The sequence below is a fragment of the Drosophila innubila genome, chromosome X, assembly GCF_004354385.1.
Source record: "Drosophila innubila isolate TH190305 chromosome X, UK_Dinn_1.0, whole genome shotgun sequence".
NCBI lineage: Eukaryota > Metazoa > Arthropoda > Insecta > Diptera > Drosophilidae > Drosophila > Drosophila innubila.
The window spans coordinates 32,965,905-33,037,993 of record NC_047626.1 but is presented as its reverse complement, the minus strand read 5'-3'; the positions used below and the strand labels follow the sequence as shown (position 1 = coordinate 33,037,993).

Here is a 72,089-nt window from a genome sequence, read left to right as displayed (position 1 = left end):
ATAAAGTTTTCAAATCTACCCGATGAAAGTGAGGAACAGAAACAGATGAATGCTAAATATACTCTACCCCTGGTAAGTTACCTTTAAGATATTATTATTTAATTTGGAATTTTATATATTGTAACAACATCCATTTTTATGATATCTCAGAATATTAAGCAAACAGCCCGAAATCTAAATACAAGACAAACCGACGGAAGCACTTGCGAAATATTTCAGAGCAATGTCCAGAGCTCATCAACGTTAGTTTCTTTGAATTTTGTAATGCAGTTTCTGTTTCATGAATTTAAGAATTCGAATGGCGTACGCAAATGGTTCTATCGTAAGCTTTCTATTGAACTAGATGAACTTATTACTAAAACAACTACCGGAAAACTATTGGATAAGCTGACGGTAAGTTTATTTGATAGATTACAAAACAAAAAAATTGATTGTAACAATATTTCAGATCAAGGAACTGGATTTAGGCGATCAGTTTCCAGATATACGATCGCTTTCGGTACATAACGTACAACTCGACGAAACAGAGCAGCGCATTGAGAATTTGGACTTGTTATTGGATATTAATTATGTCGGAAATTTTTCAACTTCGATTGATGCGGACATGGTTCTGGGCAAGAAAGGCTCCATTATGTTAAAAGGTAACGATTACACAAAAAATAAAAGTATTCAAGCTATTGTGTTGAGCATATTGTTATATAACCTTTAGTAAAACAATTATCTGGCATGGCACGACTACAGTTTACTCGAAAGCCCTACACTCATTGGTCTCTAAGCTTTCTGGGCGATCCAGAACTAAACTTAGTTGTTGAGTCAAAATACCAAGGGCGCCAAATGCAATCAAATATTACAAACCTTATATCAAATCAAATACGCAAGGCGGTGCGTCGAAAACATACCCTGCCCAACTACAAGCTACGTTACAAACCTTTCTTTCATTGGGCGGCAGAGGATGAGAGTGGTGACTGTGATATACAGCCCAACGGAGGGCTTGTCGTACGAGTGGCAGAACTATCGCGACTGATGGCATGGCCAGGTACAAGCCACATCTACTGCACTATAACACTGGCACCAGTGCCCTTCATAGAGGCGCAACAAAAGGATAACCGTCATGTATTAATATCATTGGACATAAAAATACATAAAGCTAAGAATCAACAGATTGGTATTGTATTTAAACAGATCACCAGCCAGGTCAAAATCGAGTCGATTCTGCCAAACACACCAGCCTGTAAGTCAAAGCTTTTGCCTGGCGATACGCTTGTTGCCATTGAGGGTAAGCAAGTAACAACCATTCAGCAGATAGCCAAAATAGTCAAGAGCCTACAGTCTACAGTCTGTTGTTTACGCATTGAGCGCGTCATTCCTGGTATCATCCGTAACGATGCCATATTGGAGGATTTAAAGCAATATGAAGATTTGTGCGATATTCCCGCCACTGTCAAATCAGACATTGAAGAGACAGAGATGAATTCAAAACTTTTGGTAGTAAAGACAAGTGTTGGCCGCAACTGCAGCGAGTCAGGTCTGAGCTGTACACCAACCAATTCACCAAAAAAGTCAAATAAAATTGCGAAGGCCATCAAGAAGACGATAAGCCGTGATAGCGGCGACTATCTGAAGGATAAAGACAATTTAAAGTCGGCTTATACAAGCGATGATAAGTATTCCTCAGCTTCTGAAAAGCCACTCGATGAAGTCATTTACTTTTATCAACACTCAACCATCGATTGTACTCTTAGTCCCCTTATTCACATGGACGATCTATCCAACTTTCAGTTAGATTCCAATAGTCGATTTCTTAATGTATGTGTCTTTGGAAAGTGTGATGGTGAAAGCGCACTGCTCGGCTACTACAATATACAGATTGGCCAGATATTAGTCGAATGCTGCGAAACCAGTCTAAGTCAATGCCTCAAGCGGATAGCCTTAAATCCGGCAACTCTACTACCAGTGTAAGTTTTGAATATTGTTAAACAATTCCTAACTTAATACATATTTCAACAGAAAAGCGCACGCGTTGTCCAATCAGTCTGGGTTTAATCCTAACCTTTGCTTTGGTGACATTTTATTCGGATTTTCATGGAATGGCAATCCAAATGCTACTGCAACCGAGAACACAACTAAATGTCCAGTTAGGAGCTCATCTCCAGTCAAGTATATTGTAATATTTCGCACTATAACTTGCAAATCTAAGGATAATATTTTTTTTTTAGATCTCAGTCAGCTAACAGCGACAAAATTCAAGAAGACTATCTTGCGGACACGGTGTCACTGAAATCTTCAAATACTTCAGTAGATTGTGCAGCCACTAGCGCTAGCAATACAACGATACAGGCTGTGTCAAAAGCACATAACTTTATTCGAACCCATTTTCATCGCGCCACACAGTGCGATTTTTGTGGAAAAAAAATTTGGCTAAAGGATGCTATGCAGTGTAAGAACTGTACCATGTGCTGCCACAAAAAGTGCATTGCCAAATGTCAGAATGCGACCGTCTGTGGACCCGTTGAATGCTACGGACCCGTACAAACGACTCTTTCACCCCCTACAGCGGTAGTCAGCAAACCAGAATTGACAATTACACAACCAGAATATATGGAAATTTTAAACCCGAAATGTTCCAATGGCTTGCAAACAGACGAGACAGCTTCAGAAGGAAGCTGTGAACAGACCCAGCAAGTCAACCTTGACGTGCACGGAGCTAGCTTAACGGGAATGCTGACACAAGGAATAAAGCGGCAAGCCAGTAATCTGGATATACCAGGTATAGTGTCTTCACTGTCTGGCAATAATTCACAAATTAACTCAAAAAGCCTGCCTCCGAGTCCGCAACATATGCAATCGCGGTGAGTTACTCACGAGAATCACTTAACAAAGTAATTAAACTAATTTTCAATTTAGAAAGGCGTTGATATCGGAGGACACTTCAAAACAACATCATCCAAATCCATTTGAGAGGGTCACTCAGCATTTAGATGCACTACCGTTAGAATGCACATCGTTCAATTTTGAACAAGTCGTTCAGATTACTGAGGCAGTTGTAACACATGCTAGTAACGAGGACTTAATGAACCTGGCCAAGAACTACAGTAAGCACCTCTACTCGGAAGTTCCGCCCGATCGGCGAGTGGCTAAAATAAATGAACTGGTTTGTTTTCCTTCTAATTGCACTAAAAAAAAAACGATAGAAGTGTTGTATTCGGTACGCCGAAGCTTAAATACATTTAAAGACATGCTTAAAATTTATTTTTGTAAAATTTAGATTGTAGTTAGCTTTACAAGTACATGTCGTGACAATGTCGCTACGATGATGAGACTAGCATTTTCTAGTTTGCGTATAGCCTAATTTTTACTTTTGGACCAATCGTTCCTATGACAACTAATTGATATAATAAGACGATTAAAAGCAAAGGCCAGGATGTGTGCGACAATACAATTCTCAATATGTGGGTTTCTATTAGATATTTCCAGAAACAACAATGTTTTTTACACTAAGGTCGAAAGCTATATAATCAGGGGTGCCACAGAAAACTTAACCAACCGAAAATCTGTCAAAAAAGTATGGAGTTTTGGGAGATTTTAGGTTGGTTTTGATATCTGTGGCACCCAGAAATATAGTGATCCAATTCGGTAGGTTTCGACATATCTATGTATTGCCTGCAACAAAGTCGGACTGTACCAAGTTTTATCAAGATAGCTTCAAAGCCGAAAGACTAGTTTGCAATAAAACAGTCTGATATGGCTGTAAAGACTCAGCTCGCCATCCTGGTCAAAATGCACGAATTCCGAGAAGGTTTGCCCAAGAAACCATGGGTCTAAAACCTAAATCGAGCTTCACATTTTTAAAGAAAAACTATTCGTATTTTATATTTTTTTTAATTGCTAGCGGCGGGTTACTTAAAAAAAAAAATACCCAAATAGAGGGCAGCTTATGATTTCGTATCAAATCGTTCGCGCTCATGATAATCGTTTGTGAGCGTTCGTTTCGATCCAATCACGTTAGAGTAGCAATGATCGAAATGATATTTGAGCGTTTGTGAGTGTTCGTTTTGATCGAGTCAAGAGTCATGATCGAACTTGCTGGCTGATTTGATTTGATGCATACCCGTTTTGTTTAATCGATCGGATCGATCATAGAGTCATACTCGAGTTGACTCGTTCAGAAAATGTGCGAGACACAGCGCGCACATGGCAGCATTTGCGCTTACAATGATATGTATTTATGTGTGTAAATATGTATAAAAATGCAATAGTATTTATGCTTAAAACGTTAATTGTAAAATAAATTACGAGCTGCGTATACTTAAGTACGTAAATATGTGTGTATATACATACATATACGCAATTACACATGCCCATAATAAAATAAAAGTATTGTAATTTTTTTACAGACCGGAAAATAATATTAACCTTTAAATAATATAAAATAAATTATACTTTTTATAATTTTAATTAATTTTATTTTTTGATTTTAGTTTTAATTTAAAATTGTATTTTTTAACAGACATTTTTCATCATTTTATTTTAATTTTAATCAACTGCTCTAAGTTGACATTAAATAAATAAAAAAATATTTAAAATTAAATAAATGTATACAAATGCATTAACATAACTATAAATACTCATGTATATATGTACACATTTACTAAGAAGAAGAAGCAGACAAATACAAAAACAACACTGTCGTTTTCGATCATACTCGAACAATCACAATCAAATCAAATCAGTCAGCAAGTTCGATCAGGACTCTTGACTCGATCGAAACGAACGCTCACAAACGATCACGATCGATGAAGATCGTTGCTACTCGAACGTGATCAGATCTAAACGAACGCTCACAAACGATCACGATCTAATCCGATCGTATGACTCGAGCGCTACTCGACCAGAAATGCTCGAAAGCAAAACAATCAAACCCGCTAATCGATCGTTATCAAAGAGACCCGTGACTCGATCTATCCCGTTGCGACCGAGTCGTTGAGTTGATTTGATCGAACTTTTCGCTCTGGAGCTCGATCATACTCGAACATACCCGTTGCAGCTCAACCCAAGTCAAACTTTGCCCTTTTAAGTCCGCTTTGCTTCGAAAACTATCTAGCTCGATGCAAAAGACAGTTTTCCCGTGACCCTTAACAATTTTACAAAGTTGATTTCTTGAAGAGTAAATACCCCAATTAACCTTCCTATTTTTTTCATGGGATAGATAATGCCAGCAACGACTCTGCAGCCGCTGAACCATTTGCTAACTTTTTTCAATCCACCTACTCTCCAATCTCCACTTCCATCTTATCTTATCCTTATTCTATTTTCAATCAAACACTATGTTTGCTCCCTCTATTCCTTATAACAATATAATCTCTTCAATTAGATCTTTAAAATCTTCTTTCATTCCTGGGCCAGACAACATTCCTAGTTGTCTCCTTTAGGAATGCTGCTCTTCTTTAGCTGCTCCGTTGCATAAGCTTTTAATCTATTCCTTGAATCTTCAATCTTTCAATGGAAAATTATTCCTTAATTATTTGAAATACTTGTTTCTTCTTTGCAGCATCTCTGTAAACCGATAATTTCCCCTGCACAACATAGCATTATTAAGGGTCAATCCATTACGACCAACTTACTTGAATTTACCACCCTGGTAAATGATGCATTTTCAGAGAAAAAGCAAACTGATGTCATATAAACTGACTTCAGTAAAGCCATGACCTCTTACTTTACAAACTTAACTGCATAGGTTTCCCTCCCGCCTTTATAAGTTGGGTTTCCACCTATCTAAAAGTGCTTCTTAGGTCAACCATTTCGAGTTCGGTCCACGTTACTTCTGGTGTACCTCAAAGTCGTGATTGGTGCCTTTATTTTTTATCCTTTTCATAAACAATCTACCCACTATTCTGTCCGATTCTTATATTTTAATGTATACGGATGATGTTAAGCTTATATTTTCATACACAGATTCGCTTCTTCAAAATCTCAATTGCTCAAAGTGTATGTTCATGACATTTAGTCATAGTAGGTCCTATTTATTTTCGTATACGATTGACAATACCCCTTTGCAAAGTATAAAATCTGTTAGGTAATGACGTCAAAGGAGTACTTGGTTTCATTATACGTTGGTCGAAAAAATGAATTGATCCTTTCACCACTTAACTCCTTTACGTATCTTTAGTTCGTCCCACCCTGAAGTACTGTTCATGCATTTGGTGCCCGCAGTATCAAATAAAACAGATTCGATTTGAATCAGTTCAAAAGCAATTTTTGCTTTCCGCCTTACGTGGTTTTAACTGGGATCCCAGCCTTTGTTTACCACCTTCTTCTTCTTCTTCTTCTCAATCTTCCGTCTTTAATTTATTGTAGGAAAACTCTTGTGGTTGTTTTTCTTCATAAATTTATTATCGGCGAGATCGATTCTAGTTACCTTCTGGGCCGCCTCAGCTTTTCAGTCCCCCGCAGGTCTACTAGGAATTACAAGCTATTATTACCTACATGCACAACCAATTACGGTTAACACGGTTCGTTTCGTGTTTTATGCTCCAGTTATAATAGCCTCTTTCACGTTTTCTCCTCAGAACTCTGATTGGAGTTTTCTGGGTTTTCCCCAATCCTTGCAACAAATGTTGGAACATTTATAATTATTGCATACCCCAGAATTAATTTTTTATTTTATTTTTTATACCCTGAGCCCATTGAAAATGGGCAAAAAAGTGTATATTGTGTTTGGAAGAATGTATGTAACAGGCAGAAGTATACATATTCTTGATCAGGATCAACAGCCGAGTCGATTGAGCCATGTCCGTCTGTCCGTCTGTTTGAACGCGTCGATTTCAGAGACGATAAGAGCTAGAGACTTCAAAGGTTGGTTCCTGGATACCATACGCAGATCAAGTTTGTTTCCAATTTTGGATGCCACGCCCTGTTCGCCCACAAATCGCTTTAAAGAATTAACAGGCGCAATTTGTAAGGTAGCACTCCCTAACTGAACAATCAGTTGAGAAGTAAGCATATTAAACGACCGTGAAAAGCGATTGACCCATAAATAGAGAAGATATTTCGGAATTTGTTTTAATTCAATAATTACATCTGCATTACAAATTGAGCGTGCGAGCGGGACAGCATATATACGTTTATATGCAAGCCGCGCGCAACTACTCTTGACATGTAGAGTCTACATCGATTCCGAGCGATTACGATGACGATTTGCGACTTTTCAATTTGAATTTAATTATACCCTGAGCCCATTGTTTTTTGTTTTTAATTTTTTTGTTAGAGAATTTTTTGATTTTGTACATTCTGACCAGATTTGGTTCAAATCGGTTCCATATATTATGTAGCTACCATAGGAGCAATTGGTCGAAAATAAACATCTATAAAAGAGTACCTGGGCTCAGGGTATCCTACTGTCGAGCGTGCTCGAGTGTAGCCACACCTCACCTCGAGCGAAGCGAGTAGGGGGCGGAACCCCCGTGTTTTCAGTTCATAATTTATATTTAATATTAATTTAACATTTTTTTTCTTAGTAAATTTTTCTTTGCCGACTGCTTTTAGTCGTGCATAAATAAATATATATATATAAACAAAATCACTTAAGTCAAGTTTCCAAGAAGATTCGATCGAGAATTTCGTTTGGCCTTAAAATTTCAATTAAATTAAATAAAACTTTCAATTAATAGTGTTTATTATGTATTTTTATTTCAGATAACGAAACTAAAGTTTGCATTAGATGCGGAAACTGAAGGTTATACTCTATTAAATGACACTGAAAAAGCTATTTCCAATAGGTTGAAATCAGAGAAGCCATGGAAATCAACGGACACCCCGAAAAACAACTCGGAGGAGCGAGTTCAAGCCCTGAGCATCATCATGCTATATTTGTGCACAGGATTACAGCATGCGCAGGGCAAAGTTACGCAGTAGAGAACATTAAAATATAATATTTGTGTTGTATTTGACTGTACAAGTGTTAGTGAACCTATAGGCATTTTTAATTCATTTTGTAGTATAACTTTATCATTTAGCCGTTTGTTTTGGAAAAATATGTATTTATGTCTTTCTTGAAATATTTTTTAAATAAAAATTCCATTAAAATATATGATTTAAGACTCTGATCAAAATGATTAATAAAATGTTAAGAAAAAAATATCAATAAAATTACGGAACAGTTGAGAGAACTCGATGCCGTTTGGCTCGCCGAAAATTTAAAATGCCCTCGCAGAGCGCTGAATTAAATTGAAATTTAATCACTGCGGACGGCAGTTCGCGCTAGTGACGAAAACAGCACGAAGGGTGCAAAAGGCGACTAGCAATTTATACAGCTAATATGGAAAATTTGCTATATTACAGTAGGCAACAGCCGAAAAATTACAAGAGCCAAACATACTTTTTTGGATAGATTTGGGGCCCCAAACGACGAAAAACATTTTTTTTTTGTCTATGGTGGGATTTTTTTTTAAATTTTTCAAAAATCTGGCTTATTACTTTTTTTCAGAGATGCACCCACATTTATCAAAGCTTTACTTTTTCTGAAAGCTTATGAATATATTTATATTTCATTTATACACAGTCTTAGTTTTAAACCAGTACTTTAAGGAGATATCAAATTTGAATTAAGAAAATGATAATTTTTTTTTTAGCTTTTTTCACTTTAAAATTTGAGGAAAAGTCGAAAAAATTTATTACATTTTATTTACTATTTTATTTGCATAGCTGCCTTAATTACGCGTCGTACATTATTTTTAAGATACATTCATTATCATTTAATCTATGAAGAGACAAAACTTTTTTGTTTTCTGGGATTATTACCACCAATTTATATCTATGGAGAAACAGCTGAGTTATTAGCATAAGAGCGAACCTACCTCATTTTGCTTTTTCAATTTCGCTCTTAAACTTATGGGGTTGATTGCAGTCGGACAGGTTGTAATAGCCCATTTCATCCCGTTATTATGAATGGTAGGTCAAATTTAAGCATTGCCTGGTATTATCGAGTGCTACCTGTTTTTGGTACTAACTACCGCACCTGTAAAACAGGTGGCTTGTATAGCACAAAATAAGGTAAGTAGCTGTGATAGTTCAAGTTTTCAACTAAAAGTATTACCTGTTATAACTTTCAATACGAGAGAATTGAATAAAGATCACAGGTTATAGTTTTAAGACGCCTCGGTCCAACTTTGTAAATCGGTAGGTAACCGATTTTCATAACTACCGCTGCACAGTCTAGTTCTGACATTCAACAAAGTAAGAGCCAAAGAGAAGCGCAGAAAATGAATAACCTAGTACGTAAATTTTCTTGCATATACAATCCCGATTCGTTCTGCTACATATGTGGAGTTCATATTGCACATATCAAGATACGGATGACATTTACCGAACTCTGCCAAAGGATGTATATTAATTGCTTTAATCTTGATTCAAAAGATTTCAATGAAGATTGGGCCCCAACGTTTATTTGCTCTAGCTGCAAAACGCATCTTTCAAATTTCCCAGAGCATAAATGGAAGATTTGCTGCGATTTGAAAGTTGTAGCTATGCTTACTGGATTGCAAGATGGGTGGACAAGGAATTGCTGCTTTCTCTGCCTCTGGGAAAGCCGTTTCAAGGACCAGTATTTAAGGAAAGACTGGCCTATTTTACTGTTGGCCTAAATAATGTTAAACATGTGCCGGTAGTTAGTCCGGAGGAAATAATATTACCACCATTGCACATTAAGCTTGGACTTGTCAAAAACTTTGTGAAAAGGCTTGTTAAAACAAATTCAGAGGCACTAGAATTTCTTAAAGGGGTTTTATTTCCCCTTTCGACGGCAAAAATTACGGAAGGCGTATTCGATGGTCCACAGATTGGAAAACTCTTAAAAAATGAGGAATTCTGGATCCACTGAAAAGGCAGCCTGGACATCATTCCAACAAGTTACTGACAACTTTTTGGGGAATAACAAAAGTCCGAATTACATTAGAATCGTCGAAGGACTGCTTCAAAATTATAAAAAAAAAAAAAATGGGAGTAAACATGTCTCTGAAAATCCACTTCTTGAACTCACACTTGGACAATTTCGCGGCCAACTTAGGCGATGTAAGCGATGAACACGGGGTATGATTTCACCAACAGTTAAAAGCTAAGGAGCGACCTTAGCAGGGCTCGTGGAAGCAGAACATTATGGGCGATTACGTGTGGACTCTTATACGAGAATCTAATTCCAATACCTAAAGCAGAAGAGAACGTTCCTCAAACCATTTTTAAAGTACTGCTTTTGCTACATCAATGTGTTAAAACTTAAATCGAATTTAATACCTTCAAAAAAAAATTTTAAGCGTTATTTTAAATAAACATTCAATAATCTACAAAGATTAAAACATTAAGCAAACTTACCAACTTATATATTTATATTATGTTAGATTGGTTGAGATATCTCAAAAAACAAAAAAGTTTTTCATACTAAAACTTGATTTTCGACCGATCGTTCCTATGGCAGCTATTAGAGCCCTGCACAAGCTCACACTAAATCGAGTTAACAGTCGGAAATTACACTGTGCACACATTCAAAACGACTCATTTTTGTTTTCAAGTGAATAGTTCAATTCCTTATGAGTTATTGATTCATCGGACTCATTGACTCGAAGGTAAGCTGTCGTGTGGCTCAACTCATTTTGTATGATGTGCTCTCACACTGTTACGAAAATCATTATGATTGTAAGACAGTCTCTTTAGTTTTTGCTTTCACACTTGTTGTTATGATCTTGCTGAGCTATTTCAGTGTTGAATGTGCGAATGACACATTTTCAGAAATGAATAACTAGTGCAAGGTGAAATTGTAATTAGGGGACGTCCTCCGATTTGGTAAGGGGCCAAACAGTATTAGGTTCTTTCGGCAAGCGCTAAAAAGAGATACCAAACGACATTTGCAAGCATACTATCAAAAGCATGACCCCCAAAAGAGAGCAGCCGTGGTAAAGACGGCTTCACTGTTGCCAATTTTCCTTTTTTCTGGTTTAACAAGTTTTTTAAAGCATAGAAAATCACTAATATCATAAATTTTCCTCTGAGCAAAGAATTTGACAGTAAAGAGATTGTCAATATCACCTGTTGCTTGTATTTGAAAGCTGTAATGAGAGAGACTGTGATTTTTCATTCTATCAAGCAAATAATTTTTTGTGAACCGGACTCACACTAGCTTTAGATTATGACTTGACTGGATCATAGACTCATGCTCATGAATGAGTTTTAAAACAAAGTCATTGTACAGACAGTGTGAGGATTGATAGTGTTATGAGTATCACATGATTTGCTCTAGAAATATGGGACAATTTTTTGTTTAGTGTGCACTCATGCGGGGCTCTAGCAGCTATATGATATAGTTAATCGATTTTAACCAACTTTGGTCATAATGTGTAAAATAACAACAAATTGATATTGTGTGAGTTGGTTAGGATATCTCAAAAAACAAAAAAGTATTTCATACAAAAACTTGATTTTCGACCGATCGTTCCTATGGCAGCTATATGATATAGTAAATCGATTTGAACCAACTTTGGTTATAATGTGTAAAATAACAACAAATTGATATTGTGTGAGTTTTGTTGGGATATCTAAAAAAAACATAAAAAATTGTCATACAGGTCATGCCGCTCCACAAGTAAGTCAAAAAAAATCGACAAAAACATGCCTAAACACAAAATAATATTATATCGCCGTCTCTCCATAGATTTTAATGAATGAAATCTTAAACGACGCGTAATTAATGCAGCTATGCAAATAAAATAAAAATAAATGTAATAAATTTTTTTCGACTTTTCCTTGAATTTTAAAGTAAAAATAGCTTAAAAAAAAAAAAAAACTTAGAAAAAATCATCATTTTCCTAATTAAAGAATTGATATCTCTTAAAATACTGGTTTAAATCTTACACATCTTACACTGATACAAATCTCTAAATCTTTGTGTTATTGAATTGTTGATATATTCATTAGCTTTCAGAAAAAGTAAAGCTTTGGAAAGTCGGTTTTGGCATTCTCGAGTAATGATGCCAAATGTGGGCGCACCTCTGAAAAAAAGTATTAAAAAAAAACCAAATTTTAAAAAATTCTAAAAAAAAAAATCTCACCATAAAAAAAAATGTTTTTCGTCGTTTGTGGCCCCATATCTATCAAAACAAGAGGGTTTGGTTCTTGTAATAGCCAAAAAGTTCAAATTTGTTGCCTAGTGTTATATACCAATCGAAAGGTTTAGTCCTAACCAACAAAATTGCATAGTTAAACCATTTGCTAACTCACCTGGTTCATGAGATAAGGGGGTAAAAGTGGGAGGGCAAAATTTAAATGATTGCAGCTAACATAATGGGGATGACGATGGTGACGAACAAAATTCAGTTTAATCTAAAAATTGTAAATAAAAATATAAATTAATAAAAAAAAACGAAAATTGGCATTGTGCACTGTGAGCAAAAAGGGTGAGCTTCTTTGTACATAAAAATTACTTTTTCCGCAGTGCCGAATGCCAATTTTCGCTTATTTTATTAATTTATATTTTTATTTAAAACTTTTAGATTAAACTGAATTTTGTCAGAAATCGACAAAATGTAAGCTTAAAAACATTACATCATTACATTATATCAGAAATTTTGGGGCAAGAAATTTCTTTCGTCACTAGACTTTTACCTCGTTTTGAGGTTTTTTCGGTGTGATTCATATTAATTTAATGTAACCCTCTAACGGGTAAGACCGTCTGTAGACGGTCATCCGCTTTTAAATTATAAATGGAAAACTAATAAATATTTATTTTCGAATATATTCATTATATACTAAGAACTAATTACGATTATTTTTCGTTGAACCGTTATTTTACAGAATTTTGTTAATTATTGAAATTGTGGAAAATACCAAATTTAATTACGACCAAATAAATTGCAATTTCAATCGCCAAAAAAAAATATATTGACTAAGTCTTTCGATTTGTGAATGAAACTGATAGTAGGATATATTATTTTCTTATGTTTTGTTAAATAAAAAAAATAAAAAAAATGCAACTTAAAGTATTCTTTAAAAGCGAAAAAATAGAGACCGTCTTTAAACGGTCTTGGTTGTTTAAGCGGAAAAAAATATGGCCTTTCGCTTGCATCACAAGGGAATATCGCATTTCTTGATTCTAAAGTTCTTTTTGAGTTGGTAATCACTAATATAACTATAAATATGCAATTTACCTAAATTTAAGTGTCTATTATTTATAAAATATATTAATTTGTAAGTAATTTTAAATGAACATTTGCTTGAGTTGATGGATTTGGTGGAAGCGATGATAAGTTTAGCAGTGATAAAAGTGATGGGACTCCGATTATGTTGTCGACAGCATTTGATCTAGAAACCCATACTACTCCAAAACCATTAAAAAATTGGAACATTACTGAAAATGATAATTCCGATGCAATTCTTCAAGATTTAACACACTCATTCAATGCTTCCCAAGACACTCACGCAACAGTTTCACCTAAAGTGTTGGTCCTATACCCATCGATATAGAAGAACTATCCTCATCAACAACTGCATACTTCAAGCATCTCTTAAGCATTCGATCTTCACTGCCCATACTTGAACCAACTAGTCCTTTTGAAATAGCACCACTCCTCAGAGCCCATTTCAATGAGGAAAGGGCTAAAGCAGTGCATTATGTACAGAAACCAGTTGCCTGCAAAAAAATGAGGAATACAATAATCCCATTTGAAGGAGTCTATTTGATGGGCGGCCTTATGGGCAGTTACAATCAAAGGACGAAGAGCAGAAACATAAAGTAAGCTATTCTACTATATGATGAGTGGCTTTTCTATTCTATTTCATGAACATGAATACCACTAAATTAAACATATTATACAGGTGGGCTTCTGTATAGAAAGTTTCCGATTCAGAGTATGGGATCGAAGAGCAGCTAAAGCGTGCAGAGTTCCTTACAAAAATAGCAGCAGGACTTGTTTCCTTCAAGGAAATGGCATGCAATGACTTGACCGGCTTAGAAATCACTGGAGTCGAGGTGTTGTTCTGATATCAGATAAAGATATGATAATGCAAATCATTATTCAATTAGGCTGGATAAAAAGGAGTAATATGCATATATTTAGTATTTTGGTAGAAGTGAATGCTTAATTTATACAAATCAGTCTCCCAACATTTTTTTTTGAGACAACCATTACAAAAACAAAAATATTTTAAGACATCTAACTTAAAAAAAAATACCTGTGAAAAGCATTTTCCACATATTACATAGTAACGGTTAACTTAAGCAATTGTTCATTCAAAGCTGCTTATAAATTGACATATTTTTTAATAGTCACTTAAAATTAAATTAATTGCATATTATTATAGTTACATAAGTGATGACCAACTCAAAAAACACTTTAAAAGCAAAATATAGTAAAAGCTATCGCCAAAAGTTGTGTGCGATATTCCCTTGTGATGCAAGCGAACGGCTATATTTTTTCCGCTCAAACCGTCAAGACCATCTACAGACGGTCTTCAGTATTTTGCACCTGACGGTCGTTCCAACCAACGGAAAATTATAAAAAATTTAAAACTTAATCTTATTTAAACCTACATTTTTTTTATAAATTAAATATCCAATTGATTGAATGACTATTTCAATTTTGCCTGTTAGAGGGTTAAATATTAAATTTTGATTGCTCCAATGACAGGTATATGATATAGTGAATCGATTGCACAAGTTTAGTCAAATTACCTAAAATATCTCGGAAATCAAAAAGTTTTTTGTACTAATACTTAATTTTCGACCAAGCGTTCTTATGCCAGCTTGGCAGTTATATAATGCAGTAGTCTGATAATGAAAATACCTTTGATCTCCTTTAGTATTCAGGAACACACAATAAGAATTTGAAGTCTGTAGGTCTTATAGTTTCTGATATCGACGCGCTCATACTTACGGGCAGACAGCCGAACAGGGCCAAGTCGGCTCGGCCGTTGATGCGTGTTTGCAAAAAAAAAAACATTTGTTGCCTATTTTTAATAGGCTCAAAGTCTAACAAGCGTGGAAGGATATATTAGAGACCCCGTCTACAGGACGCCCGTTACCTACTTTTGTGCTCTGACATTTATTATAACTTAAAACTCCCATTACATGCGATCTATTTAACTGATTTTGTTACGATTAATTACGATGACAGATAATAAAAATAGGTAACAAAACAAAAGTTATTATCTAAAAAAATTTGAATGTAGTTTTTTTCGCGATTTACGGGGTGGTACTGGGCGATGGAAAATTTGAAACAAATTTAATTTGATCAGAAGTACCAAATTTGGGTGCATTAGCTACAATGGCTTCTCAGATCTAGAGTATAGACGATCGCACAAGCAGCGTGACTATATCGACTCGCATGCAGACGCTGATCAAGAATACTAAATATTGTTTATGGGTTCGGGGATGCCTCCTTATTCCTGTAACAAAAATTTTAAGTAATAACATATACTCTGACTATTTTATGTCAGCTATTTTATACCTACAAGCTTTCCGGAGGTTATGAGAACCGTGGACGGGTGTCGTTCCTCGGTTGCTAGATCCATATCGTCCTTTTTTTGCATAAGTATCGTTACAAAAATAAATTGTTCAGGAGACGTTTTTTTAGTTTTCTCGGGCTAGGATGAAGACATCGCTTCAAAATTTTGACTACAGATTAATGTTGAGCTTCTGTAATTGTTACCAAAAAGAAATGTTGCAAAAAATGTAAAGCTTGATATAATAAATGATTCTTATGTGCTTGTAGTTTTGATAGCTTTGTCACAAAATGCATTACATACGATAAGTATATCTACACACAATTCAAAATAAAGCCTGCTATGGAACATTTAATTTCTAAGGCTTTATGCACAGCAAAACAATGCGGAATCGGCCGCAAAAATTCAAATTTTATTTAATATTTCAATAGTAAGAACTTAATAAAAGGTAAAAAAAAAAATTTTAAACTGTCTAAAACAAATAAATTAATATATTTTGATAAGTCTATGTATGAAAACTGAAAAGAAACATAAAATAAATGATAATACATCTAAAATTTATTACAATAATTGGCTGTTACAATTGTTAAAAAAAAAAAAAACAATAATAATTTCGCATTAACTTACCTCGTAGATTGACAAAGAGCTACATACATACAGGGGTGGTCAAAAGTATTTACACAAAACTAAAAGTAAATCTACTCGCTATTTAAAGTTACTTTATTTAAATTTTTTTTTGATTTCAGAAAAATTTTTTATGAAAAGGAGAAAAATGTCCAAAAAAAAAAGCTAATTTTTAGCAAGTTTCAAAAATCATAAAAGATGTAAGCGAAGATATTTTTGAAAAAATTTCTGCAGCCACTATTAGAATTTTTGCATTAAAACATTTTTTCCTTAAGCCCTATGAAAAAAGTCAAAAAAAGAAGATTTTTGCCAGGAACTCGCATAATCAAACTTAAGGTGTTATATTGACCTACCAACTTGAGTTTTATCTTTGATTCAAAATTGGAACCTACATACCAAGTTTGAAGTCACTACCTCTTATGATCTCTGAGATCGACGCCTTCAAACAGACAGACATGGCTCAATCGACTCGGCTGTTGATCCTGATTCAGAATGTATATACTTTGCGGGGACTGCCGGGTCCCCTTTTGCCTGTTGTATACATTCTGCCAAACACTTTATATCCTTTATATCCAAATTCAATGGGCTCAGGGTATAACAATTCGTCTTCCATAGTAAAGAGCTATTACAAAAATGGTATCGATAGAAAAGCGATGGAATCAGGGTATAACCTTAGAAAAATATTACATTGATGAATAGAATCGAACTTTGTATAAAAGTTGTTGTTTTCTCGATGATTTTTAGCTCGGTACCCAACAAAAATGGGTACTAGAGCCCATTAGATTTGTGACAACTATGGTACACTACTTTAAACACCTTTATCTCCGAGTCTATAAAAGGTAGAGCAACCAAATTCGGTGAAAATACTCCGAGGATGTTGACCTATATCAAGTTTATGTTAATTATATAATTTACACGTAAATGATATAAAATCTAATAATAAGAGCAATTTTAAAGCTTCAGCCTACAGGATTGGGGAACGAGTCCTGAGGTGTGCTGAAAATTTCAACAGAGAAGATATTTGACAAAAATATTTTATATGGAGAACATACAATCTCAGAGAAAATAAGAGCTAGAGCTACCAAATTCGGTGACAATACTGCTATGTTGCGCACGCAGATCAAGTTTGCTTTAGAATCGACAAAACACTAAAATATCCAAATTCAAGGCCAAATTAAAACAGTAGAGATTTCAGCACGCGTATAGATTGCCATTTTTATGATTTATGCTGATTTCATTGCGATCGGATAATAAACAACGAATATATTAAGCAAAAAAGTTTTGCTTTGCACGTTGTGGTACGGAGGGGTAAGGGTAACAGTAGGTTAACATGTTATAATTTGAGTTATACATGTTACATCAATGTTATTTAAACATAGTATAATTTATTTTTGACATGTTATATGAATGTTATGTTAATTAATTTTATGTTAAAATACATTTCTTTTGTTAATTCAATTGCTCATTTAATTATGTTAGTCTATAAATGTTAAATTAGGATATATTTATGTATGTTTGATATTAGGTATGTTAAATTTTTTTTTATTTTAACATTTTTAAAGTTAAAAGTGTCAATTAAATTAAGCCTCTGTACGAATTTAAGTTTTTTAAGTATTTATTTATTTAATTAATGGTCATTAAATCTAGCTGCGAAGATGTGGGTAGCGAGCATATAACTGTCGAGTGGGCTCGACTGTTGTCTTTTCATACATCACTGCGAGCGAAGCGATCCGTGGGTAGGCGAGCATAGCGAGCAGTTGGCGGAGTCCCCTTGCTTAAGAATGAATTCGTTAATTTTACAAACTAACTGGTAGCAACTTTATTCTTGAACAAACATTCACATGGCCACTACTATTTTTTATGAAATCATGAATTCGCTTTTTGATGAGTGAGTCCCCGTGAGTTTCCTCGAAGAAATAAAAGACCTCCTCTGGAGTTAACGCGGCTGAAGAATGTGAAGTCGCGCTGTTATAAAAAGTTTAAGTTTTCGGGAAATGCTTCTGATTTCTCCTGCCATGTTTCTGCCAGACCACATTTTATTTCCCCTAACTCGAGTCCTTAAATAAATATTAAAATCGTTGTCGGTAACAATTCGTTCAAAATCCCAGACAGTTCTATAACTTTGTAAACAAGAAACGCAAATCTTTTGTATTACCCTCTTCCGTTTCCTATAAAGATTTGAAAGCAAATATTGATCAGGCAGCAGAGAATCTGTTTGCTGAATTCTTCCAATCTACTTATACATCTTCTAACTGTGTATCTAATGTTCCTTATCCTCTCACTCTACAAAAGTCTAGATGCATTTATTTTCCTGTGATTACTGATAGTTTTGTATGAAAATTTCAAAGATTTTTTAAAAATAAACCAAGTAAATCCCCAATCTAATTTTTACTGATAAATTCATCATAAATCACCTCCTATTTGTGATTTTTTTTTTTTTTTTGAGATAAGAACCGTATTATAGATACTTACCTATTTTTTACAGCCACAAACAAACGTACAATGTAAGTATGTATGTATATGTACGAGCAGAGAACGCTTGAAATGCTTTGTCTCGCTCGCTCTCAATTCGTTGTATAGCAAATATAGCAAACGCTTATACGCGTATGTACTGTGTATAATGAAAGTAATTTGACAAGTGATTTTTTATTAACATAAATTATATATCTGAAAATACTTATTTAATAAAATTTTAATTGTTTAAATATTATTACGATCAATAAAAGAGCTTATTATAATTTGTTTAAAAAAATAATTAATTAATAATAAATGCAATTGTTTTGATATCTGGTGATATACTTTTTCTCAGCCGGTACATATGCAAACATACATACAAACATGAGTACTAAATTATGAGCAAAACATTTAATCAAATGAATTTTTTCATTTAAATATTATCAATATATAGATTTCCATATGGACTCGGAGTATAATAACAAAATTTAAGCAATCTTTTGAAGATTTCGAATGTAAGTTTCATATATATTTTTATTTTCTGTTGTTAATATATATTAATATATATATATTAGGGCGGGTCAAATATTTTCGTCGAAAATCGTACCCCAAAATCGGAAACTACGATGAATTCTAAGAAACTATGGGTCTAAAATGAATTCCTAGATCCCGCTGACAAGCATAAATATTTAAGTATGGGGTATATTAATAAAATGCGATGTTTAAAAAAAAAATAAAATAAAATAAAATACCATATTTTTCAATGATTTTGAGAATAATTCTATTTCAGCGGCTTATAACAAATTTTATAAAATTATTTTTTTTTGGAAAAGCCAAAAAAAAGGTTTTTTTCGACAAATGAGCCGAATTAGCCATGCCCGTTTGTCTATATCTCAGAGACTATAAGAACTAGAGCTTTCAAATTTAACAAGTCGACTGCTCTAGTATCGCGATTGAACAGCTTTATCTTATTTCCACGCCCACTTACGCCCCCATAATTTAAAATATTTTTTACAGTAATTACGAAGTTATAGAAGGAGAAACTTTGCAAATTTCGCTTTATTATAAATAATTTACTGTAAATTTTGTCAACTAACAACAGTGGCGTAGATAGTAAAACGATCAAGTGCACCAATCCCCATTGAAAAGCTATACGTTTTTCGATAATAGCTATCTACGCCACTGAACGCTACCGACTAGCGGTAAACAAAGCTTTTGATAGTTATGAGATGTTATACATTATGCTCACTTAGTATTTGACCTTTGTAAAAGAAAAGTGTGCTTATTCCTAATAATTAAAAATTATGGCATCTTCAGCGATGTCAATTGACTCCAGTAATTCGGATATTGGGGACGTTTCAATGAACTGTGGGTCAAGTTTTTATTCAAATCCGATCACAAATATCATTGGCATAGCAGGCGAATTTTCAGAATTGAATTTGCCAACACATCGAGATGTTTTGAAATATTATTTTTTCTTAAGTGATCGAGAAAAAGAAAAAACAAAGATAAAACTATCGTATGCAAGCTTTACGTCGATAATAGCAACTAAAGTTACTGAAATATGGGAAAAAATTAATATTCAGCTAATTAATAAAAAAAGCATTGTCGTAAAGCTAAATAAACTTCTCAAAGCATACCAAGGAGTGGTGAGGAACATGTCTAGATCCAATGCAGTTTCTGAATTTGAGATGACATTAAAAGACGTGTTTTATGTTGCTAAATGTGGTTGCATTAGAACAATGCCATGCTCCTGTGGATTAATTCCGGATAATTTAAAAATGTTCATGATTGACCAACACACCAGCAGAAAAAATACAATTCCCGAATTCGTTCTACATACCGAAGACCAACAACCAAGCCAGTTCGTAGCCAGCTTTGATCCTTCGTATCGACCCGAATCTTCACAAATGAATGTCGAAAATGAACTCGAATTTGCAATGCCAGCTTTAAGAGATCTGATTTTGAACAAAAGAGGACCTTACACTAAGAGATACGACACAATTAATTTCGCGATTATGTGTGATAGATTCGGCATTTCAGACATATCCTGCTTAGCTACAGCTTTGTTTTAAGATATTGGCTTGAATGATGAAAACGGGGAATTAATTGTTATGGACAAATGCAAAGTGGCTCGAGAAAAAATGAAGAGCAGGAGCTCGTGCGTCGTATGAAGCAGAATGACTCCGCCTTACTAGCATTTTCGTTCGATGGCAGAAAAAATGATGCTCTGACTCGGGAAGAAATTAATGGAAAATACCATCCTAAAATACAAAAGGAGTCCCATATTGTGATTCTTAAGGAACCGCAAAGCAAATTGTTGGGTCACATAAAAGTTGACGCTGAGGACTCCAATAGCAAACAAATGGAATTATGCAAGTTTAAACATCACAAGCTTGATCGGAATGGAGAGTAAAAAAGACTTAAAGTTCTAAAATTGTATGCTCTTATACATATGTTCTTGATTTTTCTTTAAGCGCATTTGTTGTTTGTTTTTACAAAATAAATCATATTGTTATTTTGTTATTATATATGTATTGTGGTATTACTAACATTTCGAGCATAATACAAGCCATTTTAGATTATGGGGGGCGTGAGTGGGCGTGGCAATAAGATAAAGCTGTTTAATCGCGATACTAGAGCAGTCGACTTGTTAATTTTGAAAGCTCTAGTTCTTATAGTCTCTGAGATGTAGACTAACGGGCATGGCTAATTCGGCTCATTTGTCGAAAAAACCTTTTTTTTTGGCTTTTCCAAAAAAAAATAATTTTATAAAATTCGTTATAAGACTCTGAAATAGAATTATTCTCAAAATTATTGAAAAATATGGTATTTTATTTTATTTTATTTTTTTTTAAAACATCGCATTTTATTAATATATCCCATACTTAAATCTTTATGCTTGTCAGCGGGATCTAGGAATTCATATTAGACCCATAGTTTCTTGGTGAAAAATTCTTAGAATTCATCGTAGTTTCCGATTTTGGGGTACGATTTTCGACGAAAATATTTGACCCGCCCTAATATACACTGATGCTCAAAATTATACGACACCTCGAAAATTTTAGTTTTGACCCTCGCAGAAGAAGGCGAAAGCATAGTTAAACAAAATAAAGTATGGAGACTAATAGCAAAAAGGCTTCTGCACAAAAGCTGCTGTTCTTATCTCTAATTGCATCTTTCGTTTTCAAGTAACGGTTAAAAAAGCACAAAAGGTCTATTTTAGGCTTGCTTGCAATTGTATCAAAATTATACGACACATTTCAATTTTCTTTATTTAGTTAGAGTTTTATTTATTATTTTATATTAATATTAATACATAACTAATAATTAATAATTAATAGAGCCGCCTTGAGCTTTTGGCACCTCAAAAAGTCTTTTAGGCATTGAATTAACTAAATTCTTTAGGATGTTATGGTCTAAAAGAGACCATTACTTTAAAATTTCGTTTTTCAGATTGTCAACGGTATCAAATTTTTTATTTTCCTCATAGACTCGCCTGGCTAAGATTCCCCAAATGTTTTCTATTGGGTTTAAGTCCGGGGAGCAAGCGGGCCAGTCCAACACATTAACAGATTGCCCATTAAAAAAGCGCTGCGTCTCTTGGCTCCGATGTATAGGTGCATTATCTTGCATATAAACAAAATCTCTTTCTCCATTTTCTTCAAAAAATGGTAGAAGACGATCTTCCAATACCTTGATATAATCCTTGCTTTTCATTATTAAGCTTGTGAAGCAGAGGTCAAGCGTTCCAGACTTGTGGAATGCTCCCCAAATCATGGCGGATCCGCCTCCGAAATTGCGTTTGGAAAACATCAGAGGTTCCTTTTGCAGATCTCGCCAATAGTGACGAAAACCATCTGGGCCGTCCAGATTAAATTTTTTTTCATCAGAAAAAATTATCTAAACAAAAACTGTTGCACACAGTCTTGTAACAAAAATGAACTTAAAATAACATACATAACATACGAGGCCCAGTTTCTCTCCAAGTTATTTTCTACAAATTGAAGACGAGCTATTTTATGGTTAGGTTTAAGGAATGGAGCCTTTTTTAAAACACCTCTAACAATAGTTTCGGAGGATTGCAGAGTCCGCCAAACCGTCATCCGTGACACACGCTTACTGCAACATGCAGTAAGTGTAGAGCAAGACTCAAAAGAATTGCTTGCTCTCTTTATTATGCGATGTTTATCGCGGTCATCCAACTTTGGTTTTCTCCCAGAGCTTCGGTTGATACCATATTTTTTCGGATCTTTCAAAAAATTGGAAATTACACATCGGGTTCGACCTACTTTTCGGGATATTTGGCTTATATTAAACCCGGCTTCATTGTAGGCTCTTATTCGCCCCATTTCTTCATCGTTCAACAACGTTCCACGCGGCATTTTATTCAAAATTCATCAAATATTAAAAAGAAATATAAAAAAAATGTATCTGCACAAAACTTTTCTCTCTAGCCGCAATAATTGAAATGTGTCGTATAATTTTGATACAATTGCAAGCAAGCCTAAAATAGACCTTTTGTGCTTTTTTAACCGTTACTTGAAAACGAAAGATGCAATTAGAGATAAGGACAGCAGCTTTTGTGCAGAAGTCTTTTTGCTATTAGTCTCCATACTTTATTTTGTTTAACTATGCTTCCCCTTCGTCTGTGAGGGTCAAAACTAAAATTTTCGAGGTGTCGTATAATTTTGAGCAGGAGTGTATATATATATATATATATATATATATATATATATATAGAAACATCAGAAACTATAAGAAAAAAATATATATATATATATATATATATATATGTTTTTTTTTTCTTATAGCTCCTTGAACATTGGATTGGTTTCTGATGACAATATCAAATGCGCAGAACTTAGACCAATATTATACATTTGGCGAAAGACAGAGGTGAGTAAAATAATTACATGTTTATTCTGAAATTTTGAGCTTATGTTTCATGCAAATTTTTTTCTTTTTTATTCAAGCTTTGTGCAGTGGCCCATCGATGATGGCACAACGAGTCCTTCGAGTCCAAGGTTTAAAGCTGGCTTAGAGCTTTAGAGCTTAGAGCTGGCTTAGAGCTTTAAGGAAATACATATCCTTGCGCTAAACATTTATTAAAATTTTTATTTTCTTATTTCGTTTTTCAAGAACTTTCAAATTTGCAGAATTACCCCATAGAAGGCCAAGTTAACACCAGATGACCGCATAATTTTTATTACAACATTTAGCTTGCAAAAACAAATGGTAATTTAATTTGTATAAGTACTTTGATTTTCATTTGATTGTTTATATTTTTAATTTTTACAACAGATGCGTCGGACATATAAATCTACAACATATAAATGAACTTCTGACTGTCCCGCAGGAAAGATTTGCCCTATTATTTGCCCTATATTTCGAAGCTTGAACTATAAACGCACTCTTCAACCTCTTTTGTACTAATTAACAGTAAAAGAACATTCAACTTCAGGTTCTTTTTTTTATTTTTAGAGTTTTATATATGTAAATAACTACTTGTATTATCTCAACACTACTTTGTCTCTGTGTTTTTTAGCAAACAATAAATAAAAATAAAAATGTATTTTAAACTTAGTTTTATTCTAATACAAAAATATTTCAGTTTAATATGCAATATATTTGGTACCTTAAATATATTACATATTTAATTTAAAGTTAAAAAGTAGTTGCATTAAATATGAACAAACTTAGATTTCAAATTGATACATATTTAATTTAAATATAAATACCATTCAATTTAAATATCACTCATATTTAAATGTAATAATAATAAGTTAATAAATTTAGCTTCAAATATAAAAATTTTGGATTTAAATATGATACATATTTGAATAAAATATATTTTTTACTTAATTTAATAGCGAAAATAATAGAATGTAATTTGAAACGTATTTGTATTAAATATGGTTTAATATTTAAATTAATTATGAATTCACTTCAATATTAATATGTTCATATTAAAACAGAGATTTAAGTGTACACACTTTGAATCAATTACAAACATATGTGGTGATAAATCATTCTTAAAAATATTTAAATCAAAGTGTATATAGTGAGATTTACGTTGTTTTTTTTCTCTGTGAACTTGAACTGTCCTCTCTTGTGATCAGAGGGTTTCATAATAAAATGCAAACTGATGTCACTTACACTGACTTCAGTAAGGCTTTTGACTCTGTTAATCACTCAATTTTGCTTCAAAAACTTAATCTTATTGCTGTTCCTCACAGCCTTCTTATGTGGATTTCTAAATATCTTAATTCTCGAACCCAAAAAAAGCTTTCTTTCTAAACCTGTCCTTGTAACATCTGGAGTACCTCAGGGTAGCCATCATGGATCTTTACTCTTTAATCTTTTCACTAACGATCTGTTACACAAGGCAACAAATTTTTACTTTTTTCTTCTGAGTTGAACCAAACTCACTATTTTAGATAGATATTGGGCCCCAAACGACAAAAAACATTTATTTTTTTTCTATGTCAGAGTTTTTTTCAGAGTTTTTTTTTAGAATTTTGTAAAATTTGGCTTATTTTTTCTTGCCGTTTTTTAGAGGTGCCCAACCTGTTGTCATCATTACTCGAGAATGCCAAAACCGATTTATTTTTCTTGAAAGCTTATAAATATATCTGTAATTTATCCATACCCAGTCTAAGAATTAAGCCAGTAGTTTAAGAGCTATTAATTTTTGAATTAAGAAAATTTAGTTTTTTTTAAAGCTTTATTTACTATAAAATTAAAGGAAAACTCGAAAAAATTTCTGAACTTCGGTTTTAATTTTTTAATAATAGATATAATAAAATTTTATATCTATGCATGTTTTTCTTGATTTTTATGACTTCATTGTAGAGCGGCATAACCTTTAGTATGAAAATTTGTTGTGTTTTTTTTAGATATCCTAACCAAGTTCACAGAATTTGAATTTTTTATTGTCTTATACATTATGAGCAAAGTTGGTTTAAGTCGGTCGACTATCTCATATAGTTGCCATAGGAACGATCGGTCGAAAATCATGCTTTAGTATGCAAATTTTTTTTTGTTTTTTGAGATATTTGAACCAAACTGACTGAATATGCATTTAAGATGGTCATTTGAACTATTAAATTTTTTTCTATATATATATAGCTATTTTAATTACCCATCGTTAAGTATTTTTATCTTTAAAATCTATGAAAATACGGCTAAGTTATTAGCGTATAAACAATAAAACAAGTTTTTCGCAAAGGTTGATTTTCGACTGAATGTTTAGGGCAATAAAATTACCCAATTCATGAGATTGATTGAGATATCTCAAAAATAAAAAAGTTTTTTATACTAAAACTTGATTTTGTACCGATCGGCATCAATATGATATAGTGGACCGATTTTAACCAACTTTGGCAAAGATGCATAAGACCAACCTATTTGCATATTCTATCAGTTTAGTTAAGGTATATCAAAAAAACAAAAAAGTTTTTCATACTAAAACTTGATTTTAGACCGATCGGTCTATGGTAGTATAGTGGACAGATTTGAACCAAAATTGGTGAAGATGTTAAAAACAACATAGAATACACAATTTGTGAGCTTGGCTAAAATATCTTAGAAAATAAAAAAGTTTTTCATACTAAAGGTAGATTTTCGAACGATCGTTAAATCAAATTTTTTAGGGATATATAACACATTACAAGATATAAAACCTGTGCGATTGGTTGATATATCTCAAGCAATAACACAACTTTTCATACTAAAGACGGATTTTCGACCGATCGTTCCTATGGCAGCTATATGATATAGTAATCAAATTTTAACCAAATGTGGTCAAAATGTGTAAGAAAACAGCAAATTGATTTCCTGTGACCTCGGTTAGGATATCTTAAAAAACACAACAAATTTACATAATAAATGTCATGCCGCTCTACAAGGAAGTCATAAAAATCAAGAAAAACGTGCGTAGATATAAAATTGTATTTTATCGCCGTTTCTCCATTGATTTTAATGAATCATATCTTAAACGACGCACACTGGGACAGGCGGCCGATATGCGTGGCAAAAATCATTCTTTTGACGAAAGCGTTTGTAAAAAGTAATAAAGGCATTCGATAGAGAAATCTCCAGAGATTACAAATCCAAAAGATTTTTAAAATCAGGTACAAATTGTGGGCGTGACAGCCTCTCAAAGTTGACCCTTATTTCAGTGCGCGCACAAATGTGGATTTTTTCCTAAAAATGCAAACTTTAAAACTGATTTGATGACAAGTTATATGACCGATCTTTATGTTTTTGGTTTCATCTGAAAAGTACATTCATTTTAATTAAATGCCGTAGAATTTTGTTTCTTCACTTGTTGACCTTTTATTCCAGCGATGTTTAAAAAAAGCACTAAAATTAGGCTATTTTTTGACTTTGATGGAATAGAAAAAAATTGGACTCGAAGGACTCGATCCCACTACACAGGAGTCTTCGTTAATCAATTCTCTAACGAAATAACCCCGGTCTTTCATGCGTCCAGCTGCGTCTGGGAGAGTTATAGGACGAAAACTGATGCAACCTCGCAAAAAAATGGTGATAGAAGAGGAAGAGCGCAGTGCAATTTCATACGTTTTCGCTATGCCAGGCATCATACAAGATTTATCAAAAAAACAAAATTTTTTTTTTTAAATAAGCGTAATAAAACTTTTTTATATATTAAACAATGCTTTTTAAAGAATAAAATAGATTGAAATTTATATTTCGAACAAAAAATAAATAAATTTTTTTTTTTAATTTTACATGTAAAATATGCACTGAAAATATTTTTCAACTTTGACCGAAAGCCCTGAATCAACCAGTAGGCCTATTACGCAGTTAAAGCACTGATTTTAAAGCTTATGAAGTTTTCTATCAAAGTTTTGAAAATATCTTCACTGGTTCAAAAGATATGATTTTTGCAACGCAAAATGAGGATCTGCCCCACTGTGCGACGCTCAAATTATGCAGCTTTGCAAAAAAAAATTAAAACCGAAGTTCTGAATTTTCTTGAGTTTTCATTGAATTTTAAAGTAAAAAAAGTTAAAAAAAAAAAAAATTTAAAAAAATATTTTTTTGATTCAAAAATTAATAGCTTTAAACTACTGGCTTAATTCTTAGACCGTGTATAATGAATTACAGATATATTCATTAGCTTTCAGGAAAAGTAAAGCTTTTGAATATCAGTTTTGTCATTCACGAGTAATGATGAGAAAGGTGGGCGCAAAAAAAATGTTTTTTGTCGTTTGGGGCCCCATATGTATCCAAAAAGTCGGTTTGGTTCAAGTCAGATTTGGGCTGTTGCCTAGTGTTATTAATCATTTCCCACTCTCATATACCAATGTATACCGATATGTAAAACTATGCTTTTAGTAAAATGACATTAATTCCCTTAATTTATTGCAAGCAGATGTCGATTAGTGTTATTTTAATCTATTACATCAGAAGTGCGCAAAGTGTAAGGTTATATCATTTTACAGTAGCAGGCCTCATATGTTTAACTAGACGCTCAACCGGAAGTGCCTTGAGAGATTAAGTCGCGTGAAAATTTGATTTTCATATCGCTCTCGCTACCAATATGGCTACTCAAGTTCTTGGATTCATCGAACAGTGGTCAAAGGAGTTTGATAACCCTTATTCGACACAATCACTCTATACTGCTCTTGTTCGTCCAATTTTGAAACACGAATCTTGTGTGTGGTCTCCACAATGTTCAGTACACCAAGATAAAATTAAGTCTGTAGACTCCTTTGTGTAACGTAGCCAAATTAACGAGTCGGTTCCCTCTAGGCGTACTCGTAACTTTATTCCTCTTTCTCTAAACACTTTTACTTCTAACTAACGCAATGACCAGCAATAAGCTGTTAACATCTCAGATCATATTCACTTAACACGACTGGTAGTTAAGCTTTAAATATAAGATTTGATAAACTTATTGTTAGTGTCCCTTTGAAGAATATTCCATGAATAAAATATTTAATTAAATAAAAAGAAAATTAATGCCGATTTACTAAGACTATTCCGTAAGGAAGTCATTAAAATTAATAGACATTATCAAAATCGTCGTCGTTTTTCATCGACTTCAAATGATAGCAATTATGCAAATACCATGGTGAGTAAAAGTTACAGTATTTTAAGTTTTTTTTCACAATTTTGAAGCAAAGGTGACATAAGTAACGTTTGAAACAGCATTATATTCTTACTTCAAAAATACTTGTATATCCCCAAAACTAAATTAAACTTAAGGCTTTAGCTTATAGAAAACAATTCTGAATATATGTATGTACAAAAAGTGCGTACATGCATTTCGTAGTAAATTCTAATCATTTACAATTGTCATAAATAAATCAAAGATATACAATATTCAAACAACTATAGGCAAGATAAGTAAGCCTATGTACATGTATGAAATACATATACTATGTATGATGTACTATATGTATGAATAAATGTACATGCATATTAATGTTTCTGGCAAGTTTGCGGAAAATATTTACAATAGTTCCTGTTTCTGAACATCGCCATTACTCAGATGCGTATAAGTCGGATTTGCTTATTTATATACATATAAATATATATTAAAGCTTATGCATGTGTGCACAAAAACAAATACATATATTTTGTATATTTTCATCTTGTACGCATCTCTTTCTTACAGAATGTTTTGCTTTCTCTCGCTCTCACAACATGTTGAACTTATACACTTTTCCGTTGGCAGAACAGAGCGCATCAAGACCAAAATTGTTTATAACAGAGGCTATTGCTCTTACGATGACAAGACGATTTCGTAGTATGCAACAATACCCTTTTCTCGATATAATTCTGTTCTTTTGTCATTAACTATGTAACAAGTATAACTAATATTATATCTTAATTCAATAAATTCTTATTGTAAAATTTCCATGGTTTTTCTGCTTGTGTATATGACTTTATGAATGTTAAAAACTTTAATGCTTACTAACATTTATAATATTAAAATTGCAGTATGATTTAATGTTTTGCACTCATGTACATTGTATTAAACCTTACACTTCTGAAGATATTGTTTCCAGCTTAAGTTTCTTCACATACAGATATAAAAATCTAATATTTATGTAGCATGTAATGTTAAGAAAATAAATTGCATCTTTGGAAAGGGTATAAACCAATTTTCTAACTGCTAGAAATTCTGATGTCTGGCTAATTACTCGTGATTTTTCTTACCATTTTATTTTTCATTTGGTTTATTATGCGCAGTTTTCTTTCTTCTTCCGTGCTATAAAAACCGAAAGTGCAAAGTATTTTTAATATTTCAACGCGCAAGAGAGTCTTGTTCAGTTGATTACGGAAAGTTTCGCTTTTTTTGTTTTAAATATAATTTATTAATATTTGTGAATTCAGTGGAATTAAACGCGTAACCGTTAAATAAAACAAATTGATTCAGTTATAAATATATTTCAATTTTTTGAAGTGAAGTTTAAGTGAAGTTAGACAAGCTTTGTTAAAACTTAAGCAATTGTATTGCGAACCATAAACCAAACATATTTAAAAATGCGCCCATTTGGCAATGATATTACAAACATCGCGAATAACAATGGTGCCGGAAACAACGAGGATCGTTCAAATGGCAATGATAACAGCTCCAACAACAGAGACAGCGGTAATTTGGAATCCTCAAGCAACGAAGCAACACTGGACACTGAGTCAGACTCACGCATACCACCGCACATAGCCAGAATAGGCGGCATAGTAACTTTCTCGCCAATCGCCGGACGTGGAGTAATACGAGTGGTACGTCGCTGTGAGGATGCTAAGGAAAATCACAAGCTAGGTAACTGGCAACACAAATATTTGTTATTAGTAAAATTCATTTTCAAAGCAGAACAAAAACTGGCCAGTAGCCAATTTCAGTTAATGCGCATTGAGTTTAAGGAGAAGAGTCTTTATTTATATTTTTTACATCAACTTTTGCTCTCGATGCCTACTAATAATTCGTCAAATTTATTTAGACGACTGCGGAACACAAAAATTTATGAGAAACCCTGTGCTTACTTCAGAAAGTACCAAGTGCCAATCATAATTTTATCGATAACAAACACTAGGCAACAGAATTTAATTTTTAGACATTAAAGCCCGCAACTGCGAAAATTCAAAATCCACTGCGAATCAAAAGGGGGAATGGAAAACAAAATATCTGTTGAGCCAAAAATAAATTTCTTGCAGCAGTTTTCAAAAACCACGGTCATCCAAAACGGAGTATGACTTCGTCCGCGGTCAACGGTCAAAAAAGCAATAAAAAAGATTATTTTATATGGAAACTTTTAAATTCAATTTAAAAAGAAAACTAGTTGAGTCCGGATTCATTTTTTTAAATATCTAAATCAGCGGTGGGCACGCCTTTGCTCTTGCTTTGCTCCAAAGTGTCATTTAGCACTTTTTTAATTGCAAAAGCTAGAAAAATTGTTGAATTGCTATTAGCCATTAATCTAGCAATTTTAGAAAATGATTAAGCTAATACCATTTTTTCTCTTTAATGCTAGATTAAGAAATTGGAAAATTGCATAAAATGCTGTTAGAATATCCATTTTATCTAATGGAAGAACAATTTGCCAGCACAAAGTTTTGGGCAGAGGTATTTTTTGTGTACAAAGAAGCCGGATTTCAGATTTCAGAGCCCGAAACATTAATATAAAATACTTTAAAAAACATTTTATGATTAATTTACGTAATTATAAATTTTTGTATAGGACAATGTTATTTTTTTGTTTAGCTATTTTTAGCAATTGATTTTTTTTTTAATATAGCAGTTTTAGCCCACAATATTCTGGCAACACTGCAGTGCTGTTACAGTTGTGTTTTGGAAAGCGGCGCCAAAAAGACGCAAAAACACTTAAAAGAACAGGCGCCTGCTCGCCGGACAACCGAAATTTGCAATAACAAAATACTCGCAGTGTTCAGATTGCCGAATCTCGAGCTTCTAACAAAATAAGTGCAGTGCTCGACTCTGAATCTGCTAAAAGCATTATTTTGCGCAGACCCTCATAAAAACAAACAATAATAACACAGTGTCATATACTATGTTTAAAGAGCAGCTAAACCTGATTTTAACTTAAATCGTTTTTTCTTAAAACACATTTTTTTAAGTGTTTAAGTCAACAAAAGCTGAGTCGATATACCTTTGTCCGTCTTTTCGTATGAACTAAAAGATCTTAGAGATGGTAAGAGTTAGGCGTACATTTGGAATGTAGCCTCCCTATAATTTCAGGCAGATCCAGTAAATATTATAATTTTTCCACGCCCACTGTGGGAGCTTAGTTTGCAATTAACCGAGACTAATAATAAAAGTTGGTGGTGATATGTGAATACTGGCAAGTGTCTGCCTATGTCTTCTATCAAATTTATCATCCTAATAAAATTTTATTCAAATCGGCCCACTACATAATATAGCTGCCATATGTAAAAAACAAACTTCTTTGTTCACCTGGGCTCAACTACATCACCGCGATCGAATCGGGCAGGGGGCGGAGTTCCCTACTGGATATGAAAACTTCCCATATCTGCATTCTATAATAGTATTATTTAACTCTCAAAATTTAATTTTGTTTCCAAGTGAAGGCATGTTTTTAAATCACTTAAAATAAAATTCACAAAACATCACTCACACTGCAGAGGTTTTATTATGGCTTATAGCAAGATGCATTTTGCCGCCCTCGAAATATTTTTGAATTTTAAATGAAGACTTATTATAATAATTCCAAACAAATCCCTCAATTCACGTTGGGCAGGTTTGCAAATATGCCCAGCCGATTCTCCACCATAGACTTTAATGTCGTATATCTTATCGGAAGCTTAATTACTCCAATTATGTAAACACAGGATGGAGAAAAAACATTTGGGCCTGTTCCGAATTCCGATTGATTGCGATCCGATTGATTGCGGTTCCGAATTCCTCAAATCGACAAGAATTGCTGTTTTCAAAACGTGTGCTGTTGAGCGAGCGGAATCAAAAGTAAATGCTATATAAAGCATTAAAATAATTCCCTAAAACAATAAACTGAAATTTCAAATTACCTTGAACATTTTTAGAATCGTTTAACATAACTACTTCAACTGTTTTAAAATAAAGTATATTTTAAAAGAATTTTTTTTATAAACATCTATATAATAGTAATATTGCATACAAAACCAAATCGAGCGGCAATGACTAAACCGAGCTGTTCTGAATTTCACTTTACTTTGTGTTATCGATACAAATTAGTCTAATTTAGCTTGTGCTATATTTAACATGAAATATTTAAAATTAATTTTTAAATATAGTTTTAAGAAATTCTAATCGGATTTAAAAGAAAAATCGACGGTTGAATGTTTTTATTATTGAATTCATGATAACTCTGGTTCATGTCGATATGCACAAGCCAGGCAATCAGCTAGTGACAAAAAAAACTTAATGCAAAAATGCAAGCAAGCATTAACCATAATTGCCGGCATTCTGCAGAATTAAATTTGCAATTTATATTATTTTAGCAATTTCAACTTCTTCATTGGCTGAAATAGCTGATACGGTCGATGACTTACTGCTATCGAAACGTTTTCGAAACCAAGATTGAAAAGTAAAAACGTGTCCATTTCGGTCGGAATTGGGAACAGCAAATAATAAAACGTTCGTTTTCGTTTCGTTTTTACTTTTTTAAATGGTTTGGAATTCGGAACAGGCCTGAATAAAAAAAGATAAATATTTTGAATATTAGGCCAAGCTCCAATTCCAAAAGAAGTTGGAAAAGCACTGGAGAAGCATTAATAAGATTTTTATGCTCATGAAGTGTGTGTACAATAGTGATCGCACCCCAACACCTAGGGCTGTTGTTAATATGTCAAAATATCAATATATCGATATTTTTCCAAAACTGATATATTTATATCGTAATATTTTTTTTGTCCAAATATCGAATATGCGATATTTTGTTGGGATATTTTATGATATTTTTATGCTGGTCACTCTGTAGTCTGGGTAGCGAGCGAAAACGACCCCGAAAATAGTGAGATGAAGTTATATCTCAGCTTGCTGGATGCTTCATGGGAAAGTGATCCCTTGCAGTTTTGGAATTCGCATAGGCGTCCATGCCGAGACTTTATAAAAATCACCTTAAGATACATCATCAGCAGCTCACTGCCCTGGAGCGACTGGCGTCCGTTATAAAATGTGTCGTCTGTGACTCTCTTAGCCGAATGACAGATCACATAACGCAAAGCGTATTTTTAAAGTCCGTGAAATCAAAGTATTTGAATTAAAAGTTCGTTATTTTTTAATATTATATACTTAATTTCGCTTAGTTATATAACATATATCGAATATAAAACAAAATTGGTATCTCATTACATACTAATATCGAAGTAAGAAGAATGTATCTTATTTATACAGTGCATTAAATTGCTTTAATTGAAAGCGAGTTACCTTAAACCGCCTTTGTATAAACTTTTTTAATGCGATTTAACGTTAACAGGGATTCAGCGAAGCTAGCTTTTTAAACCCGTCGCTAATTTTTTACGCCGCTTTAAATATACGTATAAACACTTATCGCTTTAAAAATGTACTACACGACCGTATGGTTGTATATACAACTACTAAGTGCCATTGAAAATGCAACGATATCCTTAAAATTTAATTTATACATAATAATAACATAAAGTCGCACGTATAAACACTAAAAAAAAATAAGGCTAAGCTGCTCTATAAACATGGTAATATAATAAAATTAAAGTTATAAGCAATGTATCTTGTTACATACTAAAATCAAAGAAATAAACAATGTTATGTATGCTTAATATATATAATCTATAATTCGTCTCATTTCTTCTTGTTGGGTAGAGTATCACTTTTTGAAAGAAAAAAGGAAATAATAAAAATATCGAATATATCGATGTTTTAAATCGGTATATTGAATATCATTTTGATATTTTTGATAACAAAATATATTATCGATACGATATTTAAAATATTTTCGGCAACCCTACCAACACCTCTAGAATGAAGTTTATAGAGATGTTTAAGAAGCTACTTGGGACCGTGTGATCAAATCAGTTTTGGTAAACGAGCTGTAAAGTGAGAAGTTGCACAAAGCAACAACAAAAATAGGAAATTACGTATGGAAACTTCAAAGATTTAAAAAAAAACTAGTTGGGTCCCCAATCTATTTGTTTTAGCTAAACTCATGATAAATTGCCCTCTATTTAAGGTTTTTTTTTTTGATTTGGAGTTGGCCCAGCACAATAGACTATTACCCAAACCTTTTAGGGCTAACTAAGGAAAATGAGAATAAATTTTAAATTTTAATCAATTATGTCAGATTTTTTAAGTTTTGACTGATTTTCCAAGTTTTGACTGATTTCTCAAAATATATCGTCTATGCGCCATTAATAGCACAGCAGTTTAAAAAAAGATAATTTTCGCTCCGGCCTAAAGACCATCAGTGCTGCCATAAGTCGATAAGAAAAACAGGATAGATGGACTCCGGAAAAGGACAAAAATAGGACAAATATTTTAAAAAGGGACAGAAAAGCAGTACAAATCCCAGGTACACACGAATAATACCCTGCATAAGTTTTTGTGTTATTGCCGCGATGTTGTCAATTTTTGACCGTTAAAAATATTAAAATTGGAAAAGAGTCTTATAAACAATCAATGTTAAAAAATAAAAACAAAGAGTAAAAACCAAAAACAAAGAAGATATATGATATAAGTTTTTTTTCAATAATTTTAAAAACTTGTAAATAGATATGAAAAAAAGCTAATTGGACAACGGAGATTTGTAATAGGCGTTACTGCAATTGTTAACATTGCAACCAGCCCTATAAATCAAGATTCCCGAAATTTGTGCAAACTTTTTTTGATTCGTATTCAAGTAAATCGAGTCAAGCTTCACATTAAATAAATATTTGAGGCGAATATTTAAAAGTATAGCAGAAATTAAAAAAAGGACAGATTTCCGGATAGGGGATGTTTCAGAAAAATTCAGGCAAATTTATTTTAAGAAGGGACAAATCTGTCCGGAAAAAGGATGATATGGCAGCACTGATGTTCATATGTATACATACATACGTATGTTCCCAGCAGAACTGGACTTCAAATAAATATTGAGGAAAAGTTGAGGAACATTCCCTGGTCATTGAGAAAACATCGATCCGTTTGTATGAAAATGATTGAGGAATTTAACATTGGGAGTTCCTAGGAACGAGGAATGAGGAAGCTTCCCTAAACATTTCTCAGCGTTTCTTTAACAAGAAACATTGGTGACTCCTCGTGGAACTCTGCCAAAAAATCCCCAGGCACTAAACTAAAAAAATAATTATTTCAAACGTATTGTTTTTCTTTTGAGTTTTTTTTTTTTGGTTTATTTTTTCTTTTAATTTACATTGTATTAAATTTTTGTTTTATTTATGGTGGTTCTAGTGGTGTTCGAACCGGGGCTCCAGAACTGAAAATTTCTGCTTGTCTGCCACACTCGGCGACTCTAACCATTAAGCCACGGGAGCTAAAATTTTTTGTTTAACAATAATGTACCTATTGGTTCCAGTTTTATGTTTCAAAAAGCGGCCAGTTGACGCCGCCAGAATTATTACAACACTAACAATGAAACGTCAAAAAAAAAGAGACAACAACATAAACGGAATGGAAAAATCAAGAACAGTGAATTTCAGTTCTGCTGGGTTCTCTGAAGCAATCGTTTTGTCGGGTTGTGATGTTTCCTACTCAACGTCACGCACTTAGTCTCCCTGAGGAGCGTAGTGCGATTGGGTAAGTCTAAATACAACGTTGATCGCACATGTGAGCACTGTTAGATATTCGTGTGTTGGATAACTTATATGTACGTATGTATGTATGTTTATACATATATGTCCATTTATTCGTATAGATAATACGAAAATAAAATGGCACACATGGTGGTTAAAGTTATCGAGCGTTGTGAAAATGCTACTAAAGATTCTCATCTAGGTAAGAGATATAATTGTCGTAACTAAATTTAAATACGAACATACATACAGGCACATAAATATGTACATATGGATTTGTGTACATACAGTGTACAGCCACAGTAGCACGGAGCAATGTGAACACAAATGCTGCGACATAAAATTTAAGAGGCACAAAAAATGTGTCACTTTCAATGTGAACACCAGTGTCATTCCGTGCTTCATATTGTTTGTGCCAGAGGCTGGCACAGATTTGACAGAAAATAGTTTGACAGCTGTTTTGGTGGAACCAGCTCAAATGAACCCTTTTTTCCTGTGCCAAGCATATCGGGCAAGTTGGTTCTTTTGAAGCACTGGCACGAATATTACCATGTTTATACAGTGCCTTATGGTGGGCTTACATAGGGGCACAATGCGGCATCATATTCTGCGCCAATTTCTGACAGCCCGTGACACTAGTCAAAGTGCTTACATTCACGTCACTTAAAATGTGCTTCACAGCGCTGTGCCAAGCTAAAATGACTGCCGTCAATGTGAACACTACTTGCCAATTTCACACAGCGCCACGGCTTCAAAAAGTTCACAAAAATTGAACATTGAACAAGTTCGTGCGCAGTAAGCAAGTTCCACATAAAGAATAAGAGCAAACAAGTGGTGCGCTTTTTCGTCCACCAAACAAAATTAATTTAATGCATATTTATCAAATTATGATTATTTCTGAGCATTCCACACAACTTCCCTGGCATTCCTTCATATTTGCTAGTCCAGTTAACATTGTCAATTAATATATATTCTTCCAACATTACTTTTGCTTCTCTATGGAATAAATTTCAAGATAACCGTAATTTAAAAACTATCAAATGTACACCAAATCCAGTTAAAAACACAAGAATTGCACAAAAAAAAAAAAAAAACAATTTGTCTTGCCATAAAATATGAGGCACGGAATGACATTGGTGTTCACATTGAAAGTGACACATTTTTTATGCCCCTTGAATTTTATGTCACATCATTTGTGTTCACATTGCTCCGTGTCACTGTGGCTGTCAAATATGACTCCGTGCCCCTATGTAAACCCACCATTAAGTTGCTTTAATTGAAAGCGAGTTACCTTAAACCGCCTTTATAAACACTTTTTTTATGCGCTTTAACGTTAACAGTGATTTAGCGAAGCTAGTTTTTTAAGCCCGTCGCTAATTTTTTGCGCCGCTTTAAATATACGTATAAACACTTATCGCTTTAAAAATGTACTAAAAAGCCAACTGTTTCTCAAATACAACTAATAAGTGCCATTGAATATGCAACGATATGCTAAATATTTAATTAGTACACAATAATAACAAAATAATATATGTCAGTGTTAGACACAAACTCAATCCCATTTTTACTTTTCGTTTGTGTGCGTAACAACAGACACAACTCTTGTAAAAACAAAATTAATTTTGTTTGTGATTTTTAAAACATCAACATCGATGATATTTTTTTTCAAGCGTGCATTTCATTTCAATGTGTCATTCATGAGCGTAATTTTAAAAGCGTCAATTCATTGCTCAATTTCGATTTCGATTTGGTTCAAGCAAATCTGAATCAGTTTCAGGAACGACCCTTTTTGCACACTGATTTGATTTTGATTTCGAGAATTTAAAAAATGGCGGCAAAACACAAATTGACAAATAAAAGTGTGAAATCTGTTTTTCTAAGACTTTTTATTAATAGTTTGGTTGCATAATAGTATAATTGGAATAAAACTGTATGTTTATAATGCTTAATCTGCAAACTTTACACATTAACATCTCTTTTTTATCTGCGTCTTTTTAAGCTATTTTTGTGAATTAGCTTCAATTCTTACAGCCCTTAGCTGTAAGATCCATCTGGGACATCTTTGGTAATTATTCTGCATTAAATATATAGTTATTAAATTATCCATTCCTAAAATGCAAGAAACTTTCACCATTCTCTAAATTAAAATCACCACAAAATGTAAGCAAACACCAAGTGTGGCCAAATAATGTTATCGAAATGCACGGTCTCACATATTATCGAAATGAAATCAAAACGAAATCAGCCTCAGAACTGATTTCGTGAAATCTCTTAAGATTACCACACTTTCAGTATTTTTTTTTTTTTTATTTACAACCCTACACATTTTGTATGGAACAGCTCATCGACGAAACCAAATCTGTAACGAAACCAAATCCGAATCTGTTTCAGGAATCCCACCATTATATATTTTTTAAATAAACTACACATAAATTAACGAATATCAATATAATCGCTGCGTTGCGACAAACTCATTTGACAAACTTTGCCTGCCACAGCGACAATAATTTCGCGAAAAAGAAATATATGAGCATATGAACGTACATATGGTACTCGATGTTTTTTTCTACAATATAACCATGCAAAATTTTATTTTGTATGAAAATTTCAAAGATTTTTTTTAAATAAACTAAATAAGTCCCCAATCAAATTTGTTAAAGTTAATTCATCACAAATTACCCCCTATTTCGGGTTATTATTTATTTTATTTTTTTTGAGATAAGACCGAAAATATAGACAATTACCATTGAAATTATTATTATTTGGAAGTATTTAAGCTTGGAATAGTTTAAATAATTTTTAAATATGATGTCGGAAAAAAGTACACAAAAGAAAATTACAAATTCCCAAATAAAAATATAAAATAATATAAATATTTAAAATAATAATCCTTATTTTTATTTTTATTTTATTTTTTATCATATATATTGTTTATTTATTTTTGTTCAGCCCACCAACAACTTGAGCAAAGTACTCACCACTAAAAAAAAGCTGTTTGCTGGGTCTAACCTCCATACAAAAAACACAGTGCCGAAACGCAAGATAAATTATTTAGCTTGAGTTTCGCTGGTGCGATACTTACCCAAGGCGGGTGATTTTCAACACTTTAGGCAACAGATGATATTAATCTGATGACTGTAAAAATATATGTTCAGAAAAATATCAGCTGTTTGTTGCCTACTCAAAATATAAGAAAGCTAACATAAAAAATGGCAAGTGCTTAATTTAAACGAAGGACAAAATAATTAGTTAAAGAAGTTAAAAAGTAGCACATTTTGTACGATTTGACTGCAAAACGCATTTCGGTGCAAGTTTGACCCAATATGCACGACTTCTGCCTTCCTTCACCTTTTCTTCCTACAGCATAGCGCAATATATCAACAAAACCACATTGAGGACGTTCAATACTGCCTCTTATTTGTTTCCATATCTAACAAGTGGGAAAGACTATAGTCGAGATCCCGGCCATAGGATACCCGTTACTTATTTCAATATATATAAAAGTATTTTATCGCAATTACTACCTACTAAAAACTACTGACTACTTTTAGGTGATTGTATTAAAATAATAATTTTATTATTAACTTTGGTTAGCTATAGCCCCAAATCCATCTTATTCAAATATATACGCAATTATACACCCATATTTGCCCTATATACCCTCTTTAAATCCTTCTATTACCTCTATTATTTCCCCAAATCCATCTTATTCAACTATATACGCCATAACGCACCTATATTTGCCCTTTATACCGTCTATAAATCTTCTATTACCTCTATTTACTCCCCAAATCCATCTTATTCAAATATATACGTCATTATACACCCATATTTGCGCTCTATATTCTTTATATAAATCCTACTATTATCTCTATTTACTCCCCAAATCAACCTTTTTAAATTTATACGCCATTATACACGTTCTATAATTCCTTCTATTACCTCTATTTACTCCCCAAATCAATCTTATTCAACAATATACGCCATTATAAACCCATATTTGCCCTATATACCTTCTATAAATCCTTCTATTACCTCTATTTACTCCCGTTATACTTGTCCGATCTTGCTACAGTTAAATGAGATCAAAGATAATATTAATATTTACTCTAAATTGTATTATCTTAAAAACTAAGGGTGTGGTGATTTTTCGCGATTTGTGGAGGCGGAATGGGGCGTGGCTTAAATTTGAAATAAACTTGATCTGCGTAGGGTCTATAGAAATTTGTTTGTCGGACAGACACACATGGCTATATCGACTCATCTGTTGATGCTGATCAACAATAAATTTACTTTATGGGGTCGGAGATGCCTCCTTCTCCCTGTTACATACATTCCATCGAACACAATGTACCCTTTTACTTATTTTTTAAGTAACGGGTATACAAAGCTTTCCATTTTATTTATCTTGAATTGTTGCGCTTTATAAAATGTAAACAAAGCACAGCTGACGCACCAATGTGACCACTCAATATATGGTTACTTTTTGGTTTCATTGGTCACACTAAATTTCCATGTATATCACTTTTTTTCGATCCTCACAAACTTTTGTGAGTACGTACCTTAAAGCACGAATATAGGTTAAAAAGACGGAGATACAATGACGCTGATAATGTGTGAATTTCAGCATAAGCATTAAAGACGAAAATTATTATTATATTTCTACTATTCTGGAAGCAAACTTATTTAAAATAGTCTTTGAAAAACAGTTTTCAAATTTTCATTTGCCAATATGTGTTTTCGCGCCTTTTTCTTAAATTCTCAAATCAGTATGCAGAAAGGGTTGTTCCTTGCACTCAATCAGATCGAAAAATGCACTTAAAGCTGCTTACTATATTATGCAGTGCAAAAACGGCAATTGGCAATTCGTCGAAAGTAAATTTTAATCGTTTAACTAATTTGAGTACTTAACTATATGCAAAGTACACTTTTTTCAGTAAATTTACGCTTTTTATTTTCGTGTTACCATATGGTAACGCTGGGAAGTACAGGGTACGGGTTTTGCCCACACATTTTAATCGCATTTCGCTACTGTTTTGTTCATTAAATATGATTGTTCCTATGGCAGCTATATGATATAGTAAGCCGATTTGAACTAAATTTGGTCAGGATGTATAAAACCAACTTAAATGCATATTCTGTGTTTGGTTGAGATATCGCAGAAAAATGTGCTGTGTTTATTGGACTTTATCGCAAATATTCATATAATGTTGTATATGAAACCTGTACCCTGTTATTCCCAGCATTACCATATGGTAATAGCCAAAAAAATGGTCCTTATCCTGACAAGGACGAACAAAAAGAATGTCTTTTTCGGATTCAGCGACCTCAAATTTATCAGTCCTGAAAGTTTCATGAAGAAACTCGAAAAAGAGTTGCTCAGGATGATTTGGGTAGCAGCTGCTCCCAAGGGCGTAGGTATGGGGGAAGAGGGGGGCACTTGCCCACCACTCTGGCTAACAAAATTTTAGCTTCCATCCATTCAGATTGGTATCACATCACATAAAATAACAAAATAAAATTGAAACTCTGGATCTTTAATTCATTGAAAGTGGTCAAGGTTGAATTCCAACAGTGGTACTGTACTATTCATGAAATCATTTAAAAGATACAGAAGTGTCGAGCTCTAATTTTTCACACCTACTTGCGGGTACACAAAAATTATCTTTATTATTTGTATATTTGGTACAACAAAATTAATTTAAAATATATTTAATGCCCTTTTGTTAAATTGAGTGGGATGTAAAATAGAGTGGATCAAGTTGCATGGAGTACAAAAATTAATTTTATTTCAAAAGCTCTATTTTTATTTTAGACCGATGGTTTAGAATTTTTCGTAGACTACGATTTTGACAACCGTTTTGTCGCCACTCTACTGTATAAACTTTTTTAAGGATCTTGTATGCTGAGTAACCAAGAAAGGCTAGACTCCGAAATAATTTTAACTTATATAAAGTTTGAAATGACTACAAAGACTAATTTAACTACAAAGTTATAGGCTATATCCACGACCAAAAGTGAAACCGTTAAAACATTTTTTATTCACTCGATCTGAATCTGTGCAAAAATTATAAAAAGCTGAAAATAAGAACATTTTTACTTTGCAATTATAATTCGCGCAAATTTTATTTTATTTATTTAGATGATTTTTTTTAAATTGAATGAAATGTATTTTGAAATAACTTATTAATTATATAAAACATACCTAAAATAACCCTGTAGTTCTGGAGGTACCGACATGGGTACTTACTAAACTGACCCTATGGTAAGCGAACGCCGAACCACCGAGTAAAAAAAAATATTCGCGGACGAAAGCGACAGAAAGCGCAAACGAAACGTAACGGCTTAGCATAACATTTTCTTTTGTTAACTTGCGAATAGGGCAGATGACCGAAATAATAACTTCGATTATGCTTTATGTCGCTGTTTGATTATGAATTTACAAAAACAATTATGATGCAAGTACCGTTTGTTTTTGTTTTGTTTGCTGCTCTTTCGCGATGATCGAGCGGTGCTGCGTTTGCCAGTTGACCAATTTTGTGAGAGCATTGCAGTTGAGAGGAGTGCAGCAAAAGTCAAGCGCAAAGAGAAAAGAAAAATATTATTAATTAAACATAAAAAAAGTGATTTATTCCTAAAATTGATTAACAACAAAGGTTCGACAATAACAAAAATCTGAAATTAACAACAAATACGTGTAGTGAAAAGCATAAAAGAAGACTTAGAGAGCTACAGAAACGAGGTAAGTATGAGTATTAAGCCCTTAATCAAATATGCATACATTAATATATTAACATACATATATTCAAAATACATGTATTTGTATTTAGCTGACCAAAAAGCGACGTAGGTCCTTGTTGAAGCAGCCACTATTAAAGGGAAAGTGAAGCAGCACGAATAAGGACAAACAGTGGCCAGAAAATTTCCTGTTCAGACCGTGAAGGATCTAAATCAGATGAATATGGAAATCAACGAAACAAACCGAGAGCTTTATGTTAGTATGGATATATTTAACATTTTTCCTTTAAGTCTAATTCCTATTTATTTTCTCAGATTGATGCAATTAAGATCCACGTAATGCCATGTGGGATTTTGAAGAACTTGAAAAATATAATGGCTAATACTGCTGTATCACCCATAACGTTAGCGGCGTTTGAAAACAGCAACAACAACAATGAATATCATAGGAATATTTAAATTAAGATACATTTTTTAAATTGTAAATAGTTTTATTTATTTGAATTATTGATCAAGAAAAAAAAATTGAATTTAAAATTTAAAAAAATATGGATTTCAAATTAAATCACTTTTAATCCTTTACTTCTGGGGACCTATTTCACCAACCCTAGCATGGGTACCTATGTAAGTACTCTTTCCATGGGTACTCATATCACCACCCTTTGCATGGGCACCTAAGTTAGTACTCTATCTATGGGTACTCATTTCACCACCGCTTCTAAGGGTACCCATTTTACTAGTTCACGGTAAACGATGTGGCAATTGACCCTATTTGCGGACATTTCATACAAAAAACGAAATGAATAAACGCATTGCTTAGGGTTGGCAAAATAAGTAGAGGAGGTTTCCTAGTAAGTAGTTATTTCACCAGCCACGAGCTAGTGTCCAGTACTGGAGGGAACATTTATATAACTCGGAAATTTTCAAACGGTTGTTTCAAAATTAATTCTTGTGAACACCTCTAGTGATTTGTGGTGATATTATAAAAAAAATTGTTTTTGGTCTCCCCCCTTCCCACAAAGCTGCCCACGCCCTTGGTTGTTCCATGCAAAATGTGTAGTCAAATAAAAAGAAATTACCGAAAATGTGGTTACATTAAAAGTTTTACGAAATCTGCTTTGAGGCCCGGGTGACAGATTATTTCATAGACAAAATTTGAGTGTCCGAATTATCGGGTTTTCCAAATTAAGAAGTGAACGAATTATTGTAATTGTACTGTAATCTATTTTTGCGTTGAAAAGGTTTATTCAAGATAAATATAAGAAGTGCTCCTCTTTTTACATTTTCATTCCACAAGCGAAGTGAGCAGGGGGCGGAGCCCCTCTAGTTTCATTATAAATATTCAATGCCAAAAAATCAAATTTAATTGATTTTTATTTTGAATGCTAATTAAAACATTTTCCACTAGCATCACTTTTTAATGCTTGTGTTGTGTCAATTTCATTAGCACTATTTTTTCAATGCTAGTAAAATTAAGTATACAGTGGAATATGCAAAAGAGCACATTAATTGAACCGACGATGATTGTAAACGTATTGTCTGGACTGATGAGTCTGAATTTAACCATTTTCAGTGGGATTGAAAGTAATATTGCTTGGCTTCACTAGTCAAGAAATGTGGTTATTTCGACAAAATTGTTACCTTTTCAACTAGGTGATAGAATAGTCAGCACAATGTCCCGAGCCCGATCCGATTGAAAATCTTTTGTCAAATGTTTAACAACGACTTGCTTAGTATGATTTAGACCCACCCGCCAAGGACGATCTTTAGAGCCGTGTACAAGTGGAGTGGAATCGAATTCCAAAACAAATATTTGAGAACATGGTAGAGAATATATCAAAATTTATAAATTAAGTCAACAAAACTTTTTTTCTATGTCGAAATAATTTAAATTATTTAATATCTTCAGTATTCACGAAAAGTGCAAAAGTGAGTACATGCGAGTTTTTTTGGTTTTTTATTTTCCACTCCTTGAAAATAACTATTATATTTTTGCTATTTACTAATATTTCTTACAAATAATATAATAAATATTTTTCATTCATCATTTTCATAATCATTTTTTGCCAGTTGCTTTTATAGTTTTGTTATTGTAGAAGCCGAAAGACAAAGTTTGTCAACTTGTACTCATTTTTGCTCCCCACTGTAGTTCATTAATACTAATTTTTTCAATTTTTCAAAAGTAATGGTAATGCTTTTAAACACAACTTTGTTTCGTGTGAGTCCTAACACCCCTCGGAATTAATTTCCTATAAAATATATATTTAAAAAAATCTGTTGACGGCAGTTCGCGCTAGTGACGAAAGCAGCACGAGGTGTATAATATACTTGAAAGCCCACAGTATCAAGCTGTGAAAAACAAAAAAGGTTTGTTTTTGTGACACTGCATTTGACGTTCTTCGTGTTCTGTGCCGCTGTGGCACTAAGATATGGTGCTCTGTGCCCAAATAGGAACCATGCATTACAAAATTTTACTTTGTTTTTCGTTCTCCTGATGCCAAAATATTTATTTAAAAATTAAAATATTTTAAGCTAAACTCATGATAGTTTTAATATGAAGGGTGCATAAATGGGTGAAGGACATCCAAATATTGTCTTATAAATGAAAAGTTAATCATAAATATTTATTGTCATGCATAAACCAAATTTTATTTAAAGTAAAACAACTATATTCTATTTTCAGATCTATCACAATGTGAATTGATGCAAATACCAGATGCAGTTTATCATCTAATGCGCAATACGGAACTACAGACATGCGATTTAAGCGGAAATGTGCTGAAGAAAGTCACTCCAAAGTTTGCGCTGAAATTTAGCGCTATTACAGGTGAGAATTTAAGATGAGAGCTGACCCAAACATATCTGAAAGAGGAAAGTACCGTGCTTTAAAAGCTTAAGTTCAAAGTATGATACCTTAAAATTGTGTAGTTTGTTTTTTGTCGCTATTAAAAGAGAACATGAATTTACAAACAAGATAAATTGGTCATCGATATGATACGAACAGTAAAATTCCACAAAAAAAAACCCTACACGAGGGAAAAGTCTAATTAATTCATATTTTTATTTAAAATTTTTATGTTAACCTGAATTTTGTTCTTCACAAAATGGGATATCAGAAATTTTGAGGCTAGAAATTGCTTTCGTCACTAGACTTTTACCTCGTGTAGGGGTTTTTTTTGTGGGATATCAGAAATTTTTGCAATTGCTTTTGCATTTGACATTGTAACTTTATCATTAACGCAGGCAGATAGTAAAATATATAAATTAAGTTATTGAATTTCTTTCATATTTAAAAAAATTATTTTTTTTTATTATTTTTATTTTTATTATAAAGAAAAAAACGATGAAAAAAAAAGTTTTTCATACTAAGACTTGGATTTCGCCCGATCAGTCCTATTACAGTTATATGATATAGTGGTTCGATTAGAAACAACTTTGGTCAGGATCTATAAGTCCAACTTAAATGCATATTCTATTAGTTTGGTTACGATATCTCGTAAAACAAAAAAGTTTTTAAGCTAAGACTTAATATTGGACCGATTGGTCATATGACAGCTTTATGATATAGGGGTCCGATTTAAACCAACTTTAGTTAGAATATATAAAACTTACTTTAATACATATTCTATCAATTTGGTTAAAATATTTCATTAAACAAAAAAGTTTTTCATACTAAAACCTAATTTTGACCCGATCGGTCCTATGACAGCTATATAATTTAGTGGTCCGATTTGAACCAATTTCAATCAGGATATTAAAAACCAAGTTAAATGCATATTGTATCAGTTAGGTTGAGATATCTCATAAAACCAAAAAGTTTTTCGTACTAGATCGTGATTTTCGACCGATAGAAAAATTTATATATTCAGTTAACAGGTAATATCTTCCAAACCCCTCAGCTAAAGTTTATGTTTCATATACCAAAAAACGCAAAACAAACGTATTACAACATACTCAAATTTAATAAAAATCGTTAGAGCCGTTTTGTCAGACATCGCCTAAATGTAAGCTAAAAACGTTATTTCACCTGTAAAATGTAACCTGAGGACTTAAGAAAAAAAGTTAAAAGGTACGCCCAAAAGCCCTCAAACACACCTTTCCAATGATATATAGAACATATCTGTAGCTTCTATGGTTTGGAAACTGTTCAACTTTAGCGGGATTTAGCGTTTTCCCGCTCAACTAGCGGCTTATTCAAAAAGTCGTAGAACAAGCATTTCTAGATTTTCGAAATAGAATAGATCCCCATCTAAACAAACTGACTTTTCATTTCATTTTGAGAAATCCACTAAAAATTTCAAATTTATTTATCTTTTGAACCAGTAAAGCGGCAATCATTGAAATTTTTCCCCTCCCACTTATACCCCCGTATCTCATGACCCAGGAGAACTAGAAAAAGTTTTAGTAAGCCATTTTGTAAGTTAGGACTAAACCTTTCGATCGGTATATAACTCGATCTGATCGGACAATCAAAACAAATTTTCCAACTTAGCTGTATATATTGTTAGTCGCCTTTCGCACCCTTCGTGCTGCTTTCATCACTAGCGCGAACTGCCGTCCGCAGTGATTTGGTGACAGAGTTTAAACGAGGGTGATTGAGCTGCTAAAATTAAACACTGCAGTGGTCGATCGAACGAGGTTAACTCTCCAGAAACGGTGAAAAAAATTGGTTTTGCTCGACCCTCAATCAAACATTTGTGAGGTAGCTGATCTTGGAATCCTAAATTTGTGTGTTATAGTGATTAGACAGACTACTTTTGGGACCTCTCTCCTACACTGGCATCAATTTGATACTAAATACATTACTATTATATTTTAGATTTAAATCTTTCACATAATCAACTTTCAAGGCTGCCAGATGAATTCGCTAATCTTTCTGCGTTAACGACTCTTAACATTTCTCACAATTCATTTATTGTTTTACCTCAAGTTGTCTTTAAGCTCCAAAAGCTTGCAACTTTGGATGTTCAACATAATGCCATTTTGGGTAAGTACAATTGAACGTCTTGTGGACAATTCCCCTAATCAGTTTTCTTAATCAAAAATTTTAGAAATCGATACTGAAGATGCAATTACCAGCGACTGCTTGGCTGTAGTAGATCTGCGTAACAATCCATTGAGCAGAAACTGTCGTCGCAAGTTGCAAGATTTCAAAACAAGTTTTCGCCTAGAAATTTCAGATGAGGTCGAAGATGATTGGTAGAGCTGGACAACTTTTAATAAATGCATCGATACTTTGCCATGTATTTTCTGTAATCTGCAATGTTGTTTATACATTTAATTTATTGTGTTTTTTTTTTACATAAACTGTATAATCAGTCATGATCCTGTTTTCACTTACATTTGCGTTTTTCATTTTTATCTATTATACAAAACGGAATATTTCTTTTAAATTTTGAATGCTACGCACACAAACCGAAAAAAGCCCATTGCATCCAATGTAAACGTGTCACTCAGTATTGAAGCTATCGTTATAAAAATTGGTACAGGGGTCTCTTTTGTTGTAGAACGTATGTGGGCGAAACTGATCGATTAACAATGATTCATACGTAGCAAGCGTTACAAAAGGCACAAAACCTATGTCAGTTTCACCAAAATCAGAATCCCAACGGGCTAATAAGTTTTTGTATGTAAAACTCTTTTTCTTTAGAAGATACTCCAACCTAACTTACAACATTTCGAGATTCCCTATTCTTAATATTGTATGCAGTCAAATTTGATCAAAATCAATCCACTAGCTCCCAAATAAAATATTAGTTTAAGTCGGCATTGATTTAATTTAGTTTCTGTATACTATATATAGTGTTAATTTGCCTTCTTTAAATTGCTTTTGTGAGTGATATTCCTCAACAAATAATTTCTAACTATCGAATAATTTACAGATGCAGCTATCTAAATTTATAATTTCCTAAAAAGCTTTAAGGCTGGTGGCGATGAATTGGTGCATTCGCACGATATGGCGCAAGTCCGATCATAATCGGATCAAAATAATTATTGGTGAATTTGCCAGTTTAGTTGATAGGACCTCACCACATTTGCCGACGTCACCTATTCGTAATTACATCTTGATCTGTCTTATCTTGAAGAAGGATGATGCCACATTGCGCACCAACTATTGTGACAAAAGTCTTCTATCGGTTGCATATAAGGTATTGTGTGAGGGACTGAAACCATTAGCTGAGACACTTATTTGGACCTTATTAGTTTCCGACCTGGTAAATCCACCATCGATCAGATTTTCACGCTACGCCAAATCACTAAGCAAATAACCTATAGAGAAGTCATCCCATACATCTGAAAGTGTCTCCGCCAAGAGGAAATTATAACAAGGTGAATGCTTCCCTCGACGCTGCCTCTTTTTCGGGGCCACGATTGCTCAGTACGAATGCAAACGTCGTCGTGATGTACTTTAATTAATAAAAATAAAAAATACATGCCATTGCTTTTTATTTTGATTTTTTTATTTCACAGCACACAAAACGAAAATGAGTTAACAGTATACAAAACCAAACAAATGCAAAATCGTGGCCCCGTAAGAGAGCGAAGCCACCACCTTGTTATAATTTCATCATGGATAAGGCGTTCACTGGGAAATATTTCGGTGGACGTGTTGTCTGAGGGAAATCATTTTTGGTTTCGATTCAGTTGGCTCGCAGAGCTCGTTGCTGGCACAGCAAGCGAAACACAAAACATGCGTGTTTTGAAATACCCTTTACCTATAAAAAAAAATTATTGTCTTTAATATTTTATAAAAAAAAACACCGTAAATCTAATAAATTTTTAAATGTAAATGATAAAAAAAATGCGATGTGTTGTTTTAATAATTTTAAATATTTATTTATGCTTGAAATTTCTTTATTATTTGTACCGGGTTTACATAAAAAATTTAAAGAGAAGCAACTTATAAGCAAAGAGATGTTGTCAATACTCTCAGCAGCCCATACATATGCAGACACTTATTGTAAGATGCACGCATACATAAAGATGAGCCTGCGCGCTCAAATGCATACCACGCTAGAACAAAATGACTCTCTCTCTCTTGTATGCTCATCAATTCTCTATTGGAGAGCATTATAAGAAAGGCTGGCGTACATCGGATGGGCACAATATTTGACAATAAATGTGTCCGTCTCCTTGGATACGCTGATAATATCGATGTAAAATCAGCTTTTGAAGCAATTCAAAAGGATTCGGCTGAAGTGGGTTAAGCAGTTGCTGACAGGAGCGATCCGGAAGGGAAGCTTTCTACTGATCACTGGCTAATCCTGGAGAAGGCGATTAACTAGGCCCTGCATGATGACATGTACCGGTCAGAGAATCCTTTTCTAGCCGTGTTTGATGGGATCAAATAGCACAAAGGAGCAAGGGTTGTGGCCTGTGCCAACGAGAAATCACTGCGGTTTCTAGGCTTTGGCCTGGTGCAATGTAGTCTTAACAGGCCAAGTTGCAGAGCGAACAACTACTGAGATAAGATCCACCTCCAATCATGGAGGACCGAATCATCCTTAGTATGGTCAAGCGCCAGAAGCAGGACTGTCACACCGAGGACTGGAAGATTAGGGGAAACGTCTAATTTTATGAGATTTTTTAAGCGGAAAATGTTAAGTTTTTATTTTACAACGATAATAAGCAGATGCTTATTATATATATGTGTAAGGAGTCGGAGATATTAATGATTAAAATTATTTTTTGCAGCTTTCAGTGCTCGGCAATGCATATTTATATATTAACACAATTATATTTTAATCTAATTGTATATTTGTATATACATAAATTATGCATCAACAGTTTCATTACTTGACATCGATATTACTATTACTTATTCTTACTCGGTACTCGAAAAAAAATGAGTACTATTTCGTACTGATTTTGTGCGCGCCTTGCATATAAACGTATACATGCTGTCTCGCTCGCACGTTCAATTTGCCATGCAAATGTAATTATTGAATTAAATGTAATTCCGAAGTATCTTCTCTATTTATGGGTCGTCGCTTTGAAATTTTCAGGGTCGGTTAATTGACTTACTTCGTACCTGATTGTTCAGTAAGGAGTGATATCTTAAAAATTGCGCCTGTAAATAATTTTGTGCGATTTGTGGGCGAAGGGAGCGTGGCATTCAAAATTGGAAACAAACTTGACCTGCGTATGGTATCCAGGAACCTACATAATCTAATAGTCCTTAAGATCGACGCGCTCAAACAGACGAACGGACGGACGGACAGACAGACGGACATGGCTCAATCGACACGGCTGTTGATCCTGATCAAGAATCTGTATACTTTGGGGGGTCTGCCACGCCCCCTTCTGCCTGTTACATACATTCTGCCAAACACATTATACCCTCCATTGCCCATTTTGAATGGGCAAAAGCTTAAAAAAAGGTAAAAAATAACAAAATTTTCTTTAAACTTTTATAAAAAGGCCCCAACAGCCCCATTAGCTGCAATCATTGAAATTTTTTTCCTCCCACTTACACCCCCGTATCACAGGGTAAGTTAGAAATAGTTTTAGTATGCCATTTTGTAAGTTAGAACTTTACCTTTCGGTCGGTATATAACTCGATCTGATCGGACAATCATGGCAAATTTTCCAAATTAGCTGTATATATTGCTAGACGCCTTTCGCACCCTTCGTGCTGCTTTCGTCACTAGCGCGAACTGCCATCCGCAGTGATTAGCTTTCAGAAAAAGTAAAGCTTTTGAATATCGGCTTTAGCATTTTCAAGTAATGATGACTAAAGTGAGCGCGCTTTTAAAAAAAACGGCAAGAAAAAAAGCCAAATTTTTTTTCGTCGTTTGGGACCCTTTATCTATCCAAAATTGGCTTTGGGTTAATTCAGAAGAATGAATAGTGAAAAAATTAAAAAAGGTTAAATAACTGATTTACAGACATTTTCATTAGCTTTCAGAAAAAGTAAAGCTTTTTAATATCGGTTGTGACTTTCTTAAGTAGTGAACACAATTGCAAGCTAACTTCTGAAAAATCCTTAAGAAATATACTAGATTTAACAAAATCTTTATTTATAAAGTCTTACAATGGAAAAATTTTTCAAGTAGTTTTTTCTTATCTGGATCACATATATGTCAGAAAAAGTTGGTTCGGTAAAAGATACAATCTTGTTATCACTTAGGGTAATGTTTGAAAAAAATTTAAAAAAATTTTGTTTTTTAGTAACCTGCATATATCAAAATGTTAAACTTTTTCATCATTTTTTTTCGGCTAAAGCTACTTGCCGTAGCACAATCTACATTTTGGTTTAACAATCGGATCGTTATATTCGATTACTGGGTTACCTGATAAAAAAAACCGTAAAAAAGAGCGGATTTTCGGGAAATATTACCCCAAACAGCCCCAATACGCCATTTTCGCGACTCGACTTGTTCATAAAACTTGTAACTTGTAATATTCCAAGAAACCTTGCTGAAGAAAGTTTACCAAAAAAATCAATACCTTGAAAGTTAGAGACCGAAGAAAAATGTCCTATTTTCTTAAAAGTGGCTAATTCAATAAAAAACTTAAATAAAAATGTTGTATGAAACCATGATTATAACTCAAACAATTTTGAAAGGCTATAGTCGAGATCCCAACCATAGGATACCCGTTACTTATTTAATATATATAAAAGTACTTTAAAGAAAATAGCCAAGTCTAGATGTCCAATTTTCAAGCACTTTTTCGGTCATTTGGGGCCGTATGTCGGCAATAACGCGACGAATGTTGGCTTTCAAGTCCCCTAACATTTGTGGTTTGATGGCGTAGACGAGCGACTTCACATATCCCCAAAGAAAATAATTCAATCACACGATCTTAGTGGCCAAAGGACAGGTCCATTCCGCGAAATTATGCGCTCATCAAATGTTTACTTCAATAAATCGATTGTGACGTGCGCTGTGTGACATGTAGCGCCGTCTTGCTGGAACCATATCTCATCCACATTCATACCATCCAATTCGGGAACAAAATAGTCGGTTATCATGGCTCTATACCGGTTTCCATTAACGGTAACTGACTCTCCAGCATCGTTTCGGAAAAAGTATGGCCCAATGACTCCACCAGCCCATAGAGCACACCAAACAGTCAGTTTTCGTGGATGTAATGGTGTCGCAAGGGTCTCATGTGGATTATCTTCACTCCAAATGCGGCAATTTTGCTTGTTTACGTAGCCATTCAACCAAAAATAAGCCTCATCACTGAACAAAATTTTGCGATGAAAATCAGCATCGAGATCAATCTCATTTTCAGCCCATCCACCAAATTCACGAAGCATTGCATGGTCTCGTGGCCTTAATTCTTGAACAAGCTGGATTTTGTAAGGTGGAAAGTCAAGATCTTTGCGCAAAATCTTCTATATAGTTGATGGACAATGCTCCAATTGCTGTGCATAGTGGCGAATCGATTCATTCGGGTCCTCTTCAATACTTTGCTCTACAGCGGCAATTGTTTCTTCGGTGCGCACTGTCTCTGACGTCTCTGATGGACGATTATGTCGACCATAAAATGGACGGAGCTCGCGGTAAACTTCGCGAGCTGAACCATTATTTTCGAAATAAATATGCACAATTAGTAAGCTAGTTCTTTTGTCAACCTGTTCATAAGAAAATGGCTAACCAAAGAGAACAAAAATGACATTAAAGTTGCCAGATTTAACAAAAAAGTGTCAGCTTTATCTCTACTCGAAAAACCAACCTCTAAAAAAAACACCCTTTAGACAAAGTTATTTACCATAAAAACTGTATTATCTTAAAAACTGCGGGTGTGGTGGTTTTTCGCGATTTACGGGGGCGGAAAGGGGCGTGGCTTAAATTTGAAAACAAACTTGATCTGCGTGGGGTCTATAGAAATCTATGTGCGACTCGGCTGTTGATGCTGATCAAGAAAATATATACTTTATAGGGTCGGAGATGCCTCCTTCTCCCTGTTACATACATTCCAACCAACACAATATACCCATTTACTTATTACTTAAGTAACAGGTATAAAAGTAATGATGCAGTTCGATTCCTAGGACCCGAAATAAGGGGAAACCGTTGTGTTTGGTCATTTCTTTTTTTTCGACTTGCACAGTGTTATTATTTACTAAAATTTCGTATTAGACTATGAACAATTTCTGGTCGTTCTAAGAACGAAATAACATCAAAAAGATAAAAAAAAGTTTTTTACTTAAAAGCTTGCAAGCAGTTCAAGCAGTCGACCGGCCGGCCGAGTCCCTTACGCAAGCTTTTGCCCTGGTGGTCCGAAATAATTAGCCTAATTCTATTACATAGAAGCCGACTTTCCGAAATCTCAGAAGAACAGACTGGATACACTTTTCTTAGTGTTTTAGGGAGTCTCTACCAGATTACACTGTGAGACGAGTGAAAGTTTCAAAGTGTTAAAGAAGAAATGTAGGAAGGCTAAGAGGGATTCATGGGCTGCTTTCTGTGAAGATCTGACCAGTACCACAGAAGCGTCCAGACTTCGACGAATACTGGCAAAAGATCCTAATGTGACCTTTAAAGCAAATTCGTGATAAGCAGTCAGGAGTCTCCTATCGACGGAGAGACCGGGGAGAAAGTGACCTTGGAGAATTTTACTTTTATTGATGATATTGTCGGCTATCCCGGTTATCAAGTCATTTCACCCCTAAAAATCTGCAGGACTGGATGACATCAGACCAGCCACGCTGCAAGCCGCTTGCCATGGTTCCTGTGGATTTTCAGGGGATGCCTCTTAGTGGGCTATATCTATACAAGCTGGAGATAAGTAAGACTGCATTTATCCCAAAGGGGAGGAGGATTAACCATTACTTGCCAAAAAATTACGGACCCATAAGTCTATCATAGTTTTTCCTGAAAACGCTCGAACGACTCTTGCATTTATACCTTAGCTAAAAGCTTACACCTTAAGCAATTAGTTTATCTCTACACGCCTATCTTAAGGGTATATCTGTTAAGACTGTCCTGCACGAGGCAGTATGAAGCATTGAAGGAACACCGCAAAGAAAAGAGTTTCCGTTGGCGGCTTTCCTCGACATAGGAGAGCGTTCAAGGAGCCCAGCTCAGACTATCAAAATAAGCAAAGTACCTTAGAGTAGTCCTCTGATTAAAACTGAAACTCAGAGAGGATGAAACTACAGGTATTATTTATATGCAAAAGGACCTTTGAGAAGAGATGGGGACTATTACTGACCTCATGCACTGGATTTACGCGGCAGTCGTCAGCCTATTCCACGACAGCAAATTTGGCACACTCGACGCTATTTTCATAGGCTATTTCACTTTAACCAGCTGTTTTGTTCAATAAATTAGCTGGCATAAGATATGCGCGAACTATAATTGCAAAATAAAAATGAAAAGGTTCTTATTTTCAGCTTTTTATAATTTTTTCACATAAATCGAGCTGCTCATTTATTTCGGGTGAATAGAAAATGTTTTAACAGTTTCATACTGAATCTTGAGCCAATCGACATCACCCTAAGGCATATGGCAGCTAAAATTACAGTCATCCTACGTTTACTGAACCTTCTTAAACTGCTTCAGGTGCTTCACGACACAGAACTTCTAAGGACCATGAAAACGAAGTTAGACAGACTTTGGTCAGCGGCACAAGGCTGCCAAATCTCTAAAGCACTTTGGCCTAGATACAACCACTAAGCAAATATCCCATAGAGAACTTATTCTATACAATTCTATACTAAAGGGCCGCACAAAACGCCAAACACAGAGTCCACTGGTGAAATTTATTATAAACCTGAAGAAAAAGGACCGACCGTGCTTAGTGATACAACCCAACATGTATAAATGTATACATATATAAACTTTTCTTTTGTATAAACGTTTTGAAAGTCAACAAAGTATATTTAATTATAAAATCCGTACTCAAATCAAGTACGATCAATGTCAGAATTGCGCCTATCCCGACAATTCTTGATTCAAGTACAAAATTCTAATATCAAGTATTTTTTATTTAATCCCAAAATACTTGATTCTAGACTTTTTTAAGTACTTTTGGGATAAGTTCAAGAACATTTTGTACTTATTCCAAGCGCGTTTCAGACTGTATTTATTTTTTTTAATACTTATATTGAGAATTTGCATATTCAAAATATATATAAAATTAAATTTGAGCATTATTTTAAATATTTAATATATATAGCTAAAACAAAATTATATTTTTTATTTCTGAACTAATTTTGTATTTGCAATAAATTGTAAAAATAATTATGTCAAATATATTGATTTTTTTAATACTTAGTTTCGTTAACCTTGTTTTTTTTTTTGTTCTTTTCACTTTGTTTTTTACTGCAATTTTTTATGTGTTTGCTTTATTTCTTTTTTTTTCTATGTTTTTTTTTATACCCTGTGCCCAATAAAAAAGGGCCAAAAAAGGGTATTATGTGTTTGGCAGAATGTATGTAACAGAAAAAAGGGGTGTGGCAGAAGATATCTCAACCAATCTGACACAATATACATCTGGGCTGGTATTATACATCCTGACCAAATTTAGTTTAAATCGGTCCACTATATCACATAGCTGCGAAAATCTGCAGGACTGGGCGAAAATCAAATTTTAGTATGAAAAACTTATTTGATTTATAAGATATTGTAACATAACTGATAAAAATATGGATTTTAGTTGGTGTTTTATATCCTGACCAAGTTTGGTATAGATCGGTTTCCTATATCATATTGCTGTCATAGGAACAATTGGTCGAAAACCAGCTTTTAGTGCAGAGTACCTGGCCACAGGGTATCCTACTGTCGAGCATTATACAAGGGTATAATGTTTTTTATTTATTTTATTTGTTTGTTTATTGTTTGTTCTATTTTGATTTTATTATTTGGGCGTTGACTTACATAGTATGTACATTTAAGTGGTCCAAACGACCGAGGGGCGCAGTCGCATAACGGACGACACGCTCGCGGCGGACAGAAATTAGATGGAAAAGAAGAAAAAAGAAAAAAAAAATCGGCACTTCAGTCAGAACGCATTACTTTTAATGTGACTTCTGATATTGAAATTGTTGCTGTCAAAGTAACTTTTTCAACTCGATCAATTTATATCACCTTCTCTTATATCCCTCCAAAATCTTCTCCGGCAGTTTACTTGAAGCATTTTGCCTGTATTAAATAAATTAACCTTCAAGTCAAAGATAACGACTTATTTATTGTGCTGGGTGATTTGAAATTGCCTAAAATTGCTTGGTCATTTTTCAGTAGCACAAATTACCTTGTTTCCTTAAACCAAGATAATTTTTTAGATAACTTGCTTGATCTCTCATTGTTTCAAAATACTGCCGTCTCTAGGGCACCACCATTAAGTATCCCTGAAGGTTTACATAATCGTACTATAGAAATTTCTATCTCAATTTCTAAACCTATTAGTCCACCTCTATTATGTTAGCAATCACCTCGTCGTTGTTTTAGCAAGGGAAATTTTTCATTGCTTAATGAACTAATCCTTGCTACCGACTGGTGCTTTTTAAAAAAGCGACTGACATCGATATTGCCCTTAGTTCTTTCTATGAGACCCTAAATGCATTCTTAGATGGTAGCATTCCAAATTATGTTCCACCGTCTGGTTCTATAAAGCCTCCTTGGTTTACACCTAGACTTTCTTATTTAAAGAATATTAAATCTAAATATTTTAAAAAATATAAGAAGTCTGGTTTGAGTCTTGACTGGTCTAAGTACACAGTAGCCAAGTCGGACTTCGCCAATTTAAACTCGCCATGCTACGAGAACTATATAACTCGATGCAAAAGACAGTTTTCCCGTGACCCTATTCAATTTTACAAATTTGTTAACTTGAATCGTAAATCCCCCAGTTTACCTTCCTCTTTTTTTCATGGGATAGATAATGCCAGCCACGACTCTGCAGCCGCTGAACTATTTGCTAACTTTTTTCAATCCACCTACTCTCCAATCTCTACTTCCAACTCATCTTATCCTTATTCTATTTTTCAATCAAACACTATGTTTTTTCCCTCTATTTCTTATGACACTATAATCTCTTCTTTTTGCTCTTTAAAATCTTCTTTCATTCCTGGGCCAGACAACATTCCTAGTTGTCTCCTTAAGGAATGCCGTTCTTCTTTAGCTGCTCCGTTGCATAAGCTTTTTAATCTATCCCTTGAATCTTCAATCTTTCCATATCTTTGGAAAGAATCTTATATCATTCCCCTCCATAAAAAAGGTGGTTAGTCGGATATTTCGAACTACAGAGGCATTGCAAAGCTATCAGCCATTCCTAAATTATTTAAAAAAAATCCTTGTTTCTTCTTTGCAGCATCTCTGTAAATCGATCATTTCCCCTGCACAACACGGCTCTATTAAGAGTCGGTCTACTACGACCAACTTGCTTGAATTTACCTCCCTGGTAAATGATGCATTTTCAGAGAAAAAGCAAGCTGATGTCATATACACTGACTTCAGTAAAGCCTTTGACTCTGTGAACCATGACCTCTTACTTTACAAACTTAATTGCATAGGTTTCCCTCCCGCCTTTGTACGTTGGGTTTCCACCTACGTAAAAGGTAGGACCTAAAAAGTGCTTCTTAGGTCAACCATTTCGAGTTCGGTTCACGTCACTTCTGGTGTACCTCAAGGTAGTCACTTGGGGCCTTTATTTTTTACTCTGTTCATTAACGATCTACTTACTATTCTGTCCCATTCATATATTTGAATGTATGCGGATGATGTAAAGCTTATCTTTTCATACACTGACCCCTTCATCATAATCGTCTGAAAGACGATTTGACCGCTATGCAACTATGGTGCTCGGCCAATAAGTTGTATCTCAATTGTTCAAAGAGTATGTTCATGACATTTAGTCGTACTAGGCTATTTTTAGGTTCTTATACGATTGACAACACCCCTTTGCAAAGTATAAAATCTGTTAAGGATCTTTTAGTTTTATTTGATTGCAAATTATGCTTCAATTTGCACATCTCCACTATAGTTAATGACGCCAAAGGAGTACTTGGTTTTATAAAACGTTGGTCGAAAGAATTTAATAATACTTTCACCACTAAGCTCCATTACGTCTCTTTAGTTCGTCCCATCCTGGAATACATTTGGAGCCCGCAGTATCAAGTAAACCAGAATCGAATTGAATCAGTTCAAAAGCAATTCTTGCTGTTCGCCTTACGTGGTTTTAACTCTGACCCCAACCTTCGTTTACCACCGTACTCCCATAGGCTTCGTTTTCTTAATCTTCCGTCCTTAATTAATCGTAGGAAAACTCTTGGTGTTGTTTTTCTTCACAAATTGATTATTGGCAATATCGATTCTAGTTCCCTTCTGGCCCGCTTCACCTTTTCGGTCCCCCGCAGGTCTACTAGGAATTACAAGCCTTTATTTTTATCTACATGCACAACTTATTACGCTTCACACAGTTCGTTCTTTCACGTTTTCTCCTCAGAACTCTCTCTCCCTCTCCCTTTCCTAAAAGCCGCACATTTCCAATACCTATCGTTAAATCCCTGACCATACTAATACTAATAACTTGTTATGTTACCTAATAATAGTCTTACATTCATTCTATTACTATTAACAACACTAATCTTTATTGATCAGATTGGGTTTTTTCTGGGTTTTCCACAATCCTTGCAACAAATGTTGGATCATTTATAATTTTTGCTTACCCCAGATCTAACTTTAGTTCTTTTCTTTACAGTTCATAATTTATATATAATTTTATTTGTATTTGTAATCATTAACTTAATTTTTATACTTGGTAGTTTTTTCTTTGCCGCCTGCTATTGGTCGTGCATAAATAAATAAATAAAAAAAAATAAATGGCTTAATAAATTAGTTGTATTACCACAAGTTATTTTCCGACCGTACAGTTGCAAACTGCTTAATTTGAGTTTTTACATTTCTTGAAATGTTTCCACGCGACAGAAGCATCCTTTTTTTATCTTGGGGGATCCTCTAAAAGTTCGTCATCAGATATTTCCACTTCTTCTTCGGCATTGTAGTCCCAAATCTTTTTTTTATTTTTTCGACGCTAAAATTACAAATAGAAAACACATTGCATTTATGAGCACACAGACATTCATATTTAACCCTTTTTAAAAACTAATTACTTTGCAGATATCTATCAATTATTTTTCGCACGCTTCACAATCTCTCAACACCACAACCAAACTAATGTTCTTAACTTTTTGACCAATGAATTGACGCTTTTAAAATCACGCTTATCATCATCAAATGATGAATTTTAAAATGCAAGCTTACAAAAAAATCATCCATGTCGATGTTTTAAAAATCATCGATGATTTCAAAAATTTCGAAGAATCCATTTTTAAGTCGATTTTTCTCCAGCTCTAATTGAGATCTATTCACAGAACGAACTGTATGGGATCTATTCACTGAACAAACTAATCGTTATTAATAGTGAACAATTTCTGTTTAAAATAACAAAGCACTTTGGGTTTTCACTGTTTTTTTTTTTGGCACAAAGTCAATTTTTTATTTATGTAGTTAAATAATTTAGAATATATTTAATCTTAAGTTTTTACACAGCTGGGGTGGTGGATAAAAAAATATTAAGCTTTAGCACTTGGAGAAGAATAGAAGAGGAACCATATCACCACATCAACCAACAACATAAATGCAGAAAATTTAAACATCAGTTTATTTTATAAAATGTTATGTGTCAAATATATTGTATTTAATAAAATAAAGCTTAAAATCACTTTTTTTTGTTAATTGGCAGGTATATGAAAAAGTGCCGTTTCCAAAAAAATAAATAATAATAAAATAACACCGTCTCAGAATATCTTGAACAACTTACGAGTTATAAATTAATTTCATAAGACTGCTTAATATCCCCATAGTGCTCTGTTAGCGCGCAAGCAGCGTGCGTCGAAAAGTCATACAAAATGAGAATATTTATTTCTCGCCCCCTTTGCGTATTAGTGATGTAAAAATATATCGAAATATCGATAACTCGATTTTCGCGGAAGATATAATCGAGTACTTCAACTCAATGATTTTTTTTGACGATCTATCGAGTTGATTAAATCAAATTCCATGAAAAATCGAAAACTCACTAGGGCTTGTTCTACGTAGTTAATTTGTAGAATTCAGTTTGGTCGTTCAATTTTGGTTGAACAACCGTAATAAATAACCTTCCAAATTGCCAAAGCTTGAACAAAACATGAAAACGATGCAAGAAAAATAAGATTTATAATAAAAGTATGCGTGTATTTTGTGATTATAATTGCGTTTTCAAATTTAAGCAAATTTTTTTTGTAAACTCAATATTTGCTCGATCTACTATTTTCCGATATATCGACAACTCTATACTTATTTTTGGCGATTTTCTATTTCGATATAAAACTCGATCTAAAATTAAGATTTAAACCACTATTGCACATACATGACCTTATGTAGCCAGAAAAAGAGAGATGAAGTCGTTCGCGTAGACTCATCTCTATGGTGGGAATCCTGAAACAGATTCGGATTTGGTTTCGTTACAGATTTGATTTCGCCGATCAGCTGTTCACAGCTGCTCCATACATAATGCGTAGGGTTGCCAGGCAAATTTAAAAAATTATACGGAGAGTGTGGTAGCCCTAAGAGATTTCACGAAATCAGGTCTGAGGGTGATTTCGTTTTGATTTCATTTCGATGATATGCGAGACCGTGCATTTCGATAACATTATTTGGCCACACAAGAGAATGTTAAAAGTTTCTTGCATTTCAAGAATGAATAATTTAATAACGATATATTTAATGCTGAATAATTACTAAAAATGTCCTAGATGGATATAACAGCTAAGAAAAAAGGGCTGTGAGAATTGAAGCTAATGCACGAAAACTGCTTCAAAAGACGCAGATAATAAAGGAGCTGTTAATGTGTAAAATTGCGGCTTAAGCATTATAAACAAATAGTATTATTCTAATTATACTATTCTGCATCCAAACTATTAATAAAAAGTCTTAGAAAAACAAATTTCACACTTTCATTTGCCCATTTGTGTTTTGCCGCCATTTTTTAAATTCTCGAAATCAAAATCAAATCAGTGTGCAAAAGAGTCGTTCCTGAAACTGATTCAGATTTGATTCATCCAAATCGAAATCAAATCCGAATCTGTTTCAGGAATCCTACTTATTTATGCGTGCATCTTACAATAAGTTTGTGCATATGTATGGGCTGCTGAGAGAATTGACAACATAGCTTTGTTTATAAGTTGCTTCCCTTTAAATTTTGTATGTAAACTCTAATACCCTGTACAAACTAAGCTAAAGGTCTATTTTGCTGGGTCAACTCCAAATAAAAAAAGAAAACCCTAAATAGAGGGCAATTTAACATGAATTTAGCCAAAAAAATTAGATTGGGGACTCAACTAGTTTTTTTTTTAAATCTGAAGTTTCCATACAAAATTTCTTATTTTTGTTGTTGTTTTGTGCAACTTGTCACTTCTATGGACCGTAACCAGCACTAGTTTTGTTTGACTTGCCGATTTTATGGCTAGTTTACCAAGTACATAATGGATTTGTGAGTTTAATTTGGATAAAACTAAATCGATATATAATATAATGAAAATGGATATTTATTTTGAATATTTGGCCAAGCTACAATTTCTAAAGATGTTGGAAGAGCACTGGCGAAGCAATGATGTGATTGCGAAGTGTATGTGCATCCGTGAAAATGAAGCGCCGAAGCCAAAAATTCGCAGGCAAAAATAGGCAAATTTGTATGGAAACTTCAAAGATTTTTCGGCTAAATTCATGATAAGTCGGTCTCTTTTTGGGGTTTTTCTTTTGATTTGGAGTTGGCCCAGCAAAATAGACTATTACCCAAATAAATTTTCTAATGAAGAAATTTCAAGCATAAATAAATATTTAAAATTATTAAAAGAAGACATCGCATTTTTTTATCATCTACATTTATAAATTTATTAAATTTACGGTGTCTTTCTTTATAAAATATTAAAGGCAATAAATTTTAATAGGTAAAGGATATTTCATAGCACGCATGTTTTGTGTTACGCTTGCTGTTCCAGCAACGAGCTCTGCCAGCCAACTGAATTGAAACATTGTTAATGTTTGCTTGATTGCTCAGTACGAAGCTAACGTCGTCATCATGCATTTGCTTATTATTTTGATTTTTATACCCTGTGCTCATTAAAAATAGGCAAATGTACGAACAGGCAGAAGGAGGCGTGGCAGAGTTTCAAAAGTATATATATTCTTGATCAGGATCAACAGCCAAGTCGATCTAGCCCTGTCCGTCTGTCTGTCCGTCTGTTTGAACGCGTTGATCTCAGAGCCTATAAGTGGTAGAGACTTCAAATTTTTTATGTCGGTTCCTGGATACCATACATAGGTCAAGTTTGTTTCCAATTTTGGATGCCACGCCCCCTTCGCCCACAAATCACACAAAACGATTTACAGGCGCAATTTTTAAGATATCACTCCTTAACTAAACAATCAGGTGGGAAGTAAGTCTATTAAACGACCCTGAAAATTTCAAAGCGATTGACCCATTAATAGAGAAGGTATTTCGGAATTCCATTTAATTTAATAATTAAATTTGCATGGCAAGTTGAACGTGCGAGCGAGACAGCATGTATACGTTTATATGCAAGGCGCGCACAAAGACAGTACGAAAAAAGTACCCTTTTTTTTTTGGGTACCGAGTAAGAATCGAGCGATAAGCAAAAGAAATATCGATATTATGTAATAAAATTGTTGATGTATAATTTATGTATATGTATATGTATATGTATGTATGTATGATGTAAATACACAATTAGATTAAAATATAGTTGTGTTAATATATAAATATGTATTTTTGCATGGCAAAATTCCTTATGACGACACAATTTTTAATATAGTCGGAAAAGCGATCATTTTGCAGCATTACTTTTGCATCTTTGCCGAGCACTGAAAGCTGCAAAATAATAATTTTAATTATTAATATTTCCGATTCCTCACACATATATATAATAAGTACCTGCTTATTATCGTTGTAAAAAAAAAACTTAACATTTTCCGCTTTAAAATCTCATAAAATTAGACATTGTCTTTTTCTTCAAATTTCGCGCGCAGCAGCCTTTGGCAGGCTCGAATTTGATGCGTGAGAGGGGAAAATGGGTGCTGCCAGAATGCAGGCTAAGCAAAGTTGTAGTTTGTGGCTACTCTTGAGACACTCTACATCGTTTTCAAGCGATTACGATTACGATTTGCGATTTATCAATTTCTAATTAATTTAATTTAAACTACGTTTAATATAATACTGAGTCATATATTAGTGCCTTAATTAAGAGACTGGACACAGGGTATCCTACTGTCGAGCGTGCTTGACTGTAGCCGCACCTCACCGCGAGCGAAGCGAGCAGGGGGCGGAGCCCCCTTCTTTTTATTTCACAGCACACAAAACGAAAATGAGTTAACAGTATCACTGCGGACAGCAGTTCGCGTTAGTGACGAAAGCATCACGAAGGGTGCGAAAGGCGACTGACAATATATACAGCTAAGTTGGAAAATTTGTCATGATTGTCCGATCAGATCGAGTTATATACCGACCGAAAGGTTAACTTCTAACTTACAAAATGGCTTACTAAAACTATTTCTAATTCTCCTGGGTCATGAAATACGGGGGTGTAAGTGGGATGGGAAATATTTATATGATCGTTGGGGCTTTTTGTTGAAGAATAGAAGCTACAGGTATGTTCTATATATCATTGGAAATGTGTGGGGCTTTTATGCGTACCTTTGAACTTTTTTTTTCTTTTTTTTTTCTCAAGTACTCAGGTAACATTTTACAGGTGATATAATGTTTTGAAGCTTACATTTTGGCGATTTCTGACAAAATGGCCCTACCGATTTCTGTTAATTTATTTTATTATGTTGTAATACGTACAATTTTGCGTTTTTTGGTATATAAAACATAAGTTTTGGTTGAGGGGGTTCGGAAGATATTACCTGTTAAGTGAATAAATACATTTTTCTATCGGTCGAAAATCACGTTTTAGTACGAAAAACTTTTTGGTTTTATGAGATATCTCAACCAAACTGATACAATATGCACTTAACCCTCTAAAGGGTAAGACCGTCTGTAGACTGTCATCCGTTTTAAAAATATAAATGGAAAACTAATAAATATTTATTTTCAAATATATTTGTTATATATTAAGAACTGATTTTCTGACGTTTAAAAAAATATATGATTATTTTTCGTTGAGCCGTTATTATTGAAATTGTGGAAAATACCAAATTTAATTATGACCAAATAAATTGCAATTTCAATCGCCAAAAAAAATAGATTGACTAAGCCTATCGATTTGTGAATGAAACTGCTAGTAGGATATATTATTCTCTTGTTTTTTTAAAAAAAATAAATAAAAAAAAATGTAACTTAAAGTGTTCTTTAAAAGCGAAAAAATAAAGACCGCACACTGGGGCAGGCGGCCGATATGCGTGGCAAAAATCATTTTTTCGACGAAAGCGTTTGTAAAAAGTAATAAAGGCATTCGATAGAGAAATCTCCAGAGATTACAAATCCCAAAGATTTTTGAAATCAGGTAAAAATTGTGGGCGTGACAGCCTCTCAAAGTTGACCCTTATTTCAGTGCGCGCACAAATGTGGATTTTTTCCTAAAAATGCAAACTTTAAAACTGATTTGATGACAAGTTATATGACCGATCTTTATGTTTTTGGTTTCATCTGAAAAGTACATTCATTTTTAATTAAATGCCGTATGTTTCTTCACTTGTTGACCTTTCATTCCAGCGATGTTTAAAAAAAGCACTAAAATTAGGCTATTTTTTTACTTTGATGGAATAGAAAAAAAATTGGACTCCGAAGGACTCGATCCCACTACCACAGGAGTCTTCGTTAATCAATTCTCTAACGAAATAACCCCGGTCTTTCATGCGTCCAGCTGCGTCTGGGAGAGTTATAGGACGAAAACTGATGCAACCTCGCAAAAAAATGGTGATAGAAGAGGAAGAGCGCAGTACAATTACATACGTTTTCGGTATGCCTGTCTGTTAACGAATAAGATGCACAAAATATAGATGCGAATATAATGAATTAGCATTATTGTAACTTGTACCTGTCTTAAAATTGTTTAGAGCCGTTATTGCGCAAATTATGTTTGGGAAATTTTGAGCAGGTATGTATTGCAGGTAAAACCAATAGTGGAGGAAATTTATACGAACTTTTATCCGTTCTGATGCAATATGAATGGAAATCACTGCCTATTCTTTTCAATAGGGTTTTAGTTTTACCTAGTCAAAAGGAAATACCTATTTAATGATTCAAAGGCAATATTGGGTAAACTAGGTGTTGTTTTTTACCTAATTAAAAGGAAGTATGTACCTGTTTAATGAAATGTTTTACCTAATTTAAAAAAACTATTTAATGAAATGCAGTCAATGTTGTTAGACAGTTCATTTTTGACATCATAAGAGCCATTACCTATCTGGAGCTGCTTTTTTCTTGAACAGTATTTTTAAATATAATTCAGAAAATTTTCGTCAGTACTATAAGTGAAGTGTAATCATGGCTTTAAATAATTCAAAATGTTTCGAAATATTCGTTGCCACAAAAAACAAAGCTCAATTCCAAATGGCTATAATGAATGAATTAAAGATATCCTTAAACGATTTGTCAGCTGAGTTAATAGGCAAAATTACCAACTTTTATCGGAACTTGGACAAAAAATGGCAAAGATCCCAACGATCAGCAGAAAGGTTTCAGAGAATGTATTTGGACTGGCTTTATGACTTTACGGAACTTGAGGTGGCAGGAGAAGAAACGGGCCCATCTACTAGCCAAGGCAGAGGAAGACCGAGGAAGCCTTTCGAAGACTGCTCGACGTACACAAGGAAACGCAAGATAGACAATGCAGGAAAATAATCTGGACGATTCAACGCAGGATAAGGAATGCTATAAGCATGGAATTTCTCCATTACATTGTAGAATAAAGTGTATGGACTTTATTTTAAAGCTTGCGTACACAATTCCACGGCCAGGAGAAAAATATGACGATAAAAAAACACAGAAGGAAATCAGAGCTGACCGGAAAAAGATTATTCAAGCCGAGTTTACTAACAGGCTTGGATTAAAGGTGGACTACCCAAAGCACAATTATGGAAATACCAATGGGAATACGTCCAGAAGATTTTTCGCCAATGATGAAGTGACCTCTCAAATAACAGGTGTTCACAATGACATCATTAAAAGGTTGTCAGTTATCCTTAATGTCATAAATTCTAAGGAAATGATAAATTGCTCAAAATATGAAGAGTATGCATCAAAAACAAAGCAACTTTTGATTGAAATGTACCCCAAGAAGTTGCTTACTCCTACCGTTCACAGGATTTTGGATCATGGCGCAGATTTAATTGAGTACCAATGCCTACCGCTTGGAGAGTTGTCCGAAGAAGCACAGGAATGCAAAAACAAGGAATATAAAAATTTAGGTACACGAATACTTGCAAGATTTCACGTGAGAGACAGAATGAAGACCTTTTTAATACGCTGTCGGCCTCTTCAGATCCACTTGTTTCATCCTTTAGACATGTTAAATCACGAAAGGATTTAGAAGAAAATAATTATAGTCCCGAAATGATAAGTTTATTAGATATTAATCCAAATGTTGATGAATATTTTGAAAAAAGTCAGGCATAAAATAAATATATACACAGCTAAACTCATAGAGCATTAAAAAAAAATTTTTTTTTTTTTTTTTGTTATTAGGTTATTAAAACTATTTAATATGTTAAAAAATATTGTTTAATAATGAAATAAGATTAAAATAAATATACTAAACACCAAAAAATTGTTTTTTTTTTAATTTTACATGTCAAAAATGCACCGAAAATATTTTTCAACTTTGGTCAACAACCCTGAATCGCCCTGTGGGCCAAACACCCTGTGCAAGTACTCATTTTAAAGCTTAAAGAGTTTTCTATCAAATGCTTTTTAAATTTTGAAAATATCTTCACCGGTTCAAAAGATATGATTTTTGCAACGCAAAATGAGGATCTGCCCCACTGTGGACCGTCTGTAGACGAACTTGTCGGTTTAAGCGGAAAAAAATTTGGTCGTTCGCTTGCATCACAAGGGAATATCGCATTTCTTGATTCTAAAGTACTTTTTGAGTTGGTAATCACTAATATAACTATAAATATGCAATTTTCTTAAATTTAATTGTCTATTACTTACAAAATATATTTATTTGTATAGCATAACATGATAACTTTAGCAGTGATAAAAGTGATGGGACTCCGATTATGTTGTCGACAACATTTGATCTAGAAACCCATACTACTCCAAAACCATTAGAAAATTGGAACATTACTGAAAATGATAATTTCGATCTATTTCTTCAAGATTTAAGCCTCTCATTCAATGCTTCCCAAGACACTCACGCAACAGTTTCACTTAAAGTGTTGGTCCTATACCCATCGATATAGAAGAACTATCCTCATCAGCAACTGCATACTTTAAGCCTCTCTTAAGCATTCGATCTTCAATGCCCACACATTTGAAGGAGTCTCTTTGATGGGCGGCCTTATGGGCAGTTACAATCAAAGGACGAAGATAGGAAACATAAAGTAAGCTATTCTACTATATGATGAGTGGCTTTTCTATCATTTCGTGAACATGAATACCACTAATTTAAGCATATTATACAGAAATTTTCCGATTCAGAGTATGGGATCGGAGAGCAGCTAAAGCATGCAGAGTTCCTAACAATAATAGCAGCAGGACTTGTTTGCTTCAAGGAAATGGCATGTAATGACTTGACCGACTTAGAAATCACTGGAGTCGAGGTGTTGTTCTGATATCAGATAAAGATATGATAATGCAAATCATTTTTCAATTAGGCTGGATAAAAAGGAATAATATGCATATTTATTATTTATTATACAAATCAGTCTCCCAACATTTTTTTGAGACAACCATTACAAAAACAAAAATATTTTAAGACATCTAACTTAAAAAAAAATAGCTGTGAAAAGGATTTTCCACATATTACATAGTAACGGTTAACTTAAGCAATTGTTCATTCAAAACTGCTTATAAATTGATATATTTTTTAATAGTCACTTAAATTTAAATTAATTGCATATAATTAATGTTATATAAGTGATAACCAACTTAAAAAACACTTTAGAAGCAAAATATAGCAATAGCTATCGCCAAAAGTCGCGTGCGATATTCCCTTGTGATGCAAGCGAACGGCTAAATTTTTTTTCCGCTCAAACCGACAAAACCATCTACAGACGGTCTTCAGTATTTTGCACTTGACGGTCATTCCAACCAACGAAAAATTATGAAATTTAAATTTTAAGCTTATTTAACCTATATCTACTTATAAATTAAATATCAACTTGATTGAATGACTATTTCAATTTTGCCTGTTAGAGGGTTAACTTGGTTTAATATATACTGACCAAAGTTGGTTCAAATCGGACCATTTAGCTGTCATAGGACCGATCGGGTCAAAATTAGGTTTTAGTATGAAAAACTTTTTTGTATATTGAAATATTTTAACAAAATTGATAGCATATGCATTTTAGTTTTAAAAATCCTGAACAAAGTTGGTTTAAATCGGACCACTATATCATATAGCTGTCATAGGACATACTGTGAAAAACTTGTTTGTTTTATGAGAAATCTTAACCAAACTAATACCACATGCATTTAACATGGTTTTAAATATCCTGACCAAAGTTGATTCAAATAAATAGAGAAGATATTTCGGAATTCCATTTATTTCAATAATTCAATTTGCATGGCATATTAAACGTGCGAGCGAGACAGCATGTATACGTAATATCGTAATCATGTATTGAAATTGTTGATGTATAATTATAAGATTAAAATATAGTTGTGTTAATATATAAGTATGTATTTTTGCATGGCAAAATTCCTTATGACGTCACAATTTTTAATATAGTCGGGCAGAAACTGATTGCTATGCATGAAAGTGCATGAGAGGAAAAGCGATAATTTTGCAGCACTACTTTTGCATCTTTGCCGAGCGCTGAAAACTGCAAAAAATAATTTTAATTATTAATATTTCCGATTCCTCACATATATATAATAAGTATCTGCTTATTATTGTTGTAACATAAAAACTTAACGTTTTCCGCTTTAAAATCTCATAAAATTAGACATTGTCTATTATTTTAAATTTCGCGCGCACTGCAGCAGCCTTTGGCAGGCTCGAATTTGTTGCGTGAGAGAGGAAAATGGGTGCTGCCAGAATGCAGGCTGAGCAAAGTTGTAGTTTGTGGCTACTCTTGACACACTCTACATCGATTTCGAGCGTTTACGATTACGATTTGCGATTTATCAATTTCTAATTAATTTAAACTACGTTAAATATATTACTAAGTGATTTATTAGTTCAGTGGTGCATTATTAAAGAGACTGGGCAGAGGGTATCCTACTGTCGAGCGTGCTTGACTGTAGCCGCACCTCACCGCGAGCGAAGCGAGCAGGGGACAGAGCCCCCTTCTTTTTATTTCACAGCACACAAAACGAAAATGAGTTAACAGTATCACTGCGGACGGCAGTTCGCGTTAGTGACGAAACATCACGGAGGGTGCGAATGACGACTAACAATATATACAGCTAAGTTGGAAAATTTGCTATGATTGTCCGATCAGATCCAGTTATATACCGATCGAAAGGTTTAGTCCTAACTTACAGAATGGCTTACCAAAACTTTTTCTAATTCTCCTGGGTCATGAAATACGGGGGTGTAAGTGGGAGGGAAAAAATTTATATGATCGCAGCTTATGGAGCCGTTGCGGCTTTTTGGTAAAAATTTTTATTTTTCAAAAATTCATATCAAAAATATCGTCGATTTGTTCCTCGATGACCCAAATCCGACAACTGGTTCCAAGGATAACTAAATTTAAAATTTTTGGTGGTTATCTCAAAATGAAATAAAAAGTCAGTTTGTTTGTTTGTCTGTTTGTATCAAAGCTATGTAATGTAATGTAATGATGGGGATCTATTCCATTTCGAAAATCTAGATATGTTTGTTACACGACTTTTTGAAAAATCCGCTATTTTAGCAGAAAAACGCTAAATCCCGGTAAAATTAAAACCTCAACAGTTTCCAAACCATAGAAGCTACAGGTTCTATATATCATTGGAAATGTGTGTTTGAGGGCTTTTATGCGTACCTTTGAACTTTTTTTTCTCGAGTACTCAGGTAACATTTTACAGGTGATATATTGTTTTTTAGCTTACATTTTTCGATTTCTGACAAAACGGCTCTAACGATTTCTGTTAAATTAATATGTTGTAATACGTACAATTTCGCGTTATTTTGGTATATGAAACATAAATTTTGGTTGAGGGGTTTGGAAGATACTACCTGTTTTAGTAAAAAAAACTTTTTGGTTTTATGATATTTCTCAACCAAACTGATACAATATGCATTTATCTGGGTTTTATATATCCTGATCAAAGTTGGTTCAAATCGGACCACTATATAATAAAGCTGTCATAGGACCGATCGGGTAAAAATTAGGTTTTAGTATGAAAAACTTTATTGTATAGTGAGATATTTTAACAAAATTGATAGCATATGCATTTAAGCTTTTAAAATTCTGACCAAAGTTGTTTCTAATCGAACCACTATATCATATAGCTGTAATAGGACTGATCGGGCGAAATCCAAGTCTTAGTATGAAAAACTTTTTTTTTTCAAGGGCGTAGGCAGTGGGGCAGGGGGGGGTCAAGTGCCCCTACCTACACTTTGGATAACAAAATTTTAACTTCCAAAATCCATTCAGATTGGTATCACATCACATAAAATAACAAAATAAAATTGACACTCTGGATCTTTCATTGATTGAAAGTTGTCAAGTATGAATTCCAACAGTGGTACTATTCACGAAATTTTATGGAGTGTCGAGCTCTAATTTTTCACTCCAATTTGCGGGTTCACAAAGATGAGTTATCTTCATTTTTGGTATATTTGGTACAAATAAATTAATTTAAAATATATTTAATGCCCTTTTGCTAAAATTAAAAAACAACGTAATTTAATTTTATAATTT

At 33.7% G+C, this 72,089-nt stretch overlaps 2 protein-coding genes and 1 long non-coding RNA gene across 4 annotated transcripts in view; 2 read left to right on the top strand and 1 right to left on the bottom strand.

The window, feature by feature from the left end:
• The window catches only part of LOC117793959 (PDZ domain-containing protein 8), an 8,399-nt gene extending 315 nt beyond the window's left edge, over nt 1–8,084 (top strand). The window contains exons 1-8 of the mRNA XM_034634424.1: nt 1–72; nt 151–393; nt 449–641; nt 710–1,955; nt 2,008–2,157; nt 2,217–2,849; nt 2,905–3,151; nt 7,693–8,084. The exon at nt 1–72 is cut by the window's left edge and continues 315 nt beyond it. Coding sequence (XP_034490315.1) covers nt 1–72; nt 151–393; nt 449–641; nt 710–1,955; nt 2,008–2,157; nt 2,217–2,849; nt 2,905–3,151; nt 7,693–7,911 — 3,003 coding nt within the window. The 3' untranslated portion in view covers nt 7,912–8,084. The remainder of the gene's footprint in view (nt 73–150; nt 394–448; nt 642–709; nt 1,956–2,007; nt 2,158–2,216; nt 2,850–2,904; nt 3,152–7,692) is intronic.
• A 21,997-nt stretch (nt 8,085–30,081) lies between these two features.
• LOC117793679 (leucine-rich repeat-containing protein 20) lies at nt 30,082–48,396 on the top strand. 2 transcript variants are annotated; one of them, XM_034634064.1, is made up of 4 exons: nt 30,082–30,361; nt 45,740–45,883; nt 47,876–48,043; nt 48,108–48,396. In XM_034634064.1, exons 1-4 carry the CDS (start codon nt 30,082–30,084, stop codon nt 48,257–48,259), a joined length of 744 nt encoding a protein of 247 aa, XP_034489955.1. In that variant the 3' UTR covers nt 48,260–48,396. The 2 variants fall into 2 exon arrangements, with proteins under 2 accessions (XP_034489955.1, XP_034489956.1); XM_034634065.1 differs by lacking the exon at nt 30,082–30,361 and adding an exon at nt 36,427–36,520 and having other exon boundaries at nt 48,108–48,259.
• LOC117793680 lies at nt 45,835–60,874 on the bottom strand. Its single transcript, XR_004618299.1, has 3 exons — nt 60,835–60,874; nt 59,860–60,045; nt 45,835–45,918 (listed from the first exon to the last, which is right to left on the bottom strand). It is a non-coding gene; the product is annotated as an uncharacterized LOC117793680 (long non-coding RNA).
• Nucleotides 60,875–72,089: the final 11,215 nt, after the last annotated feature.

Coding starts and splice junctions, on each gene's coding strand:
- LOC117793679 (XM_034634064.1), top strand. CDS start 30,082: ATGCGCCCATTTGGCAATGATATTACAAACATCGCGAATAACAATGGT. Junction 30,362..45,739: donor TAAGGAAAATCACAAGCTAG/GTAACTGGCAAC, acceptor TTCTATTTTCAG/ATCTATCACAATGTGAATTG. Junction 48,044..48,107: donor TCAACATAATGCCATTTTGG/GTAAGTACAATT, acceptor CAAAAATTTTAG/AAATCGATACTGAAGATGCA.